Here is a 72,089-nt window from a genome sequence, read left to right on the forward strand (position 1 = left end):
AACACGCCTCTTTTTTTGCGCTGAACCGCCGAGGGAGCGCAAGTTCATTCCCTAGTTTGCCGACGTGCGTCTGTGGAGGGAAAAACCCGCTGTGCGCCGGTGCAAAATATGAAATGATACATGCATCACTGACAAAGTCAATTGCGCTGGGTGCAAGATAGGGCCCATTAAGTCAAAGCTTAAAAAAGTAGGTTGAATTGACTTGCGTATAATGACGTTGTTTAAGCTGCATTTTTTTAATTTGAAAAGACAGGATGATGTTCATTCTTGCATATATTTGGCTTTGTGTGGCATTGTAATCTTTTCTGGACCACATATTCATGCACTAAATCTCCTGGACTTATTTGTGTGTCGTATAACATGGTTTGGGGAGTAAGCAAAATCCTTTTCATAAGTTTCTTTCCAAAGCAATCATTGCATCTCTCATGCATCAACTAGAAAATATTCATTCCTCATAATTTCAATCCTTTAAAGTGCTCCAGGAGAAAATAATAAATGAGAAAGACTAATCTTGTTAGCAGGGATGAATTTGATTTCAGGTGTGGAGGAATGCCATTGTTGTTTTGGGAGACTGCTGGATGAGACTTTTCCACATATTATTTTTTGAGTTATATACAGTAGTTTTCATTAAAACATGACTAACTTATCAAAGAATAGATCTTCTCATACCTACAGTAAAACTATAGTATTGTGTGTATGTTTAAGCATCTGAAGCCATGAAGCTTAGAATGGTGCCGAACAGGGGTCTGCTAAGGTCGTGAATGTAAAAGAGTCTCCAAATGAGTTTGCTGACCTCTTAAACTACATGAAATTAATATAAGCAGACATCCTGGAGGCTATGGCCGATGCGGAGCTGGTGGAAGATCACTTAAGCTTTCAGAGTTGCCTGAAACTTTTATAAGCTGACTTTTTAAGACACAATGAGTGCGTTTACATGCACAGAATAAGCGGATAACTATCAAAAATCTGCTTATTATAGAAAACTGTTTTCATGCGTTTACATGTAAATCGATAAACCGGCTATGCAGACAACTGCGTTTACATGGTACTTGGAGAATTATCAGTTTTCTCGCAGGCAGTGACGTCACCACCTATAGTACATAATAGTCGATCAAAAAGCCAACGGCATATCTGTCTTAAGCTGTACTGTTGTATCTCTCCTCGTGTCTGCAGAACCTGTAAATGTAACATGAGCTTTTATTTTCACAGTTTCTCTGCCAACTGCTTTAGTCGAGCGGAGACTTTTATGCGTTACCTTGCGCTTACTTCCGCGTCTGACATTTATCTTTCATATGCGGAGACATGCGCACATGGACAAAACCATGAGAAAGCCGGTTAAGGTGTTTACATGCCACGGGAAATCGGCGTAATGAGCAAAAACTACCTGTGCCAATCGTTTTTTGCTTATGCTGTTTATGGGCTTTCCCCGATTAAAGAAAACCGCTTTACGGGTTTACATGACCCCACGTGTTATCAGTTTATTAAGCATAATTGGCGTAAGACTGTGCATGTAAACGCACTCATTGTTGCATTTTATTGATGGTGGCAGGGCACGGCATGAAGGCAGATAAACTTTCAGTGCTTTCGCTTAACCCCCTTATATCTAAACAAAAGTATTCACGCATCACACAAGGTCCGTTGGAAATGCAACGCTACGACCCTATGTCCTTGATTCCAGCACCCCACTTGCTTTCTTTAAACCCCTGAAAGCAAACAAAGCTTTGAAGGTGGAGGTGAATTTGAGAGCAGATTTTGACAGTTGACAGTCAGCTAATATTCTTATCTATCACAGACCTTATCAGCATTATAATGTCTCAAAATGATGTTTACTCTTTCTTTAGCTAGCTGGATGGCTTTGTTGTTTCCTGGTAAGCCGGTGAATGGTGCCAGGAGGCTTTTCATATCATACTTGAGTGTGGACAAAGCAAATCACGGGGATGTAAATAAAAGGAAGATTAAAGCTCCCGTGTGTGATGAGCTGAGGCCACTTCATACATGTCATCCGGCTTTCATTTGCATTAGCACAACTGAAAAGCTGTTCACTGGTAATATGCTCTTTAGTAAGTGTGTGATGGCACTTCACAGAGGACACAATAGATGAAAGAAACAAAGCATTTGTATTCTGACCGTCTGGCACAGACAGACAGGCAGGGTTTGTTGATGTGTTAATCTGATATCTGTTCCATCAAGCAGGGCCAAGTTATGGTTATAAAAAAGGAAGGAATATGCAGACAGCGCCTTACCATCATGTTAACAAGTAAATCTACTGATCTAGTGTGGACTACTGATCTTTATGGTTTTTATCTTTGGCAGCAGGTATGATATTATTATGAGGGAGGTGGATGTTAAGTAACAGGAAATTACTTTATAAATAAAGATGAAGCAGTAAGAGGTGGCACAGGTCTGCACTTGAGGTTAGTCACCATAGCAAAGTGAAAGTCTGAGGTTAAGCTACTACATTGTATTCTTAACAGTTTGAGGTAAAAATCATCTTTTATTATAAAATATAATAATACAAATATTATCTAGTAATATCTAATAAATAAATCTAAATATTTTCTAGTATTTAATTTAATTCTAACTGTACATATGCACATTTCATGCTGCCAGTTTTAGCTAAGTTTGTAGTAAGTTTGTGTGCGCTTAGACTTTTTTTATACGTTGTTTATATCGGTGTTATTTTCCTCATGTCACTAGGTGTAACACCGTGGTCCTGAGAGATACGATATTTCATTCTAATGTTTGTTCCTGCAGGTAAGCTGTAAAAAGTTGGATCAACTTAAAAACATTAAGATTATTCAACTTAAATTTTTCACTTAAAAAAGGAAAACACCACAGTTTTTCAATATTTTATGTTCTTACCTCAACTTAGATGAATTAATACATACCTATCTTTTTTCAATGCTTGCACTTAATCTTTGTACAGCGCTTCATGAATGTGTTAGCATTTAGCCTAGCCCCATTCATTCCTTAGGATCCAAACAAGGATGAATTTAGAAGCCACCAAACACTTCCATGTTTTCCTTATTTAAAGACTGTTACATGAGTAGTTACAAAAGTAAGTATTGTGGCACAAAATAAAACGTGGTGATTTTTTAGGCGGATAAAAATGATAACTATATTGTATGCTGGAAGAGCACTTCCTCAGATGCAGTAATATTGACCGAAGTTTGAGCGAGCAAGGTGTAGTCAGGAGTGATGATGTTACTGCGCACAGAGGTCAAAGTGCTGCAAATTAAGTGCTCTTCCGCCATACAATATAGTTCTCATTTTTTATTCACAAAAAAATATCGCCGTTTAATCTTTTGTTCCACCATACTTACTCGTGTAACTACTCATGTAACAGTCTTTAAATAGGGAAAACATGGAAGTGTTTGGTGGCTTCTTAATTAATCCCTGTTCGGATCCTAAGGAATGAAAGGTGCTAGGCTAAATGCTAACACATTCACGACATGCAGTACAAAGATTAAGTACGCGAATTGAAAAAAGATAGGTATGTATTAATTTGTCTAAGTTGAGGTAAGAACAGAGTAAAATATTGACAAACTGGTGTTTTTTTGAAAAAAGTTAAGTATTTTTAAAGTTGATCCAACTTTTCACTTTTTACAGTGTAGCGTTATGACAATAAAGCTCACTTGAACTTGAATTATTGACCTAACCCAACATGATCAGAGTAGTTATGAATATCAGTTATGTAAACCAATATAGTTATATAGTATTTACATCTGTAGCATTTTAAATGTATCAGTCAGGGTTAAGGAAACTTCAGGATGGTGTGGTATATTTAATGAATCATTTTGTCATATGTACATACTGTATTGTTAATTATTAACCAAAATATCTCTGATCAATTTAAAAAGAACAGCAGATGGCAGGCTTGACTTATTGAAGGCTATGTTATTGTCTGGTTCAAAATTACACATGCTGAGCTTATAGCCAAAGGATATTATTGACTCAACCTTCCTTCAAGATTAAAATCTTGTTTCAGTTCACAATAATTAGCACCAAAATCAAAAAATCCCTAGGTTTCATTTGCATCGAAAAACACCTTAACCAGACATCAAACCCTGTCTGTTTACAAAAGTGCTAATGTTTACTTCATTACTCTTTAACTGATGATCCAGGCATCTGATGTGACGTGTTTCCCTGTACCCACGTGTTATATCTAAATAAGTGGTGAGATAGAGTACAGATAGGGAGCGGTGTGATTTATTCAGTGCATTCTGCTATTTGAGATCATGTTCACTCTTAAAAATTAAGGTGATTCACTATGCCATAGAACAGGGGTAGGCAACGTCGGTCCTGGAGTGCCGATGTCTGCAGATTTTAGCTCCAACCCTGATAAAACCTTGGCTGTTTCTCAATTCCAAGAACGCAAAGAACGGACTTGCGTTCTCGTGGAGATCGGTCTTGCCAGGCGACCTTGGAAGAACGAACTCAGAAGGACGCAAGAACACAGAATGCACTTGTGAGAATTGAGATGTGTGCGATCTTCCTGTTGGTCACCTGACCTCCGCCATTTTGCCGCAATGACTTCTGGGGCGTAACGTGATTTCAGCGTGTAGGGGTGCGTTCCACTCCAGTTTTAGACACGCACTCGCGAACTTCCCTAAACACTTCCCCTCGGGGGAATCCCTGTCGCCATTTTGAAGTGCGTTCCACTTTGTTAAGTGGACGAGGGAAGTTTGTATGGACAGACCCTTCTACTTCATATGTACACTTCAGGCAGCTCCATATCCCACAATGCATTACGATTGTGATGTCACTTTAGCAACTCGCGATTTGCACATGGAGGGGGCGGTCTCCACTTTCCATGTGATCAAGGGCTTAGGGCGATCCATTTGAACCTACTTCAAGTGTTTCAGCAGTAGTGGGGACTCATACAATGTAAGCAATGACGTACATCTGAGTGAATGAGACTGAGGGAAGTTAGCGAGGGAAGGTCATAAAAAAACGAACTGGAACGCAGGGCAAGTCTGCACTCCATGCATCCTCGATATCAAGAACACATCCGGGTATTTTCATGCGTCCTCTGTTCTTGCGTTCTTGCGAATTGGAATGAACTTCGACAGTTAATGATGACGTAGAGCGAGAACATGAGGACGCAAGATCGCTGAAGAACGCATATTGAGAAACAGCCCTTGACTACCTGTAGTTTTATGGTGACTAGACCTTGATTAGCTAAGGGCGCACTCACATTATCCAAACCAAACCAAACCATGCCCCAGCGCGATTGTCACCCCTCCCTACTCCCCCAGATGCACGCACTCACACTGTACTTCTTATCGATCCGAGTCCGGGCACGCTTTCGTCATTAAGATGCGATTGTTTTGAAAAAAGCAGAAAGTAAAGAGCTCTCTTAACACTTGAAACCCACCGTAATGATAAGTCTGTGTTTTTTATTCAGAGTCATTTGGTGCGCGATTACAGACAGCCCTCTCACATGTACTCATATTGCTTAGTTGATGTGTCACGTGTGCAGCTCGGACATTCACGTTACCCCGCTGCTCGCAGCAAAAGGTTTTTACGGAGGCAGATGAACGTGAGTGGTCGCGCAACTGACGTCTTCACCTTTTGAATCGCGCTCAGGCGCGATTGCGCTCACACCACAGCCTTCCGCGCCTGAGCCCAAGTGAACCGCGCTCCGACCCACCTCTGCAACCCGGCCGCGGCGCGATTATACAATCCACGCCCGGGCACGGAACAGAGCGATCACACTAGTCAAACAAACCAGGCTTTGGGGGTCAAACGCGCCCGAGCGCGGTTTGGTTTGGATAGTGTGAGTGCGCCCTAATTCAGGTGTGCTTGATTAGAGCTGGAGCTTAACTCTGCAGGACATCGGCACTCCAGGATCTAAGTTGTCTACCCCTGCCATAGAAGAATTTTTTTGACTGAACGGTTCTAACCTTTTGTTTCAAAAAAGGCTTTTTTAGATTATAAAAGTTATGAAAGAAATAGTTCTTCCAAGAACCTAAGACTGAATGGTTCTTTGAGGAACATCTGTGGCATCACTGTGAAGAACCTTTTAAGAAACTTTATTTTTTAGAGTATAAATACCCATTCAACCAAACAAAAATGCAGATTGAATTTTTTTGAACAAACAATATAAATATGGTTAACATTTTTAATATGGAGTGAGGGAGTTTGTTCTTTACATACCATGGGTCTCTTGTCTGCGGTTTAATGAGAATTGAATGTTGCTATATCACCACAAGGTTTATACTTAAATTAACATACAGGTTGACATCTTTCATTTCACCCTTATATTTTTAGTACTGTCTTTCAGAGGATAACACAAGGTTTGTGATGGCCACATGCTAAATAATTCACAATTCTTATAAATATTGCACATTCACACTCAAATAAAATCTCACCAGATATCTCTCTGGATTCAGGGCATTCAGAGTTCAGACGACTCCAGCAGTCAAATATTACACTTTATGGGACTACAGAGACAAAGCAAGTTAAATACACATATAGGAAATGCAATGTTGTGAGGTAGGTCTCCATCATGTGCTATTTATGTTAGTTTAGTTTCAGGATATGGGCAAGATGTCAGCATGTTTAATGTTTACTCTAATGTTTATCTCATGATGTGTGGAGAAAGTAGTTTACCATTTTGTTAAAATAATGTAAAGCTCCTACACTCTAAAAATGTCTGGGTTATTTTTGACTCATAATGGGTAAATATTGGACAGAAAACACTGCTGGGTTAAAAATGACCCAATGCTGGGTTGTTTTAACCCAACTGCTGGGTTATAATACCCCATGGTTGCGTAACAACAACCCAACATTGGGTCGCTCCTACCCAGCATGTGTTCTGTCCAATATTTACCCATTATGGGTCAAAAATAACCCAGACATTTTTAGTGTATCAGGAACAAAGTTGCTAATGATTTTTTTATGAGTAACCTTTGACAACTGACTGTCAGATTTTTGTTAAAAACAACTCAATATTTATTCTGCTCAATAAAATTGCAAACTTATGTTTAGTAAAACAGAAAATTCTTGCTGTGGATATCAGTCTCTTAGTTTAATAATGCTGCGAATTTCATGTACTTGATTTTAATGCCAAGCTAATCAATCTAATAAAGATCCTTAGATTTCTGCTAATGTAGTTGTTCGGCTGCATGAAATCTGCTTCAAGCCTCAGCGTGCAGCTTGTATGATGCAATCAATTAAAACTACAGTTTTAGAAAAGCCAAAAGCTGTTGTTGTGCAAAATATTATATTTACAAAACAGCAGTGAAAATATAGCAGTTAAACATTATTAAACATGTTATAAAACAGTGTGCTTCTAATATCCCTATTTGGACAAAACATAATATAAGCAAACTGAAGCAGTATCTCAGTGACAAAACAAATCATCTATAGACCATTTCAAAAGATGTAAACACTACTGGTCCAGAAACACTTCCTGTTTCAGTTTGTGACTGTTTTTTTATTATTTCACATATATCATTATCTTTAAGATGTTTGTTTAACTTTTTGATTCAGTTCTATATGTTCTGTTGGTTGTATTTTATCCCAACGTTTAGTGTTAAAAACTGAAACAGGAAGTGCTTCATGACCAGTGTTGTTTACATCTTTTGAAATCCAATAATTGTCAAACTGTACTAGTCATGCATAGACTTTTGATAATGGTCCACACTGCAGTTTTTCTGGTCAATAACCACCCATTTAAACAGGAAAAAAAACTAATGAATTATATAATGTAAAGTAATGGACTAAACCCAAACCGACCAAAAACACAATAAACTGTGGTTTGTCCCTTTAGATGTCAAATAGACCCTGTTGTCCAAGTACAATAGTTGGTTCTTAATCAGAACAATCTGCAAAGCAGATCAGACCTATGCTGCTGGTCACAATTAGCTATGGGAGACAACATCATCCATAACGTGGTTATGATCAAAACAAAAGAAAAAACATTTACAATCCACAAATGAGGTCAAATTTAACAACATTTGAAAAATTGTACTGTAGAGAAAAAACAAATTCAAGAATAGACGTGTGTTATAGATTAACTGCTTGAGCATGGTGCTTCCATGTAGCGTACATGACGTTTGTTCTCCACCACAAAACTGCATTCATAGGCACCATGACACAAAATATAAGAAAACAATGGTGTAACAGTCAGGAAGAATAGATGCATAAAAAATGACTGACCTCCAAGTAAAGGGCAGGAGGCAGAACCGCGGAATTTAAGTCAGGCTGTGAAATCAAAGTCTGGTTGTGATTAATAAAGAGGATCTTCCCTTGCCACAACATCTGCATAGCTGGGAGGAGCTGTCAGGGCAATGATATCAAAACATAACTTTCTTGTACAATACTGTATTATTTCTAATGATAGGAGCTAATTATGTTTAATTGTTACTGTTAATGAAACGTTATGGGTTATGGTTTTACAGTTTACATGTAATACCAGTCGGTGGACATTTTGTTGTTTAAAGTGTAACGTTATAACAGCAGTATCAATCTAGTTTTGTTGAATCTCTAGCTTATAGTTTAGACATGTCATATACAGTGTTTAGCTAACATTATTTTCTAGAACGGAGATGTTTCCAAATGTATTTGCTACTACGTAACTAATTAAATATATAAAAAACAACATACGAGGAGCTCAGATGCAAAAGCCTCTAAACGCCATCTCCGTCAAAAATGAAATAATGATATTAAGCGAATGCTCTTGGCACGTTACTTTCGTGTTAAATCCACTTAATCCTGGCCTCAAGTCTTTCAGAAATACCTGTTTGTTGGCAAAATCCATAAAGAGTCCAATAATGATAAAAAAATTATTTACTTAACATCTCAGATGCACTTAAGATGGTTTTCTGAAAAAAAATTTACTTTTGTATTTTGAAAAGCGATGTATTTTACAGAAAAGGGTTACTGATTCCAAATCACCAAATTAATAAATCAATCAAACTCTAATCACTGATATATTTGACACATACATTGACACAAAATTTTAGTATACAAACTTGCTTAATAGCGCCTTGAATGTATAGTTAGTAGCGGTAATGCAACGTAATACCATGTATATTTCTATATATTTTCAGGTGTTCTATGATTTCTTTTTCCTTATTTTCTATACTGTATTTTCATGTCTCAACCAATTTATCTACATGCATTTTCTGTAAATCTGCCTGCAACAATGCAAAACTGTAAAAGTGCAATTAAAATAAATCTGAATCGAAAATGAATTAAATGAAGTCCTGTCACTTTCTTTGAATATCCTGTTTCATTTAGAGATGTGACATTATAAAAGTTAAATGTTTTGTAAATGGAATTTTGGTTGACTTTAAATTAAACTGCTGACAATATTACACATATGTGTGTTGTGCAAGATAATATCATAATTTACAGTTGAGTTTTACACTAATGTTCATATACATTAATTCTATTTTAATGTGAAATGTTTGCGGATTACTAGCACTTTAAAGAATATTTACATAATACAAATTGAAATGTAAATTAAATATGCAAAAGGCACAAATTTGCAACTGAATCAAAGAGTACACAATTGTCAAACACCTCAAAATGTTTTGGTTACCATATTCACCATAGTTTAGCTACCATACCTTCATCAAGGAGGGGAGGGGTTAGGAAGCTCATATCCACACTGGATTGGCTACTTATGCTAAATCAGCCACTGGCAGGACCTCTGTAAGGAATGGTACCAATTACTATTGGAAACTTCACTTTCAGATTTTCGGTACCAGGTATCTGAACTATAACCTAAAGAAATGAAACAACAGAAGAGAAACATTCATTCATTCAAGTTACATACTGTATTATTATGCACAGCTTTCTTCAAAGTTTCTGAAGAACATTATGTTAGCTACAACAAGAAATCAAAATGGTTAGCATACAGTATGTATTATATAGACAAACTTAAAAAAATGAAAATGTTTTTAAAGCGTCATGACTTGTTATCAGTAAAAATCTAGAAAGTCATGAAAATCTTTTCATGACTTTCTAGATTAATTACTACTCATTGCAAGAAGATATTCCACCTTCAGAATGTCTGAATTCAGAATGGAGGGACAAACAGGAGGAATCGTGAACATATTTCCATTCCACCTGTCAGAGAAGTGAGATGGGACAATATTTCCTCTGGCGCTGGCAACCTTGTGTTTGAAGATTTTACTTTTACCATTGGCCATATAGGTCTGAATCTGATACATCACTGCTTTTGGTACAACTAGACGAGAGGAGCAGTTCTTAATCTCAGCAAAAATTGTGATTGATTCTCTTTATGAAGAGAAAGAAAGAAATCAAATTTTGTTATATGATGAATAATATTCAAACTGTATTTGCAAATGATTACCTTGTTTTCTTATTTTGTCAATATTACATTACATTAAAAAATGTTCACTATACGCAATTCAAGGTTTGGTGAAAATGTTGTGGCGTTTCAGAAAACGTACCGTCACCCTGAGACAGCCTGATAGCTACTGTACAAAATTCATGAGATTAAATCCCAATTTTTCCTTACCATTGCAATAACCCTTGCGGTCTATGCTGACAGTCAGAGAGATGGAACCTGAAGTAAATATCCAGCGTCCAATCATCTTCTCACAGGTTTGTGACACTGGAGACTGTAATGTAACTTTGGGTCAGCAGTCTGGAGGATGTTTTCTAATGGCAATAAAAACCTTTCATCCAAGGCACACACAATTACTGATAACATTTTTATACTTTGTAAGGCACTGTATGTCGCTTTGGATATAAGTGTCTGCCCAATGCATACTGTAAATGTAAGTGTACAAAATATATACACAAAAACACCACTTGTTCTTATCTATACTGGCCTGATATGCAGTAAGCACCTCTATTTGAGCTCAGTGCCTATTAAAAATAAAGTATAAATAAAAATTGCATTACAACAAAGGAATTTCTGAAGACTTTATACCAGAACCACAATCTCTCAAGTACCCCGGAAAAGCAGCCTTTGTATCATTTCAGCTGCTGTTAAATTCATTGACACTGACTCTTCCATTAAAGGGTGCATCTGTCCAAATCAAGCCTCTGAGCCAAAGTCATTAAAAAACTTACGGAGCACCTGGATTCAAGTCTCCTTCCTTATGAGAAAAGCTTATGAGAAAATCTTTTCAACCATGTGCTTGTGTGAAAAATAAGCTGCTTTTCATTTCTGCTTCTTGCATGATACTTTTACATTTACATTTTAACTTAAAGATAAAATGTTTAAAATTTGCACTACCTAGAAGGTCTGCATAAGCTTATAATTTTGTTCAAAAACTATTATTTATGTGAAATGGTGGCACAATTTACTTCAGAATTCTGAAGTCAGACAAAATGTAAAGGAAGATGGTTTTGGCATACTCACTATTAGTGCTGGAATATTGACATCAGTGTGACTGATGATAAAAAGTCGTCAGGAAACACACCGATTCTTATGAAGGGGCAACTTGAGAACTGCCTGCACCATGTAATAAACACAGCCATGTTTTCCAATGAAAGAGGAAACTAAGGGACTTTAACACATAACGTAGAGTTCATCTGCTTGAATTGGAGCGAGTGAGACAGCAGTTTATTTTAAAAGTAAAAATGCAGTTAATAGATAAAGATTACCAAAAATGAAAATTCTGCCATGATTTATTCACCCCTAATGTTCCAAACCCAGATGAAGAGATATATTTTTTATAATCATCTTTTAATAGAAAACAAAAAGAGAATTTTAAACTTTGATTGAACTAGTAACTTCTTTTGGGGAATGTACAATAAATGGGCACTTTTATAAAATGGCAAAAAATGGGTATTGAATGATGCAAAAGCATCAAAGAACAAAAAGTGGTTGTGAATCAAAAGAATTGTTTAAATGTAGTTCTCAAAATAGCTACGAACGAAAGTTAGAGGGGACATTTCCAGTGGCGTAGCGTCTGGGCATGCAGGGTATGCACGTGCAAATGGGCCTGGGCCAATAGGGGGCCCGGCCTTGGGCCCGCCCCAGCTTTAAAAATTTTATTTTTTACATTTGTATTTGTGGCGGCAATAAATATATTTTTGTATACATATCATGTGTAGTGATTTCTTATTTCACCGTAATGTCAAATTTCTCTGTCCTTTCTTGTTTGCGTTTATTATTTTTTTGGACTCCGCGGCTGCCTTAGACTATTACGCCATCATTTTTTTACATCATGCATCTCCGCGCCAAAAAAAAAGAAAACACAGTGTGAGATAGGGATGTTCACATTGACCGTTTAACTGTTAACCGAAGGTAAGAATGTTTGACCGATTAACATTATCAGTTAAAAGAAAAAAATATTTGTTAACGCACAGTGCGTGTCTTCATGAGCCGACAGACATTTCGCCACTTTTCTATCTTTAATTTGTGAATGTCCTGTAAATGACACAAATTATTGCTGCCCTGACGGTCTGATAAAGTAATCATTTGTATGAGAAATCATTTGTATGCGTGTTTGGAAGCTGAACGGAGACGCACGCGTGTCCGCGCAAGATGACGTGGTCAATCCGTCTCGCGCACATCCAGACAGACCTTCGCTGATGGCCTCTGCTCCTGACCATAAACATCTCTCTTTTTGCACAAACGGAGAAAGACGACACAAAAGCTAAACTTTTTGAAAAGCGTCCTGCTTTAGAAATGACCACTGTGGTAGATCAAAAAGAGACAATCTGCCCTTTTTGGATATTAATCCTCTGGAATGATCGCATGCTCTTTTGGCGCTTTTCCATTGCATAGTACCCCACGGTTTAGTTTAGTTTGGGTCGGGTCAGCTCACCTCACTTTGGCGTGGTTAGCTTTTCCATCGAGTTTAGTATCACTTCGGAGTAGGAGGGATTATAGGCGTGTCGTTATATTTACGCTGCCTACTGCTGTGACATCATACACGTGAGAGCGTTGTTGTACATTCCCATACATTCATTTATTTCTCAGTCTGCCACAAAATTAAAATTGGCCACCACAAATAGATGTTTGCACATCGCGTTTATCACTACCTCTGTCTCACATGACAGTTTCTGTTCAAACACCCGACCCGTGGCGTCAGTCGACGGCGCTCCGCTGAGCCTCATTCAAGTTGCATTTAAGCATATATAATGCGGACGTGCACGTCGCGAATGTGCCGCCACAAACTGCAAGTCTGGAAAAAACTGTTATGGTGTCCCGGATTCTCAACCTGCGGATGTTTTTCATCGCTAAAAGGGTGTTTGGAAACTTATAGCAGAACACAGATAACAACATGTTTGCTTGAGACAGCGCAAGCTAGCAGGAAGCTAAAGCTAATATTTACATTATAGCGATGACGTGACGCTTCTCTCAGACCAATCAGTGATCTACAGTGTTTTCGCGTCACGTTTGGTTTCAGCTCGGGTTGCTTGGAACCCCAACCGAGGTGGTACGAAAAAAAGTATCGGGTACTACGTACTGCACCCAATGGAAAAGCTCCCAAAAGTAAGCTGACCCGACCCAAACTAAACTAAACCGTGGGGTACTATGCAATGGAAAAGCGCCATTTGATAAGGTAATGTTGCGTGAATATCTGATAATGTATGAATCCTGGTTCTGTTGTAGATCTGTCGCTGCTGTTTGCACGTTTAAATGAAATGTTTTGTTTTTACTAGTTCACAGACAACCGTCAACTGTATTCTCTATGACAACTTAATATTAAAATCTTATAAGTTAACGGTTAATGTTCGGTTCATAAGCTGCGGTTTTTAGTCGGGAAAATTAACTGATATGAACATCCCTAGTGTGAGAGGTTACTATAGCGGCTATCTACATAAAAATTAAGGATGGACAAATATAAACATAAAAGTGGGGCCTCAAAAAGAAAAGAGAAGACGGAGAAGTGAGTCAACAACTACCCAAAACATTTTGTTTTTCTTTATTTAAATCTACCCTTTAAAGTAAAAAAGTAAAGTAAAAATATTTGACTACCTTATTAAAAGTATATGTTGTTAACAGACCTGCGCGCCACAGTCAACAGTGCCAACGGGCAAGGTTGGGGGGGGGGGGGCATTGGCTTAAGGGGGCCCGTAATTTTTTTTGCATATGGGCCCGGGACTCACTTGCTCACAAGACTTTTTTAAGATGTCAAATAAAGCTTTGTTGTCCCCAGAGTACGTATGTGAAGTTTTAGCTCAAAATATATTGATAATTTATTATAGCATATTAAAATTGCCACTTTGTAGATGTGAGCAAAAATGTGCCATTTTGGGTGTGTCCTTTTAAATGCAAATGATCTCTGCACTAAATGGTAATGCTGTGGTTGGATAGTGCAGCTTAAGAGGCAGTATTATGCGGTTCTGACATCACATGGGGAGCCAAGTTTCAGTGACCCAGTTTACACATTTTCTAGGTTGATAGAAGCACTGGGGACCCAATTTCAGCACTTAAACATGGAAGATTTTCATGATATGTCCCCTTTAATAAAATAAATGAAGTTCTAAACGTAGGTTCGGGAGGAGCCTAAAACATTCAGTCCTGTCAATCTTCTCGAGAGCCTATTTAAGCGAGTTAATCTCCACGCCTCACATTGACGATTCATCCGGCATCCCTCCTCCTCCCCAATTCTCCTCCTTTATCTTGCCCTTTTCTCTATCTGCTCAGTGTTACAATGGGGGGGTTCTGAACTTGGGGCTCGAGCCGAGTCTCGGGTTCGAGCTCCCTCTGAGGACAGCAAGCCAAAGTTCATTTTACTATCATTCAATAGATTGAATGCACAGGTGAACTAGTGAAACTGACCTGGTTACTGAGTTTAAATCAATGACAGAACTTAGATTTTTTGGTTAACTAAGATCACACAATATAAATACAATTTTACTGTTGTATATTCTGTACTGCACATACATTAAATAATCTGAAACAATTTACCGTGACAATAAATCCATGATAATATGTCTCAAGTCCTTGATATCAAAAATACAGAAAACAAACACTGTGGTAACTCCAGTTTAAAAGGGAACTCAAGGGTGCCACAATCAAGGAAGAGGTCTTGGGTACTAATCAGATAATTACATCAAATATACATCACATTATTAGTTTAAAAAGCAAAACACCACCACACTTAAATCATCAAAGATATTCATGAACTGTGACTTTAAGAAAAAGATGTTCAGTGTAATCTTGATGCACTGGGCCTGGCCTACCTGTAGCTGCTGCAAGTGTCTTGGATAAGGAGAGAAGATTTCTCTGTTGTGAACATTGGGACATTTTATCAGGCCAACACACCTGAGCACATCCCTCGACTAAAACTTCAATGGCTTCAACCTTGGTGGATGCTGATAGCTGAATTAAAACATGTCCAGGCAGCCACCACAACATCACCAGAAGAGTAACAAATCTTTTGCTCGATGTTAAAAACCACAGCCAATGTTTTCAATATTTTTTCCATCTTTGTTTCAAAGTTGAATTAAAGCGCATTGTATTAATAATGGTGTATAATCGTTATAATGGCCTGTATTGCTTGTAACTCTGATGTTGAAACTGCTGTTACCAGCTAATCTAAAATTAAATCGCAACAGCGCAACTTTACATATCAACATACAGTAGTTTTTTTTTTTTTTTTTACTAAAAAATCCCAGACGCAATTGTATCAATGAAATAGCAAACCTCAATGCGTCGCCTGGCACGCGCTGTTTACATCCGATTCGTGAACGATTCTTTTTAACTGGTTCTTGTCGGTGAATTGGTTCTGCTGAATCAGCTCAAATCCTAGTGAACCAGTTTTTTTTTTTTTTTTTTTTTTTTTTTTTTAGTGAACCAGTTTTAACAGTTCGTTTGACTGATTCACACGTCACTCAATCATTAAACACGTAAAAATATGATCCTTCAACTGGTGATGCTTAGATTTGCAACAAACAAGTTCTCAAATCGGACTGAATGATCCGGTTGAGTGACTCGCAACTCAACTATTCATCAACGTCACACTGAAACGTCGTCATGGCACCGTGACTTCTCTTCCGAATTTGATTCCTCTGTTTTATTGGAAAGGACAATGAACAAGATGTAAGTCAAACAAAGTATTTTTTTCAGGCATCGATCTATCAAAAGGTACAAGGACCTGCGCCACGTGCCATCATGTTCGCGCGCTCTGCAGCAAGTCAGTCAGCTCGGTTAATTTCTGCAACCTTGCCAACCGCCATAAAACATCGTCGTATTTCTATAGGAAAGTGAAAAGCTGTTATAGTTCTTTTAAGATTATGAACCGATGGAAGGTTAGTAATCCTTTTAATCATATTTCTATAGTTTTAATTTCGTTGCAATTTTTGTATTTTCACTTACACAACAATGCTAAAGACTGTTTTAACTGATGTTCATCACCTTTTGAACTAGTTTAATCACAAATCAAAACTTCCTACCTAAAAATACACACAAGGAAAATATTTGTCAGTGTACAATGTACATACATTCAAACGCGAGCAAAGTCAACATAAAGCCATAAGTTACTATGTTACAAGTCAACAGCTGAATTAATGGTTTGTATAAAAATACTTATCAATAGAGATGGAGGTAAAAATGTAAAATAACTTGTATGTACAAATGTATTGTTTATGTAAAGGCCACTCATACGGATTCCATCCAGTTGATATTTTGATAAAAGATGTTAATTTCTGTTTTTATAACCGTCTTCTCTTTGTCACCACCCAATGGTACTACAGTACACAACATTATTTAAGCTGCATCAGTATAAATTTGGTCGTATGCACTCTAAAACTGTTATATCTACAGATATCTTTAATATTGACTTAGTAAGTCATGTCAAAGAAAATCATTGTGTCATCATGTTGACAATAAAGAGTAAAATCATACTTAAATGCTATTGTTATCTTAAATATAAGTTTAGGCTGGTTTTCACGGGCAGGATAACTTTATTTACATTATGTTTCTAAATGTAAATCAAAACCCCATCTCTGCTACTATCTTTAGTATTTAAGATCATATCAGTGACAACAACATTGGAAAAACAGAAATGAGTGTTAAAGGATTACGCCACTTTCTTAAAAAAAAAGAAAATCCTGATAATTTACTCACCCACATGTCATCTAAAATGTTGATGTCTTTGTTCAGACGAGAAGGTATTACATTTTTCGAGGAAAAACATTCCAGGTATTTTCTCAATTTAATAGACTTCTTGGACCCCAACAGTTTCAGTTTAAATTTAGTTTAAAATTGCAGTTTCATCGCAGCTTCAAAAGCCTCTAAATGATCCCAAACGAGGCATAAGGGTCTTATCTAGCAAAACGATTGTCATTTTTTGGCAAGAAGAAATGCACTTTAAAACCACAACTTCTCACCTTGCACCTGCCGTGTGTCATGCCAGTGCGACCTCGCGCAATTAGCCTTTCGCCGAGCCCCGCCCCCCTTAGTTACTGTTGCTACTTCCGACAAACAAATGACCAGCGCGACAGATTGCCATGACGGAAAGCGATCAGTGTTTCCCATACATAGGCTCTACTTGGGCGCTGCACCCAGGTAAATTGCGACCCGCCCAGGAAAAAAAAATCACTTTACGAATTTCCGTATTTTCTGAACTCGACTGGATGACCCGTGTTTTGTTGAGAGAGAGAGAGAGAAAGAGAAAGAGAGAGGTGGGGTCGGGTGACCGTGAAGATGATGTACGCGTCATAAACTAATCATCCAGCGCGGCAAACTGGATCAACTGCAGCACATACGGAGCAGCCAGGGAACTACACTGCGATCAAAATGGTCGCATATGCTTATAGCATCCAAGTTGGCTTCATTTTGCGTGCAAGCACGTTGTGTCTCTCCCGTTGAGTGTCCGTTCACGTGCTCTCTGTTTCTCAATGAATTTGGGTGCGACGCAAAGCAACCTCAGTGTCACATAGTATCCTTTCATGTTTCTGAACTTGAGCAGAGTTTTACCATTAGAGGTCTTTTTTCACTGAGGACGCGAGACCCGTACGGTTCCAGGTTTATATTTTAAATGGTCAGTCGGGTCCGAGTCGGGTCCGGGTCGGTCCTAGTTCGTTACTTCGGGTCCCAAGTCTGATTAATATTGTGTGTAAAACCCGAGTCCATCAGAGAACGGCCGCGAGCGCTACCGCGCTAAAGCTCGAGTGCTGTTTCTGACCACGCGCCGCCTCATTTTCTTTATCCCATTTTTTTATAATCTTATTATTAATAGACCATATCTTTACTAAAATCTAAACAGTTTGCACAAAGATTGTAGCAAAAAGCAGTGCTTATACTGAACGAGCAAAGCTGCTGACTCAGGATATAAAAAACGCAAAGCTGTAATGTAAAGTCTGTCATCGGGACAGCAAGTAGACTTTTAAATCTGAAATAATTAGTGGATTAAGCTTTTTTTAATCGGCAAAAGAGAAATAGAAAGCAGAAGCAGTAAAAGTGCCTATCTAGAAATTATTACCATTATAACATCAGTCACATTTATAATCTATAGACCTGCACTGTCAATTAATAGGCTATATACATAGTATATATTGAGTTTGATAAAAGGGGTCATCAAATTACTTCATATATCAGTGCAAAAACATCAAGTGTTTTCGTGGTGCTTTGACAAACAGTGTCAGCTTTGTTTATGGCAAAGAAAGTTTGGGGTGGTGGTTAGATTAATGAACTATAATGTGAAATTAATATTAATGTTTAATAAATCAAAGTATTGTGTTGTGTCACACATTATTAGTTCTTTGTCACATGTAGAGTATACCATTTTTTGTCGGTTGATAATGATTGCCCTTTTCACCAGCTACCACCACAAGTAAATTTCAGATCTATGGGAAACACTGGCGATATACCCGTGCGTGTCAGTGACCTTTTTTGGAGCAATACCTCCGCGATTTCCTCCACATCGAGGCAAAAGGGGTTACAGTGTGCAGTGGAGGGATATATTCAAAATATAAAAATACGCAATGAAGGAGACAAGGCTACTATCGAGGCTAATGCTTACCGGTCTCAAGCAAAAAATTAGAAACCACATGACCGGTAACTCAAATGCAACAAGCACAGCCTTGTGGACCAGTCATGCTCTTGCACTGCCGGGTAAGTTCTCTTTCATATGGTACGGTCTATTAATGTCTATTGCAAATACAAGGGTATGTTAGCTAGCTAAACCTACATGTGTTTCAAAGCCATTCAAAGCTTACTAACATTTCTGTTGTTTAGAGGATAGCCGTTTTGAGAATCATAATGTTTTATTTCCTTTGGTGATAACCAGAATTCACAAATAGGAAACTGCTTTGGCTTAAAAGTTGCAGGACCGATAATATAATAAATAAAATGTATAATATAATAAATTTGCACAACATTTAGGGGTTTGTAAGGGGTAAAATAAGGGGTAGGTTTTCCGTTCCAAAAATGCTACATGAAAGATAAAAACAAATTATTTAAAGTTGATTGTTAGGGCGCTATGTTCGACTTTGTCATAAACTGACGAAAAATAAAGTTTGGGAGCTGAAAGTCCTAACACAACAGCAGCTAATGTAGCTAGCGTTAGCTAACATGTTAACTAATGTTGGGAAAATAACTCATTAAATTATCTTAGGGAGTAGGTGAACATTCTGGCAATTATATTGATGGTAATCATAACTTTGGTCCAATTTGTGTTCTTGCTTCTAGTTAGTAGATTTAGACCACACTGTAACTAGTTAGCTGTAAGCCTTACCTTTGTGCAGACGTATTTATGCTTCGTAAATGTTCGACACATTTAACTGGATGGGGCAGTCCACACTGTTTTATCCATTGTATGGGGCAGTCCATACTGTTTTATCCATTGTATGCACCGCTCACAAGCGCTGCGGGCGTGAATGTTTGTCGGACGTGCTCGCATAGTAACGGTTGCTGTGATGTGTGATTGGACAATGGCCGTTTTGGGGGAGGGGCCGGCGAAAGGTCAATTGTGTAAGCACGTCGATAAGTCACGCATAACATATGTGAAAAGCACATTTGCGGACAATTTTCAACAATAAACTGACACGAAGACATTTAATTAATTTCATTTCTTATTAGGGTGCACTGATAAATGCCGATATGCACTAATAATACGTGGCCGAAAAAGTACTCTGATTAGTAGGGGTGGGCAAAAAAATCGATTCTTAGATGAATCGCAATTCGGACGTGGGCCGATTCTGAATCGATTCACAAATGTCAAGAATCGATTCTTAAATGTTAGTTTACAAAATAACGTCACGTTATCAGAACCAAAAGGCGGAACTCAACTGGGGGAGCGGTGATGCACACGGACAACTTAAGAGAGCGCGCCCTGCAAGAGCGCATAGCCGAGCTTACAAGAGCAGAAGAGAAAGAACACTTTAAATGCTTGTAGGACTATACTGCATATATCTCTACATTGAATTTAGGGCTGTCACCATTACTCTATTCTTTTTGAGGAGTTTTAAAAAAAATCCTTGAGTACATGTCGAGTACTCCTTAAAATAGCGGAGAGGCGGTTTAGTGAAACTAACAGTATTAGAAGCATACAAATCAGCGCTACGCTGCCTCTCTCTCCCTCTCGTTTGCTCGCTCACACACACCGTGCGTGTGAATTAGGAACTGCGTGAGGCAAGAATGCGCATCCATGTGAATTTTGGAAGTTAAAGACGACTGAGCTGCAGTGGCATGGCAAAACACATTTGAGAAGAAAGGCGCAGCAACTCAAAAAGACCTGCATGTTTCACAATTACTCCAAAAGACCATAATGACAATTTTGCGCGTAGAGCAGCAGTTGTGCGATCTACCGGCATTGCCTTTGCGATCGACGTATTGTACAACCCTGCCCTAAACCATCCGCAGACTGTTTTGATATAACATGAATATACTTCTGTAAAAATATGCACATAGTTTGTTATTCAGTCGCTGGGTGCGCTGCATTATATAAATACAGAAATACTGCCAATCACTGTGTATAATGATGATGATTAGACGCTTAACGTTCGTGGAAGTTAATGCCGGTTAACATATAGAATTAATATGTCACGTTAAATTAATATTTTTACTGGTTTTAATGTCTTACAACAGAAACAACACATGTATGTATATAAGAATGACATTATTTATCCCTAGTTGCATTAAAGTACAGTATATGACAGTTCAGAGACTAGCAAAAGCGCAAACATTAACCTTGCTTTGAAAGCAAATGCGACGTAATGACGTCACAGATATGCAAATTAGTACGTCAAGAATCGATTCTGAATCGAATCGGGATCCTAAGAATCGATTCTGAATCGATTCATGAGGGTCCAAGCGATTCCCACCCCTACTGATTAGCACAGCCGATATTATTCACATGCTACTTCAATTTCATATTTTTTGATCAGTAAGGGGCTGGACACACCAAAATATTTAAACGCGGCTGAAAACGCCTGGACAACGCCGAATGCCAGCTGTTTTTCAGCTGAGTGCCAGCTTTCTTCAGCTAAGTGCTTTGGTAGCTCTGATACGTCAGCTGTGAGCGGTTGGTTGCTGTGATACTTGTCCCGCCCCACCTCCACTGTGATTGGACGGCCGCGTGAGGACTGACATTAACGAGCGGAGCTTTTCATCCAAAGTTGAACATTTTTCAACTCTCGGTGCTCAGTGTTGAGCGCGGAATAACTGCTGGGTGCCGGTTTGCAGCGTGGAAGAAAACCGCTAGCTGCTGGCTTATTTGAAAAACGCAGAGCTTCCATTGGAAACAATTGAAAACATGCGCCGGCCACGGGCGTAAAAGTTTTGGTGTACACAAACCCTAAGTCCTTAACGATCTGAAATCACTGTTAATTTGAGTTGTTTATAACATGCATTTGAAAAAGTAACACTCGTCAAACATAATCATTATACATATTCTTTATTATCATTAAAATACCTGAAAAGGTTTGAAGAACAGCAATATAAATATATTCTTAAGCCATTTCCTGGAGCTGCGTGTCATATGTGCGTGTGTAATGGTTTTTCGTCTACAGCACATATTGAGTTTCTGCCCTAGAGCGCCCTCTGTGTTTTGGATGTAGCTGCTTTTTAACGTAATTCATTGAGAAGCATAGCAAGCATTATCGGGCTATATATCGGTGCACCTCTATTTCACATACAACAACGTCGGAACGGTCCTCTTTCTCCATGCTTGTAAACACTGGGGCGGTAGTTTTATATAGATCATGTGTGACCGTTTGACGTAATGACGCAATACGTAAGGTCGTGCTGGAGCATCACATTTATTTCTTGACAAAAATTACAATCGTTTTGCTACATAAGACCCGTATGCCTCGGTTGGGATTGTTTAGAGCCCTTTGAAGTTGCGTTGAAATTTTACACTGCATTTAAACTGTAAACTGTTTGGGTATAATAAAGTCTATTAATTTGAGAAAATTCTGAAATGTTTTTCTTAAAAAAAAAAAATATTCTCTGAATCTATAAAATATCTGGATTTTTTTTAAGAAAATTGAGTAATCCTTTAAACTCGTACAGGTAGGTGCCACAGAAAACTGTGCTGAATGTGGCAGAAGGCAGTAACAGTGAGATAGGATTATTCGGCAAGAGCAAAACAGCGAGGTCAGAATCAGGTCGTTGCATGCAATAATCTCTGTTACAGGCGCCATCAGTACAGAAAATGTGAGTGTTTGCAACTTACCTTGAGTGTGTGTAAGTTGTTCGTGTGTGGTGTGTGGACTGCTGCAGTCTCCCCTGTGGGCTAATAGATTCGAGATGACATGTTCTCCGCTTCCATGCTGAATGTTCAGTGAACTTTCTGGCACAGAGGCTGCCTCTAAAGTGGGTTCAGCCAGAGGTTAATATAAACAAACAGCAGAAAATGGAGAGCCAGGGATTATTAAATGTTAGGATGACTGACAAATCCCTCATTGCCATTAGCCCCTGGCCTTCACCTATGCTCCCCTTCCAAAAAAATACTGTACCGTGGCTCGACAATTTTTTTGTGTTGTTTTTGAAAAGATGGCGTGTTAAGCCGTTGGAGACTGAAAATTTGTAATGTGTGGTCAGAATATATGACTCACTTGTGACACTTATAAGGGAAAGGTTTTGCCAAAATGTCTCTTATGCGTGTCCACATTCGCCTTTAGTTTATAAATAGTAAGTGTTAGGAGATGTTTATGACAGACAAAGTAATCTCTGTCTGGCACATCATCTCTTTATGTTATGTCATGTCAACAATTGATATTATTATGTATTATATTTACTAAGCATGCCTTTAATGGAGCTAATTCTGAGCTTTTTCTTCTATGTCTAGGTTAAAGGGGTTCAACAATAATAAAATGACAAATTTAAATATTTAAAACTTCATTATTTGTCACAAAAGTAATTCCCAAACAGAAAGCTTTGATTCTACACAACTTTGTAAGCGGATCATTGTTTTGTTATTCAAATAGAGTAGAAATAAAAAATTAAAATAGTTAAAAGACAGGACAATAACAGCCGTACAGTGTTTTTACAAGCAATAGGCTTTATGCCCGGCTGCACTACTTCCTGAACTTCAGCCAGCTCCTTGTTTCCTGTCTGCCATTATTGGACAAACTGATTAATCCAGGTGTGCCTGACCTCAGTAGTCACAAACAAACTGATTAATCCAGGTGTGCCTGACCTCAGTAGTCACAACAACAATAATCATACACACCTGGATTAATCAGTTTGTCCAAAAATGGAAGACAGGAAACAAGGAGCTGGCTGAAGTTCAAGAAGTAGTGCAGCTGCACAGCTGCATATCTAAATATAAGTGAAAAATTAATGTTTACACGTAAAGTATTTTGTGTTTTTTTCATATTTAGTTACATTTTGTAGTAATCTTTTATAAACAGGCACAAGCGTATTTTTTTGTATATATTGTTTTTTTTAGAAATCATGTACATATTGTAGAAAGTCATGTCCACTGCCCTCTTGTGGAAGTATTAGTGAATGGCTGAGAATTACAATAAACTGTCCCTTGTTTTATGATATACTGTAGCAGACAAATATCATTGTTCACAAAATCAATATTTTCAGCTTGCTATAATAATAATATAACCAGGCTTTACCCCACCATCTACAGCTGAGCAAACTTTAATAGCAGCTCAAGCAATGGTTTGACAGATTCTGTATGCACATGATTGTGTATCTCACTTACACTTAACAATATATCTGCAGAGCTGCTTTGAAATTTCTGCTCATATAGAAAGAGTTAATTCAAGGCTGTGAATTGTCCCTGTCCGAGCAGCTGAAATTTATCACTGCCAGCGCCAGTGCAAATTTTGTGATGTCGGCAGTGCATTGTTAACAGTGATTGTCATCTAATTAATTTGGGGCTCGTCACAAGAGATGCTTTTTATGCTGAGATAAGCATTGGGAGTTTACTCAAGCATTCCCAAGATCAATAAAGATGTTCCCTTCTGGATTACGAATAGTGTGAGGGTTACGTAGGGCAGAGGAATTAATTAGGAAAGAATTCTTATGTCCCCCTATAGACACACACGCATGACCAGACTGTACTGTAACTTCGCAGTTGGGTGGTTGAAGTGGGAAAGGGGTATTTAAATGGTTTGATAGCCGCTTTCACTCCACTTTAATGTGAGAAAGCATCAGGAAAGCTTTTATCTTAATCTCAGACCACATTAAAATGTTAAAAGTGAAGCTAAAATAACATTACAGTTATGTGTCCTAGCACAGTGGTTTCAACTGGATTTTCTTCTGGAACCAGATAATATTACAGAAGTAAACAAGATGTCTGTAAAAAGTTTGTTTTATTCACTATAAACATTGATCTAACAATGTGGAATGATTTCATCATATGCATTTGGCAGACACTTTCATTTAAAGTGATTTACAGTGCCTTACAAGGTTCAAACCTATGACCTTTTGCACTGCTATAGCAATACTCTACCACTGAGCTAGGAGCACATTAAAATGTCAGGCAGCTGAGTAGAAAAATAGAGATTTAAAAAAAAGTGTTATAGCGAAACTCATGGATGAAACATTCGGTCAAGTATTATTAATAAATATTATTATTAGCAAGTGTAAAAACACAATGTACATGTTCTCATTTGCAATTTTGTGTTGAGTAAAAGTCATAAGAGTTGTAAGCAGTAAAGATGAGATTCAGGCTTGTTTGTTTTTGTGCACTTGTATTGATTGATTTAGTGCATTCAAGCAGCATGTGCTCGGTGAGCCCTAACCTGTGTAAGTACACACTCATCAGTTTTAATGTCTTCGGTCTTATTGACTCGACACAAGCCAGGGTCTCGCTTTAGATCAGTGTGTCATTCCCTCTTGAAAGAGCGCAGCTTGAGACCCTGTAGTAAAACAGTCACTGGTGCTGAAACGTATTCAAATCAAAATATGAATGAATGTAGCAGGACACTGCAGGCTAAACGCAGGTCATTTAACTATTATTGTTGTAGTGACTAGAAAAAAATCCCCAAAATCAGCGCCTTTGTTTGGTTTCTTTCGTAGATGCTGGCAGGTATGAATTCGGTTTGTTTATACAGTGAGCCTCAGGTGCGGTATCATCCCCCTGTTGCATAGACATGCATGCGTGGAGCAAAAGGTGAAGTTGCTAACAGACAGATAGAAAATAGAGCGATGGCAGAACAGAGGTAGACATGCCCGTTTAATGCACTCACGCCCAACCCTGCCGTCTTTCATCGGCCCCCACACGACCCGCCCCAAATGTGCACATGTTTCCTTTGGCCCGGTGCAAATAGAACAAAGGCAACCTGTAAAAAGTAGAAAAGGAAGGAAGTCGTAACGGTATAAGCCAAGAGAACTCAGATGCGGCTCAGGGGTTAAACCTTCCTTCATGCCTTGTTCCTATTTCACACTTTAATGGCATTTTAATGTGACTGTCACTCTCAGGTAGGATTTACGGCGTTCAGGTGGGGTCTTAAAAAATACTGGAGGAGGGGAATGGTGCAAACGCAGTCGACTGCTTTATTGGTGGTCAGAACCTCAGCTTACCCAAAAAAGAGACAATCAGAAAATTTTGGAGGGGTGGGTGGTGAAATTAGTTTCCTCGAGGGAGGGATTACGTCCTCATATTATTTCAGTTTGGATACACATTTGATTTGATGGGATCAGTAAGGATATACCTCAAGCTGTTGTCTTGTCTGAGCAATTGGACGTACTGTAAAATTGAATAATGTCAGGATAAGATAAACAAAAAATCCATACCTGCAATTTTTACAAGTTTAGTACAATAATAGGGAAAATAAAAAAATCTAAATATAATACAGCCTGATTTGGCACCTGAGAACATATATTGTCCTCGGAGAGGTAGAGAGGATACGTTCGCCTTCATATGAGGCAGATTCATTCAGGAGTTTCACATTAGCGTGGAGGCCAGTGTTATTGCAGCTGTTATGAAATCCTGACAAAGAGGTGAATTTCTCTCTGCCTAGCCAATAATTGCTTTTTAACTGTCTGTCCTCCGTGTCCATGGAAACATATAAGCAGCACACAGAATACACAGAAATTCTTGTAATTGCCTCATTGAATGTGGCCATCAAAATTTTGCACAAACGATTTTGGAACATTTTTGAGGATAATAAGTGAAATTTCTATAAAGTCTGAATTTATTCAGTCAAAAAATGTCTTCAGCAAACCACTGAGGGATTGTTTTGATATTGTGGGAGTGACATATTTTTGTAGCAGGAAAATGAAAGCAACATCTATTGTTTGCTGGTTAAATTTCCATGTATACCTGCACACACCTTTGTGTAAATGAGCATGTGTGAAAGCATTAGAATGTAACTGCTGGCTTTGAGGAGAAAAAAACTGGGAAAACAGGAGAGGAAATGAGTTTATCCCCTGGGGTTCATTGGAAATCTGCTCAGGTGTCGGCATTTTTAATGAATTTCCATAAATTCCAAATGACTGAGAGTTGTTATCAGTACTGGCTCAGGGAGGGATCACCATTGCATAGTTAATTGAACATCAAGCACAGTAATTAACAAAGTTATTCTCAATGCTATAGGGCATTTGGACTGAGCTGTTATGGATCAGAACAGAGCAGGAAAATTCTTGTTTCATTCGTGGGTTGCCATGTGACCTCACAATGATAAATTTGTAAGCTTAACTAGAGTTCATTTGACCTAAACTAAAAATATATTACAACTTTTTACTGAAAACAGCTATATTTTAGACCGAAAACATTTGTGTCAACGTTTTCCAAGTCTTCATGAATATTATCTATATGGACCAGAAGGAACATGTAGACTTTTTTGCTATTTGTGCGGAAATTCTTTGGAAAAAATATGCAAAATAAATTTAAAGGTTTTGAAAAGATCTGAGAGGATGGAATCTATAAATATTACAAATTAAATCTAAAATATTTTCTTTTATTAAAGGTTTACAACAAAAATCCATTTGGTCTCCAAATGCACCAAACCAAATGAGTACTCCGCATAAATCAACAGATACAGTAATGTGCATGTCCAAAAATGTATAATTTGTATATTACATATACATACTGTATTTCATATATAAACATTATTATAGCAAAACGAGCAAAAAGGCTTGTGTTAATAATATGTTCTCGTGATAAATGTAGTGTGTATTGCAATAATTTTATAACTTGTACAACACAATGTAAATATAACTTTAAATTAAACATAACAAAAGCATTCGTCTTGCAGGCGGATTTAAAACGATCAATTGCTGACTGTCGCGTCATGTGGTCTACAGGGACGAACAAAATTTCCTGAACTCCTCTGTGGTAAGTTTTATTTAACTCTCAATGTTTTGCTTGTTTTATTTAATCTCAAATATCAAACGGTGTGTGCTCTCTATCAAATAAAATAAATCCCAGCAAATAGCAGAGGCTGTTACTAACAAAAACACACACAAGGCTGTGCTTGGCCTTGATTGGCACTTAAAATGTGGGCTTGTCTATAGTCATGGTGAAGTGCATTGGAATATGTTGACTAGTAAATTGATCTTTGTGAAAGTGAGTGCTGCATACATTAAAGTAAATAGTAATTGACACTTCTCATCTGTGGCCACAAATGTCCTTCTCATCTTGGTTTTTAGGGATTATAATAATTACTGGTCTCGATTAGATTAGATTACGATTATTATGTCAACAGTTTATTTTAGTTTGATATCTTAATGCATCACGTTGCATCTCACTGTGTTGCATCCTCAATTTTTAATATTACTGCACAGGTAAGTCTGTATCCCTCACACTTTCACTGTTTCAAGTTTTTCTCGTCTTTCTTGTCAAAGCCCCCATTAAAATTTCGGTCCAGCTTCTCTCTGCTTCTTTGATAAGGCACGTATCGCTCAGAGACGCAATGTGGCTTTTTTAACACGTTGATTGAGTGCTTACATCCTAAAGAACTTTCAACAGCGGTCCAAGTTCAATAATATCAAATGCACTTTATTTCTGAAGTCTCCTGTGTTGCCACAGAGAGAGAGATGCACATGCACTTAACAAAAAAAAAAACGATTATTTGTTTTATGGATTGATTTATGGATTGATGCAGATTGATGAATCCTGCACAATACAATCAGAAAAGAGTTCTTCTTTGGTTCATTTATAGTGAGATTAGAAGTCATCCAATTGCTATTGTTTGTTTAATACTGTCCCTTTGCAAAAAACCTCTCTACAAATCCCGTTTCCCTTCAGTGGTTCAGTGAATGTGGATAGAGAGGGCTTGGCATGCCTGATTGGCCCCTGACCCTGGGGGTGACTAGCATGTCTGGGTCATGTAGGCTTCTGTAACCCACTTCTTCCCTGACAAGAGCCTGACAGCTGCCCTACTCATACGTTACACACAAAAATATACACACACTGTATTTGTCTTCTACCCAAACAATTAATCAGTATAAATAATTAATAATATATAGTAAAGATAACGAAGGTGACATGAGATATTAGTAAAAGAGATACTGTTACTGTACCATTACAAGATCTTGCCTCAGTATTCTTCCTCAGGAAGAATGCTTCGTAAGAGCACACGGGAATCCCTTCTAAAGTAGCTTGTTGCTATCAAACAAAGAATTGTATTATGTTTGTTTGAGGCAGCTGGCATTAATGCCATGTAACCAGCTAACTTTATGCTAGATGTTAATGTTTTGTGTAAGTCAGTTATTTATCAATGATGCTGCATTTGCAACATTATAAACTATCTTTAAATGGGCTACCATGCATCGCCATTTAGCCAGCCGTCAGCAACATGTAGCCTAATGTCAGGATTAAATAATTATTGAAATGTTAAGGGTTTTTAAAAACTATTATCATCTTGCAACAATGTGAGTGATATTAACAAGAGAGTCAGGAGAAAAGTAAAAAAAATGAACACAGACAACCTAAACAGAAGCTCTTAAAAGATTTCTATGATGTTGAAATGTTTTAATAATTTTTTTTAAAGTATAATAGTTTTTTTTTACACTCTGTGGTGCCGACTTAGGTACCGCGTATCGTGTACTGTTTGTGGTATTGGTACAGACTACTAGATTTTTGGTACCGTGACATCCCTAATTTGATCCTGCTTTGAATAAGTTTGTTTTCTGTCATTCTTTTCTCACTAGCAGTACCAATAAAACTGTAATTTGTGTGCGGCACACAAGTAGGCTAGAATTGTGTGCTATTTGAATAGGCTAGAAATAACAATATTGGGCTTCACCACCGATATATAGACCAACTCTATGTAATAGGGACTGGTTTTATGAATTATTTAAGGCATTATTTTGGACTTCTCTTTGGTGCCACCAGTGGTGCAGAAATTTCACACTTTATCTTGCTATGTCAGATGACAGGGTATTTTGTCATTGGTTTCTATTCCTGTAGCTCCTTCCACAGTGAAAACTCTTAATAATATACAGAATCAAATGTTCTAATTGGCTGCTGTTCTACTGCATTACACAAGAATTCTGCTTTCAGTATGAACAAATTGCTTGTGTGTTTTTCTTTTACTTACACCCATTAGCTCTGCCAAACAGAAAGTCGTCCATTTTGGATTTTGCAAAAGTGCATGAGGTGAACTGTTAAATATTCCTCCTAGAGGATTCATGGGGCTTAACATACTTAAAAAGTCTTGTAAATTGGCACACACATGAGAGTAGTCGGCACAGATGTCAAAGTTGTTGGCCCCTAGGCATGGGCAAAACCGTCAATGTAGCCACACAAAGTTGTGGCAGAAGGGCTCTACAGCACTCCTTTTGATTAAAGTGGTGGGTTAGTTTTACATAGAGTCCCTAAACTGGTCATTTAACAACATCAAAATAGTCCAAGGATTAGGGATGCACCGAATCCAGGATTCGGCCGAATGCTGGGCTTTTTGACGGGGTTCGGGTTCGGCCGAATCTTAGATTTTTTTTCAACAAACCCCTAGGCTTGCGCTACGCTGGTCGATATCACGTGGCCGTTGATTACACACATCGGGTGCTGACGTGGAAATAAGAAAAGAATTTTCGGTGAGCCTTAGGAGCGGTTCACATTTCGTGGATGCCCCTCGAAAAAACTAGCGCATCACACCGCATCACTTTCATTATGCATAGGCTTATGGTAATTGTCAAAATAGTTTTTCCCACTTGTCATCCTGGCATAATCTTGCCTATCCTTTTTTTTTACAGTTAAAATCAAATAAAATGAAAAATACACTGCTGTGGACGTTGTTTACTTCTTTAATGTGTTTTACTGTGTTAATGGAGTAAGGGTGCGAGTAGAATTCGGATTCGTACAAATCTTAAACCGTGGATTCGGCCGAACCCAAAAAATCTGAATTCAGTGCATCCCTACCCCCAAGGATATTTACCCACTTATTTGCACATGCCCACCGTGCATTGTTTTCTGGGAGCCACCATGTAGCAATGGCAACATCATGGAATCGCTGCTTGCAGCTTTATTTATTACTAATTGTTATTATATAAATTTTACTTATGGGATTCTAGTATGGACAGCAAAGAAAGAATTTTATTGTGCAAGGAACATTATATCTTATATCTTGTGCATATGACAATAAACGCTTTGAAACTTTGAAACTGAAACTATTATGTCTAGATAGATTCTAATCGGTGATTCTTATTGTGGCCAATAGTACGAAACGTTACTGATGTGAGTTCTGGTACTAAGTAAGAAGTGCGGAGATGCTGCCCGTCAGAAATGACAGCTGGGGTCTCAGGGCAGTGTAAAGCGCTGCTGGCTATGGACACTGAGAGGCCAACACCTGCTCTACTCTAGATAACCTCCTTCCAGGGTAGAGAAAGACATCACCATGCATCCACTGACACCAACTGCCCTTTCTTCCCCAACCCCTCCTCTTTCTTTCTTCTTACCAGACATTTGCGCTCACCTGCCTCATCCACCTCGTCTGTTCTGCGGTCTCCAGATGCACCCTGGCCTGACCTAGAACACTGACTTACACAACTCCCAACACCTTAGGAACGATCGTTGTTTTTCTTTCTCTCTCTTACACCGTTTTCAGACCTCATTGTGTGCAATGCCTCTTTCTTTAAAAATCACTGGACAAGCACAGTTTTTATTGATGTATTTTATATCCTTTTTCATTAGCAAATTGTGATTTTGCTGTGAACTGCTATAGTGGATTAGGAGGAGTGACATTAAGAGGAGGGACTTAAAGTAGATGAAAATTTGTGTTGTGCAATACGAGTAATGAATATTTTTTTTGGTTCCGAAGAAGTAAAGTAAAAAAAAAAGGTTTTTTTATCAATATTTTAGAGTACACAAGAATATATAGTATCAACCTGTGAATCAATGTGACTATGTAAATATTCTAAATACTGTATTTTCCTTTTCACTTATGTTAGAAAGATTTTGCTATTCATGATAAAGAGTACATTAATAAAATATGGGTACATAGACAAAAGAAATATACTTAAAGAGAAATAAGACGCGTCTGCCCGCCTCCTCTCTTGTAGAGGGTCTATTAGCTCATTGCGCCCCCCGCACACTGTGTCGTTTGAGTCTGTTACACTGGTAAACTGCCTCGTTACCCTTGTGTCTTGTTGTGCAGCCTGACCAATTACTTTTGATCTTAAGAGGACATGACATTTGTAGGCTTTGCACTCTGAAGTGACTGCACATGTTAAAAGATGCATCATGCCTTTTCCCTTGCAAATAATTCATGGTGCCAAGTTTCTAAGGGCATTGCTCTTTGAACCTAAAAGTACAAAGTTTAAATATAGGTCCTTGGAGTAACTTGTGCTAGAGGGGTCTTTTTAGGACTACCCTGATTTGGATGGAGAAAATAATTGCTTTAAAGTCCTAATAGCACCCTATGAGTCTTTTCACTGCAAAGTCGTTACTGTTTGAATTTGCATAAGTGTGACGTCCTTGTGCGTACGTTTTGCACATTTGTGGTTTTATGAATCTTTAACAGTGCGTGTACAGCTGCCTGATCGAAGAGCTCTTACTGACAGTCACGGATGCAGCTGGCTTAAACTTTTGAACCAGGTCATGTTTTATGCAACAGCATGTTCTGTTCGGTGTGTATGGGGTATTTGAACAATTCCCATAGCTTTTAGAGAGCATTATTAAATGAATTGATCTATTAAAGTAATCAGATGATGTTAGAAAATATCAAAACAGCTGTTTATACATATACTTTGGCATAGAGGTAAATTATAAGATTGATTCTGAAACACACGGTATATATGTTTTGTACTATAGCTTTAGCTCTGCGACAGTCATTGTGTCCCTTATTTTTTTGGTGTATGGTTCTGCTAGTTAATGACTCATGAGTTTGACTTTTCATGCTACCTCTCTCAAGCTAACATGACTCAGTTTGACACAGCATGCAAAACTGGACCATAGATTTTTATTATGTGCATGTTAAGTGAGTCATACCATAGATATTTCAAAATTAGTTAACACTCTTTTCTTGAAGTGCCTGAGACAAATATCTTTTGAAGTGGCTTAGAATTTTTTTTCTTCAATTCAGAAATGAGTTAGATTTATATTTAATATCCCCAGAAATGGAGCATAAATACCCCCATAATGAAATTCTGCCATTTATTGTGTTAGATAATGTTTATTTCTAGGCTTGTCGAGGTATAGGTTAACTGATGGCATCTTTATAGTCCAGTTTGTAGTCTGTATTAAAGCTCACGTAACACACGCTGTTTCTGCATTTTTGATGTTAATCTGGAGTACCTATAGAGTAGTATGACATCCTTTATATCTCCAAAGAGTCTTTAGTTTAATCTGATTTATAAAAGAAAGATTAGCTTTACCGAATCTTTCCGATAACGTACGAAAAAATGAAGAAGGAGGAGTTATACCACAGGAGGAGCGAGTACGAGTCATGCAACCCTATACAACACTGTTTTAACTTATGATTCACTACATGTTCATGTCATTTATATAATATGCACGTGACTATTTCCAACATAAGACAGAAGTCTTACTTACCGCATGCAACTCATGACCCGGTTGGGACTTTTCAATGAAATCCAGCGCATCGAACACACACGCAAAACTCTGCTGCCACCTCGGATAATAAAAAACTATATCCATTGTTTCCATAAGGCTGTATTTCTTCTCCCTACATCCAAAAACACACTTCATCTTTTGTGCCATTGTTGAGTTTTGAAATTAAACAAAGCTGAGTGGCGTGATAAGATGTTTGCAAGCTGTCTCCCGCTGATTGACGGGTGGGCGGGGTTTTCCGGGGGAAGTGCCCATATAAAGAAGTGATACATATAGAAAACCCCTGAAACGTCAGTTGGGCCTGTAATCGAGATAAACTTTCTGAAACTTGTACGAACCCTGGCGAAGTGCAGAATGCTTGAAATACCATTGAACCCCCCCTTTAACTTATATGTCCTTACAGGGCTCGCAAAATCGCTAGCCCGACGTCCCGGGGCTATTGTGCCTTCATGTTGGGCTACCAAAATACATTTCCACCCTGCCTATCTTGACTTATAGGAAGGAAAATATGGTGTATGTAATACAGGCCCTGTTTACACGAGAATGCTTGAGGGTAAAAACTTAAAAATATTTTATCAGATATGCCTTTGGTTTACACGGCCACTGCGTTTTTGGGGCTTAAAAAATAAAAAATGTGAAACCACCCTCTAGAGTGGAAATCTTAAAAACGCTCTAACGTCTCGTTCCCGTCTAAAGGGTAGAAACGCAAAAGTATGCTCACAGTGTCTCTCGTCGCGTACGCGTTTACGTCACAGGCATGCACCAGTTCAGGAAAATAACAACAAACATGTCAGATTACTTCCGTATGTCGGACCTTCAAGTTGCCATAACAGCTCTTATAAATAGTCTTTCCAGCAGTTGTACGAAATATTCACAGCTAGTATTACTGATCAGAGAAGGTGCAATAATTACCTCTATCAAATTGTTGATGCGCCAATTCATCTGAGTCAAACCAGACGGCTTCGGGCGAGACCTGGGAGAACAAGGAAGAAGGTTGTACGCAGGCGCTTGGACTTGGTGGTGTTGTGTGTAAGTGCTTCACATTGCCACCTAGCTGCCTGGAGTGCATACTACATCAAATATCTCACACTTTTGCGTCAACATATGCACCCAGATTTCCCCCTCAAAACGTTATTATAAATGCGGAATAAAAAGTGATAATGCAACGCCACTTTTGCGTTTTCTCTTCAGATCGTTTCCGTGTAAACGTAGCCTCAGTCATCGGGTATTTAAACCGCGTTTGAATGTGTAAACTCTACAGAAAAGCAGCAGTACTAATTTTTCATTGATAATCTAGATCTGTTTTTCTAGATTTCCTCCAACGTCGTCCTGTCAGTCATTACTATCCTCATGTAAAAAATGAAATCTTCTGCAGCAAGCTTAAACGTGATACAGATTGCATGTGCAGTAAAGAGAATTGTGAAAAAGGTTACAGTATATGTGAGTGCATAACTCGCTCTTAAAGCGACAGAAGCCCCTATTGATCGGAAAGTTGATGCAATCTATAACTGGAAAAAAACATTTTATTATCCAAACTGTGAGTTATGTGACCCATCAAACCATTATTAAATCTTAAGAATATCCAGTGTTGAAAATGAGCAGGAACAGTTGAGTCTTTGCTTGTTAAAAAAACTTACAGCATCAAAAATAACAAGAATAGCAGAGCAAACATTGTGGTCAATGGCCCTATAAGCTTTGTATTGGTAAAATTTGGCCTGTGGTGAAAACTAATTAAGGAACCCTGTGCTATACCCTTAATGTCGAGTGGCATTTTCTTATCTATTTCAGTGCTAAAAAGCACATTATTTTCCACATCTGTTCATTTTTGTAGCTCCAGATTTCCCTCTCTTCCTGAAACACACGTATTTGTACAAAACTCATAGTTTTGAAAAGCGTTGTTTTCCTAATTGGCCAGCTAATCTGTTCATTGTGATTTGCCTGAATGCCTCTGACGTCAGCCGGAAATGTGACGCTCCTTAAACATGTTTGAAAGATTCGCTCACAATGCAATGCTAACAGGAGTTAACTTACAGGCTCAGTCCAAAGCAGAAGGAATTATGATAATGTCGGTCTTGTCTGCATCACCAATCCCAGGAAGTGAACTGTTGCCTACAATCCAGGAAAAGAGATTTATGTTGGAGACGATAACTCGCCTCATCGTTTACATCGTACCTTTTGCATATCGTTAACGTGTACTAATACACACTTACACACCAAAGGAAATGTAAAATCGTGAATCAGGCCATAGGTGAGATGGTTCAGATTCAAAATTTGAAGTTTATAAAAATTTCAGTTCAGTTAGAAGCTAATATTTGTACTGATGATTGTAATTAACTTATTTTATATGTGTTACTGTATTTGTGTTTTGATAGATGTTTTGTCTTAATATTCCGCATTAAACATGTAATTTTATCCGGGCTACTTGCATTCATTTTGGGCTACCAAAAACTGGAGAGTGCCTGCACAAAGGGCTACCTGGGATTTTGAGTAGAAAATCAAGAGTCTGGAATTTAAAATACAACATCAAAACATGTGAAAATCAGTTGTAACAAACAGTGGAGAAATATGTTATTTAACATAGAGACTTGAATAAAAAATGCATTGAGCATTGGCATGTTGTAAATATTTGAAGAAACTTTTGTAGCTTATGTTAATTTTAAAAGTAATTGCCATTATCAAGAATTTACTTTTACATAAAAACTTAAAGCCCTCAAAAAAGTAAAACCCCTTTAGGGCTGCATAACGATTAATCGTGATTAATCGTTTGCAGAATAAAAGTTTTTGTTTACATCATATATGTGTGTGTACTGTGTATAATAATTATGTATAAATAAATATACACACATGCATGTATAATTTTAAGAAAAAAATATTTATAGATTAAATATTTATATATAATATAAATTATTTATAAATATAAAAATTTATATACACATGTAAATACGCCTTAAATGTCTACATGTATGTGTATTTATTTATGCATAATTATTATACACAGTATACACACATATATGATGTAAACAAAAACTTTAATTCTGCAAACGATTAATCGCGATTAATCGTTATGCAGCCCTAAACCCCTTTTTAAAATTCAGTAGCAAGAGACAATGTTTAAAATGTAAAAGTAAATTTTTAACATTGATACACATGATTAGCCTCTTTTCTTCAGGAACGTTTTCCATGTTTATTGTAATTTCATCCATATACTACATTCAGTTTAGGCTGTTTGGTGTACCACTGCATGGTTCAGCTACCTCAACCAATAAGCCACAGGTGTAAAAATGAGCCGGTGTATATACATGTTATTTTTTTCGTGCACAGCATTATTAAGTATTTGTAGCTCTGATGGCTGATCCTGGTGAAATTGAATGGGAAAGACCACAAGGCGATGCAAATGGCTCTTTTGATCTGTCAACAGCCTGCAGATTTTGTTTTCTCTTTTACCCGGTAACTGCTAATGGGTAAAATGATGTATTGCTTGTCAGCTTGGCATTATTAGATACGCACTCAAAGACTTTCGTTCATGAGGATTTTTTCCTTTTTTGCTTATTCAGCCATTTGATTTCTCGCCTTTCATATACAAAATTACTCTGATGGATTGATAGGACAACATGTACTAACAGGGAGAGAGCGAGAGAGAGGCTGGCATGGTTGTGCATGCTGGCAACGCAGACTGTGGCATCTGTTGACACTGCTTTATGCATATGTACCTCAGGTATCTGCTTCTCTAGTGTCCAAAGCAAAACAGTTTTCTATGAGGGCAAACATTGTATTTTTTTTAATGACTGAATGTTGTTAGTTGCAGTACATTAGCTGTACTGTAATGTTTACCACTGATCCTAAATGATAACTATTTTGGTGGCTGATGTTAACTATTAAAAAAAAGTTTGGTATTGTTTTTCTTTATATATATTCTTTATTGTAATGAGACAGTGTCAGCATTACGGAGTGATCATAAGTATTAGCATGTACAATAATATTATATTCTTGCCGTTGTAATTATTTAGTTGCATTATATGGGCAGTGTATTATAAGGTGTTTATTGGCTACACATTAATTGCACGTTTTAAAGAGTCAGCAAGCTTTACTCTATTTAGGCAAGATTAGTGTCTGTAACAACATCAGCATATCGGAATTCCTGTTTGAGTGAACAAGTGCCCCCTGGTGGCTATAAAATGAAATTGACAAAGACACTCTATTTATCATTTACTGGTCACACAGTACATACTGTATAACATATAACATAAATATAACTATAAATAACATAACATGGTAAAGTTAACCTGTAGGTGAATGGTGACAGAGTCTAAACCATGGGCAGTATCAATTCACCTGCACAAGCAAACAAATAAGAGATGTGAGTGGCAGATGGTTTAAGAATGCACGTTTGCATGAAGAGGTCATCAAAATGGAGAAATAAGAGAGAAAGAAAGGATGACTCTCTTATTTCCCCAGTAGAGTTGCAGTCACATAATGGGAAATTAATAACATGAGCATGATTTCAGATTAAACAGAGCAGTTAGGACCATTAGATCGCTTTCATTGCTGGCATTAGGGCAGTGGATCAGGGATTTTCTCCCAACACAAATCCTGCAAAGTAGGTCAGTGTCTATTGAGTATTAGCACCGTGGCTGTGATCCTGTTGTTTTAGCTCCAGGACAAGGAATTAACCCTTGGGACAGCTGAACAGGATAGGGCAGGGGTTGTTTGAAGGGTAAGTTGGGGGTTGGATGCAGGGCATGGTTGAATCAGCTCCTGGCCACAAGGATAGATGTAGTCAAATGTAATGAGCCCTAAACCCTACACTTACTTCTAATAGAAGCAACCTACATTGCAGGAACCGTCTAAATCTCCATCAGTACCTGTCAGCAGGTGCCTCCATTAGCTCTTTAACACCAACATGTTATTTCTAAGCCCCAGTTTAAAGACCACATACAATCATCTGCTTTTGTACATGACTGTAACCTCCAACAATTTTATACTTAAAGACAGGCCGAGATTAATGCAAGTGATCTTTAAGTTGGCGAGCTGTGATTTACTGCACTGACGTTGGGTAAGCAATCTCACACCTCTCCAGTATCCTCCGTCTGGTGTGATCTGACGGTCTAATCCGGGACAGGATATTAGACTGCAAACGGTGGGAACTCGCACAGGAAATGCAGCTTGGAGGGGGGGAGATGTTCCTGTTGAGTTACATGCGTAGTTTAAGACAGGAGAACATAAACGCGCCACGCCCGAGCCAGGTTATTTCCACCTGACTTGCTGAACCTATATAATCTGGATGAAAGTGAGATGACGTGCACGTTTGTCAGCTTATACGTGTGCGTACACATGTAGGTATTAGTTCAGATGGAATATATGTACACTGTGGCTGTACATAAGGGCTTAAATGACACGACACAGCTCCAGGGACTCGGTTTGCCTGGTGAAAAGAATAGCACACATACCAGAAGAACCAATTACAATCAATGTCTTTAAAAAACACATTTCTGAGTTGTCATTGACAAAGATCATGTACAGAGGTCAAGGCCCTCTCAGATTAGAGGACCTTTCTTTGGTTGGATAACTGTGGACCCTGCAGGGGAACAAGGATGCTGGCAGCTCCTGTCAGATACCAGTGGAAATGAGCTAAGGCTTTGGCCTTGATATAATTCCACAAAAATAGTCTGGTTGAGAAAATATCTTAAGTAAGGACAGGGCTCTAGACAGGGCACTTGTGTTGTACAGGATGTGAGTTGTGAGTTGGGGCAAGAAAGTAAGAAACACTGCATCCAAACATGTTTAATGCATAAATGTATTTATTAGGTCTTGCTTTTCATTGTATCCGCAATAAACCCGATAAATTGAGCTCACGTGGTGTCGTTGCTTACGCTTGTATGAGAAAAAGTATATGGGACTTGAACTTAGTGAATGGCAACTCGCTTTAAGCAATAGCTTCCTCGCTTAACTTAGCCTGCAGAATCTTCTTTGCGGCAAACGGGGCTGTGTTTCATGTCATATGAAGCTTTATATGCTTTGTACTCTCAGTGTGGAGCTTTATAGTTTCGTTAAAAGTTTGAACACGCAATACTTTTCGTTATTGTCTTATTTTATACCGTGTTCATCTTGACCACTCAAATTTTCGCAAGCATTCTGTACAGCGCTCGCCTCACACAGCCACGTCGCGCTTTAAAGGAAAACACCACCTTTTTTTATATTTTACTGTGTTCTTACCTCAATTTATACAAATTAATACATGCCTATCGTTTTTCAATGCGTGCACTTAATCTTTGTACAGCACGTTCTGAATGTGTTAGCATTTAGCCTAGCCCCATTCATTTCTTAGGATCCAAACAGAGATGAATTTAGAAGCCACCAAACATTTCCATGTTTTCCCAATTTAAAGACTAGTTTCCAATTTCATGAGTAGTTACACTAGTAAGTATGGTGACACACAATAAAACGTGGCGATTATTTTTATTGAATAAAAATGAGAACTATATTGTATGGCGGAAGAGCACTTAGTTTGCAGCACTTCGACCTCGGTGCGCAGTAACCTCATCACTCCTGACTACTCCCCATCTCGCTCAAACTTTAAAAAAAATCACCATGTTTTGTTTTGTGCCACCATACTTACTTGTGTAACTACTTGTGTAACAGTCTTTAAATAGGGAAAGCATGGAAGTGTTTAGTGGCTTCTAAATTCATCCCTGTTTGGATCCTAAGGAATGAATGGGGCTAGGCTAAATGCTAACACATTCAAAACGCACCGTACAAAGATTAAGTGCACGCATTGAAAAAAGATAGGTATGTATTAATTCTTCTAAATTGAGGTCAGAATATTGTAAAATATTGAAAAACGGTGGTGTTTTCTTTTAAGATGCACTTAGTCTATCAGCGACTAGCAGTAGCAGAGCGAAGCAATCTGATATATTTCAATGGAAGCTTGGCGACTTCTGGTGACAGTGACCATTGCCGGCTGGTGAAAAAGCAAAAAAACAGTGAAGTTCAGGTCATTCGTCTCTGGTCAGTTACTGGAGTGAATGGTACTCTTTTGTGTATGACAACCAGATTTAGAAACACCTCCTAACGACCTAATTGAAAGAGATGAGCGAAACACAGTGGCTAAGTTGCTTATAATGCGAATGTACAGTTACAGTTGCTGGGAGTAACCGATTTATGAAATGTAGCAATCGTGACAGACCTACGAGCGCGACTGCTTAAAAAATTTAGTCGCACCTACAAAAAAAGGGTCCCAAAATGCGACCATTTGATCATAGTCTAGAGCCCTAAAAAAAAAATATTTGTAAAGAGAAATATTTCAGAGTACACATTAGTTATTTGCAGCATACAGTTTTTCATTCTGTCTGTAAGTATTTTTAAAAAGGGATTCAAACTTTCTTACACAAATTGATTTGTTAACTTTTCTTTACAGTCATTTTTCATCACAATGTCTAATAGACCACTAGACCAAGTGAATGGATTAATGCTTCAAGGATAAATCTTAGAAAATGGACGATGAGTGAATACGATGAGTGAATAGTAGCATGTTACAAAGAATGACATCATTTTCCGTGTTATCAGGCTGGTTTGAATAGGAGGAGTAGATGTATGCAAAATTGTGCCTAATGGAGCAGCTATAATAGATGGGGAAATTCCTATTAATGACACATCGGTGACCTCCACTCCGAGCTGATAGCACAGTAATGTCATTAACGCCGGTATGCAGGTTTTGGCGACGTGAAAGGGCCATAGTCTTCCATAGGAAGAATGGAGTACAGCACACGGAAACAACAGAGCATAAAGGAAAGGATGGTGAAGGCCATGTCACTGAAAAACAATTGATAAAGGAGATTTTTAAGTGCGGGGACTATGGAGAGCAACAAGCCAGGACTCAGATACTGAGCCTCTTAAGTCACGGCTAGCCTCATAAATCCAGCAAAGACCGCATTCAACTAAACTCTTGGGTAATCTATGATGTCATTAAAAGTGACAACATCTGCTTCGTCTGATTGGATGCTGATTTGCGATTCTCCCTTTACAACCTCTTAAAGCGGCAGATCTCTCCAGATGTGCTAACATAAAGTACTGGAATTTAAAATAGCCCTCATCAATGTACAGTGATTTGTCTTCCCCCAAACTCATATCTGTCTGTTTGTCTGTCTACACAGTTTACACAGAGTATATAGGAAACACAGCTGTTTTCCATTACGTAGCAATTACTAGTCATTCACCTCATCGTAATTGAACTGAATAAACGCTATTGCTTAATAGTGTTTGCCAAAGTCAAACAATGGCAGACTCAACAGGTGATAGCTCACATGATGACAGGACATGAGTACGACTACACTTAGATATTAGTTACTATGGCAACTTGAGTAGCCAACTATATGTGTGAGTGTGGAAGAGAGATATGTCACACCGCAGTAGCACAATGACGCCAGCTGTGTGCATGATTGGCATCCCAATCTGTTTTGAGTGATGTGCCAGAGGAGAGGTGTGAATCCGGTGCGAATGACCTCTTTGACCTTCTCAAGCCCACATTTGACAAAGTTCTATCTACCATATTAGAGTCTTCAACAACAAACAGAGCTGTTGCTGTTCATTAAGTGCTGGCCAGCAGCCTGAAGACTTTATATTTTTATATATCTATATTTACACACACTGCTCTCTATCACATTGTTCAGTTATGTGCATCTCGCTTTCATGTCATTAATTCCTTTCTAAGCGATCCTTTCTTTAATGTCGCAAAAAGCTGCATGCGTAATTGTACAAATAAAAATTTAGACCCGGCATCAGGTCATTTGTGAAGCTGCAGGGTCAGATGGTGAGGTTAAGTTATCGGTGACCTAATGTCAGAGTGTCACCGTTGTTTACAATGCCATTATCGGCTCTTCCAATGGCGGCACACAGTTGCTTAGAAAGAATCACAGGTGAAGGTCAAGGCTATTACGAGAATACAGAAATCCACATCAAGCGATGAAGAACGGAGGAGTAAAAAAAAAAACAACAGGCTTGAGGAGCCGATAGGTTTTGCTTAGACTTACCAACGAGCTTGTGAGATACGGAGTCACTCATCATAACGTGTGGGTCACTGGGTTTACAGCTTATAATGTGTTGTTAGATGGTTTAGTAGCAAAGGTGAGGGCAGCAGGAGGTAAACAGCGACCAGATCTCGTTGTTGTCTCATTAGTTCTCCAAAAATATAAAATGGCAGAATGTCCTCTTGCAGGGGTGCTGAATTCTTCACTCCCTTTCTCATTTTATTTTGCTATAACTTGATGTTTGACATTAAAATGTTTGACACTATGCATTTTTAATTTTAAATCTTTGTCTTATATTTTTTAATATTTTTTTTTTTTGGGAATGTCAGTCAGTGCTTTATTGTGCTATATAAGGGGATACAACTACTTGCTTTTTGCCTGCAGAGGGCACTGAAGACACATGGCACTGTTAGGAATGACAACTTCTGTTTACAGAAGGCAAGGCAACCACTATCCCATCATGTGTTTAGAAGTTGTTTAGATAGACTTTAAAAATTAGTGCATTTGAAATCCAATGCTGACCCTATTATACATATATTTAATAAATATTTGTATTTATTACATTTGTAAAATAAAGCAATGCAATAACTATAACAATAAAATAGTGTTTTCCTTCCCAAATAATGCTATACATGTACTATAATACCATGAAATGCAAATATATACATTATTTTGTTTAAATATTTAAACAATTTATACAATACATTTATGTACATTTCTATACATTACACGTGTATATACACGTAAGTGTATTTGTTGAAAAGAGCTGATATCCAAACACAAATCATATCTAAACAAACTGTTAGAAAAATTACAGTCAAGTCTCTGTCAGAGCCGACACTGTTGTTTTTGTCTTTTCTTTTTTAGTTATTCTTTTGTGAAGCGTTTGCTTTCTTACCAAAGCCACTTCTTGTACTTGAGATTAAAGTACACATAAGCTGCGGCTAGAAAAGAGAAAAGGAAAAGAGATATACAAAAAGAAACTGCCAGCATTTTAAGAACGGATCTCAAGAAGCTTAAATCCCTCTAAGCCTGAGCCCAAGCAATCTTTCAATCATGAACAGGCATTGCAGGACACACAGCCCTTAAACACACACACACACACACACACACACACACACATGCACATACTGCGAATTCATTCAAAACACACATGTAATTTCAAATGCATAAATCCACATAAAAAAACATTTTTTTTTAAACGCATATACACTTTCAGATTTTCATCTGACTTTATTTAGTCACAGGACAGTATGCCATATGATGGCCAGTGATTGACAGGGAATATGAAACCGTTTTTGAGCCTCTGTACCGTCTCACATGTATTATTTGTCATTATTGACATTTTATAGACATTTTTATAGATTTTAACCCTATTTACAGTTTTGTGTCAGTATACGGTTCTTTTGTATCTTTTTCTCATCTGCCTGTACATGCTCACTAGAAAAAACAAAAACAAATCTGAGGTGTCTAGCATTTGTAAAGCTGTTGCTCTCTGTAATGACGTCCAATTTGAATGCTCATGTAAATGCCCGGGAGAAGTTCTCTCTATTCTTCTTAACACAATAAGGGCTGCCTTACCAATTCCTAATATATATTAATCTGGCTCTCAGCACATTGAAAAAGGATTGTTGTGTCATGTAATGAGCTGTTTGGAGAGAGAAAGATATGAGACGCACTTTGGTGACTATGGCAATTCTCCAAACAATGTTTAAAACCACGTTCGCTAATTTATAAGAAGCTCAGCCTGTAATTTATTTTACATGCCTCCATCACCAAAAGGTCTCTTTTATGCATAATTAGTCATCTGTCTTTTAGTATCTCTAAAATGTGCATATACAGTGCTATTGTAAAATGCGCCCCTATATCATATTAAGTTATAAATAATGTGCCAGTGGAATTAATTAATTTTATATGTCCCCCCACCCCCCTAATTCCAGGCAGTGTTTTACATTTCACTATGTCAGCAATTACGGGTGTACTTCCTAAACAATGACATATCACATCCGTTTTTTTTATAAGGTGGGGTAGTATGGAAATCACTTAGCACTGGAAAAGGAGCCGTATTACTCGTGGACAGCTGTAATGTACTTGTTACTTATGGATTGTGAACTCGTGCATGTTCGTACATAACTCAGATTGTTACTGAAAGCAGTGCCTTTTTGCCTGAAGAAAGGATTTTTTTTTCGCTTGCGATTTGTAGATGCGTGGCAGAAATTAGTAACCAAATTACTATTATTAAGAAACAATAGAGTTAAGTAAGCCTTAATTTATTCTGTAGACACTATTACGTTTCTGTCTCTAGGGCTGAATTTTAACATTCAGGTATGTTGTGGTGCAGAGAGCTACTGTAACACCATTGTAAGTCTCTAATTGACAAAGGTATTGAACAAACCGGAGAGGTCTCATTAATCCTATGAAGAAAGTGACTGGTCACAGTACAAGACATCTCAGATCAATCAAGATCACTTTGACACCATTGACAAAAGCAATGATTTTGTCACCTGTTGTGACTACTAGTTTTGAGCTTCCACCAGCTGCATGCTTAAAAACAAAAAACACATACTGAATAGGTTTAAAAAGTGTCTCTCTTCTATTCTGATCTTTTGTAACATTTGCAGCTTAACACGTGAAAAACAAATTGTAATTGAAATGAGCTATGGTTGTTTTGCAACTTGTTCAATATGTTATATGCATATATTTTTTATTATTTTTATAAAACAATATTTAACATTTCGATATTAATAACATTATAGCATAATGTTGATTACCAATTCATCAACATTAAAATACAAATCATGGTTACATTAAAGGACAAGTTCGGTATTTTAGACTTAAAGCCCTGTTTTCAGATTGTTTATGGTCAAATAGAATGGTTTTGACTGAAATTTCGACATTTTCAGCTGCCCTGAGAATTTTCGCGTGTTTGTGTTTCAGCTCAGACCTCTACAATGGGTTTATAGGTGCACTGGAACAATCCTTCCTAAAATGCATTAAACTTTCGTTTACAAAGACGTGAAACTCACCGAGTGGTCAGGGGTGTTCACTGATATGCTCACACAAAAATCGCTCCAAAAGACGCATTCCAACAGGTTTTATCGTAGTTTTTACCAACTCCATTGACTGTATTAGACGTCCTGTGAGGTACGGTATTACTCCGCGCCGGGAACTTTGTTTCTATTCTTGCAATTGGCAAAGGCGGATTAGCGCCACCACCTGGGCTGGAGTGTTTATTATTCAAGCTCTAAGCGGAAGAATGTACGGGTGTGAGGCGTTTGGGGAAATAGGTCCACAAGTTAACAACGAATGCTAAAACAGCTGTTGGAAAGCATCTTTTGCAGCGATTTTTGTGTGAGCATATCAGTGAACACCCCTGACCACTCGGTGAGTTTCACGTCTTTGTAAACGAAAGTTTAATGCATTTTAGGAAGGATTGTTCCAGTGCACCTATAAACCCATTGTAGAGGTCTGAGCTGAAACACAAACACGCGAAAATTCTCAGGGCAGCCGAAAATGTCGAAATTTCAGTCAAAACCATTCTATTTGACCATAAACAATCTGAAAACAGGGCTTTAAGTCTAAAATACCGAACTTGTCCTTTAAGGCACCTACAATTGAAAAACATTACAAACATGTACAAACATTACAATACACACTGTTTCATAGCCTTTAGATTTTAGACATTAGGATGTAGTGTGATGTATAATCCTTTACTTTACTGTGCTGACCACATAACTCAAGTCAAATCTTATGCATAACACCAGAAAAGAGCTGTTTACATTAAGTAAATGTCAGTTATGCACATCTACACATTCATGCATTCCTGTTGCTCAGCTAGTAGAATATGACACAAGCAACACCAAGGTCCTGGAATATTCATATAAATGCTTTAGGTAAATTACTATCATTTCATTGCTATTTTAAACCACCTGGAATGCTCTGGCTTAATTCTCTTGTGTGTTACTGTAACAATTTTTGTTTATAAAAAGTGCAAATTATAATTTTAGTTTGTGAAAATAATCAACGTTATGTCACAGATTTTGTTGATATAGCTTAACTTGTATACAACATAGACGCTCTTGCAAACTGCTTGCTGAGACATCCATTGATTGCATCTTTCAGGTACTACCAGATGGAAAAACCTGGTGTGACTAATTATTGTATATTTTCCTTTAATTATTATCATTTATAACCGCCAAAAGAAAAACATCAGCAAAGATTTGCAGAGCGGGAACAATGCCAAAATTCCAAATGAAGCGTTAGGATGGCCTAGAGTCGACTGTCCCTAAACCAGCCTGTTTTATCCAGCCGGTGTGTGGCTGGATTGTTATGGGGAATTGATGCATTGCAGGGCGGGCTGTTCTCGAACCTCTATGCCTAACTACACAAGGGTTATATTTGACTGTATATCCAAGTAAGGTTTAGTTTCTCATTTAGTACTTTAAAAAGAAAAAAAATAAGGAAGGAGATGCAAAAAGTGTATTAACATTTGCAACAAAAGCACCTTTTTTGTTTCTCATTACTGCGTCTAAATAACACTCAAGAACATTTAATAGACTACACTGGTATAACTTGTGAATGACCTTTAAATAAATCATTGCAATGAATCAGACTCCACAACAGTAAAGGTCTTTAGCATAATATAAACCAAATTTTTAGCTTGATGATTATATTAAAAAACAAAAAAATACCAATAAACATAAATAACATGATTTCACACAATGCCAGCCTTTAGGCAGCTCACTGCTGTAGTATTTAGAGTTTTATGCAGGGCAAAGGGTTTGTCATCACTTAAACAGGGTTATTCATGCAGAGGTTGAAACGGGTGAAAGTGTCAGAATGGGATAATTCATAAAAGCTGTTTCCCTACAAATATTGTTCTTGCACGTGCATGTCGCTGACTATTCTTTTTTTCATCGGATGTTTTTAGCTCTATATTTACAGTAACATTTATTTTTTGAAGGATTAAGTGCTCAGTTTTTTCTGTTTCTCTCTTGCTTTTTTTAATAAATAAGCAATGTTGTCTTTGATGGCTGCTCAACAAAGAAGGAGCTGTCTTCAGCCGTAACCTCTACACACCGGAGTCTGGAACATGACACATGTCAGGCTATGATAAATGGTGCGGAGTCCCAGTAATTTCACCAGGAATGCCCTTGAGATGCCCAAGACCCTGATCGGAAATGTTATTGTTGAATTAAACCATAGAAAGAAATCCCCCCCACCACAGACATGAACAGAAACACCTCAAAAGAAAAAAAGTAATAAACTTTGTTGTGCTCCTGTGCGTACGTGTGCATTGCTAAGTTGCGCTTATGTAGTCATCCATCTTTTTTGAGTCCTGCATGCTGTTATATTCTTTGAGTAATGCCGTAATATGACTTAATATTTAAAGGATAAATTACATTTTATATGTGCATGCATGGTAACATCTGCACTTTTGTAGTTACGCACACACCCACATCTGTTTTCCACGGACATGTCTGCAGATTTTCCTCAGATTTTTCGTTAGTCTGGGGAACATGAACTGTTTTACCTTGAGTGCAAATCATTTTGCGAGGATTTTTTATCCAGCTGAGTTGTGCTGTTTTTTTAATTAGACTTAAACAAACCTCAGTAGCGGCACTGCTGTGAATTTACATTACGATTTTCAAGCTTGACTTAAAGAAAAAAGTTCAACCAAGCCAATACAAAAAATAGCAGACATAATCACCAGAGCGGTCCAGTTTTACAGTGCTAACCTTTCTCTTCCATTTGCAACGTTTTGGCTGGCAATTACTCTAAAAACTAATGCTAAGCACCTCTTTCTCGTTGTCCCTTCCGTCCTTTGACAAATAGGGCGTCCGGGCCTTTTAATTGGAATGGAAGGCATTGCAGATCTATTAGGGCAGGGCTGGAAAAACGGATGAGGCCGTCAGCGAGCTCGGCAGGGAGCGGCGGAGCGAGGTCCCCCATCGCCCAGCTCTATCTATAACGGCCCGCGCATGCCACATGCTTCCGCTGTCAGGCGCATGGTGCCATGTCGGCCCCCAGGGGCGCCACATGAGTTCCCTGGCCAATGCAGAGTTACAACCTCACATTGGCACTGCTTGGCTTTTCCCAATTTAGAACACCTTCAGCACTGCAAAGACTCAGTGCAGTGGGGGAGCCTTTCACCCCTTAAAACTGAAGCTGCTTCTTATCACAATGGTGGTGCATCTGACTAAATATTTGAGCAGCATGTTGTTCATATCAGCTGAAATGCAATATCTTGCCAATGGGAAATATTACATTGTACAAATAAATTTTAAATGTAAAAAACATTTTATTTTATACATTTTATAGCACATTACATAATTTTGACTAACAAAATTTTTTAAAGTTATTAATTTAAACACTATATAAATTCTAGAGAGACATTCTCGATACAAGAAAAAGATTGTTTGTAATTTGTAGTATTTTAATAATCAATTGAACTTTGCGTTATTTTCTTTTTTTTGTATATTAACTAGAGATGAGAAAACAATCTGCTGTGTGTTTTCTTTATTAAGAGCTTTGTGTTTTTCAATCAGGGTTTTTTAGCAACTTTATTATGTATCCTCTTTATTGCAAGAATGTTAAACTTACTGCATTAAACTACCATTTATTTTCAAACGGAGTGCTTTTCTATTCACTCGTACAGCGCTGTCTGCAAACTTTAAATGATCATCTTATAGCAATTAATGGATTCATTGTGGGCTGCGGAGAGGATAGAGTTACACACATTAATCTAGTCTGCAAGATAATCTTACAAAGTTCAATCCCATGGTAGCTTTTGTTGACTGACCAAAATGAACTGGTTTCCAGATTATTAAATTGTGAACAGTGACACTGTGTCTAATTGCAAATAATAGGAAGATATATTGACTTTTGAGTGGGGTGTTCTGGATGTGCAATCCATTGATAATGACTTGGTGGTTAGATGTACTAATGCGTCTATGCATGGATGGGGTGGGATTCAAAAGCAGCTTGGAAGTTGTAATAATTTACTAATACAAACTTCTGCCTGCTGTTTTACATCACTAAAGAAGCAAGACAAATAAATTAAAGAGTAAACAGTTTTAGAGAAATGTGTAATAAAATAATATCATAGAGGCCTTTGTTTGGATCCTGCATGACAAATTTTATATTTTTGATAAAATGGTTGTCAGGTGTCAATAATTTGTACAGTATTATTTTTGTGATTTTAGTGACTTGATTAACCTGTACTGTATTGAACATTCTTTCATCACTTTGTTCAAAGTCTTACAGACCCATGTGCAGGGTCAGACAGATAGCAGCAAAAGTGGGTTGGGGCAGCTGGGATGTAGCAAAGGGAGCTAGTTACCCACTAGAACACATTTTATTTTCAGTATGGGGGTGGATTGTACTTATTAGCGATCCTGTGGCAGGCAAGCACCCCAGCCAACCTAGAGACTACTGACTATGTCATCCAGACCACTGTAGCTTACAGTAAATGGGGCTGATGATAACTTTTTCTCCATTTCCACCATCAGTTTGGTTTTGCCTCACTGGGAAAAGTCACTATGCCCTTTGACTAGGGCATCCTTTGTATCTGTAATGGTTGCATCTGACATGATTTCTCTTTTGATCTGTCTTTGTGGTCAAGAGCTCATCATGATGTGCTCATGACCAGACTCGGGAGATTAGATGTGTTGGGCTGCTCCCGAGTTCATCCCATTGCCCCTCATTTGGACTTCTGCGCCAATCAATAGATGACAAGCTATCAATGAATGTTTCTTATGATGTAGTTGTTGCATTTAGGTATAGATAACTACTGCTTACCTTTGTTTTATGCAAGACCTGAAGCCGGTCAAAAGCAAAAATAAGACCCCGATTTTCACTTAGGCCGTTCAGCTGGCTGCCTTCAATTTTATACCTGCAAAGTTTCAATCTAGCCCTCAACCACCCCCTTTAACATTTAGCTTCCCCCAGCCTCCTCTGCCTGCCTTTGCTCTCCTTTCAGGATTGCTCTTCGAGACTGCTCTTGTGCTGTTATTTTCAACCCTGGGTGGACTGGGGCTTTGGTATGTGTTCTGGAAATACTTCAAAGAAAAGCAAAAAGGCAGCAATTTTCTGCTTGAATATCCCTCTGACTAAATCCATTGATCATCCTTGGGGTTCCTGAGAGAGAGGGAGTGAGATGGAGAGGCGTGTTTTATCCTCTAATAACTCCTACCTTCACCCCTTCCTGCCTCGCCGTTGTTGTGTTGTTGTTGGTCGCACCTCTGCTCTATTCCTCAGAGAGCCAGTGAGATTGAAGTTATTTTATGCTTCAGCTCCCCGGGCCCCAATTTGAAAACTCTGTGTGTCAGTTTTCGTACGCTGCTGTCATATGGCAAGGAGCGGGCTTTTCTTTTTCCAGCCTAACCTTTTTCTTCTGAAGGAATCTAGAGGAGGATTCTTCAGAATGACATCTAGGTCACATTAAAGAGAGCCAACTTTAAGTTCAGAGGTGCTATTACGATGGTCATAGAAAATAGTAAGAACAATATTTATGCTCTACAAACCCAGCTTTATATTCCCTTTCTTTTGACCTCATTTGGCAGTAGTGCTGTATTGTATGTGTGTCTGAGCTTGAAACAAGTTCCAGCCCCATTCATCCACATCGCTAGTTAACAGCACATCAGAACCCCGTAAAAACAACGTTACTGACAGCATATGAAAAGTTTCAAAGGTCGTCAAATCCATAGATCATTATCTTTTGAAATGTATGGACCTCAAAATTTCTGTATTACCTTAGCAACTGATGGGAGGAGAGCCTTCCTAGGCCGAGCTCCAAATGCGGTTATGAAGAGACAAGAAATGACACATAAATAATCTGCTTCCGCAGTGTTGACAAATGAATGGAGGGAATGCTCGGGACCCCTCCAAGCACCTTTCTTTCCCAGAAATAACTGATGTCACAAATGATTGAGATTACAAGATTAGCACCCTTGTTCTTTTTCATTGAGCTATGAAAAGACTACAGTGCCTAAAATCACGACATCCAAGAGTGTTTCAAGGTTACCTCAGCGATCTCTTTTTCTTGCTAGCAATGCCTTGACAAGCTCGGGTGATGGGGCGGAAAGGGGGAGGGTCTAAAATTTGAAGCGGGGTGAACGGGTCACATTGTCGCAAGGGTCGCAAGTCAATCCCAGCCAGGTTGGGAGGCTGGCACCGGCACCTTTCAGACACCTCTCCTCACCTGCCAACATGCACCGTCTCCAGCAGACTTGGTAAACGCCAGTTAATTGGGAGGCGATGACAGAAAAGCTTGGCTCAATTTGCAGTGCTTTGGAGACGACCCATTCCCTCTTGATCTGAAGCTCAACAGAGTCCCGCTCAAACGCCAGACACCAAACTCACCTTGTACAGCAAGTCCTGCTCCAAGCCTCATCACAGTCCCACTCATGTCAGGATAACCACAAAAAATACATCATGAATACTTTGCTTTTCTCTGTCACGCTGGTAAGGTTCAACCTCTGTCTGGCAGTAATGGAAAGGAAGATGAAAGATAGTCAGTTGTGTTGTTGCAGTTCAGACATGGTGTTAAGTGTAAATTGAAACAACTTCAGCCTTTGAATTGTAATCCCTCAGGAGGCTTTTTAATACCCTACACAAATGGTCCATCAATCCATATGTACATGTGTCTAAGGACATGGCGTATTTAATATCTTGTTGTATTGTAGCAGTTCCTGTAAGATGAGATGAAATTATAATATTTCATATGCGAGTGAGCTCTTTGAAAAGATACTTTGAGCATATTATGTTTTCTTATGAAGTCATCAAATGTCATAGGCTGTCTGTTTTATCTGTTTATGTTAAGTTTTGGAATTAGCTACTTTATCCACACATTGTAGACTGAGGAAAATTGCCACAAAGCTAAATATTATTGTTAATATGACTTTAGATGCTAAACCCTCTAAATGTGTCCGACATGTTCTCTTGTAAATTAGCATTTTTCTATCAGGCTCTTTTGTTTAGGTTGAGTAATTCCACTTTAATGGCAATGTAAAGGTTATTAGTAAGTAATTGAAATGCCTTATTTTCAAAAATGACATTTTAGGGCGCGTTTGACCCCCAAAACCTAGTTCGTTTGAATAATGTGATCACTCTGTACCATGCCAAAGCGCAGTTTGCCTGGGCGCACCATTGCAAGCGGGCCAGGGTGCAGTTCAATTGGGCTCAGGCGTGGAACATGCAGTGTGATCGCAAATTCAAAATGAGAGACGTCAATTGCACGAACACTCGCCTTCATCTGCCTTCATAAAGTGTAAAGAGAGCCTAATGACGAAAGTGTACCCGAACTTGGATCGGTCAAAGTACAATGTGAGTGCGATTGTTTTTTTTTTGTTTTTTTTTTGGGGGGGGGATTAGGGAGGGAGGACAATTGCGCTGGGGAAGGGTTGGTTGGGGTATGGTAGGTATGATATAAGTACGCCCTTGGTCAGAGGTGGGTAGTAACAAATTACATTTACTTGAGTACAATCTTTGGAAAACTAGTAGTTTTAGAGTAAATTTAAGGATGGGTACTATTACTCAAGTACATTTCCTAGTGAAAAAACTGTACTTTCACTTCTCTATATAAGGCGGCGTTATTGCACTACTGTCAAATGATTATATATTTATACAACAGTTATTTCTGGTTCTCGAATCTGATTGGCTAAGAGGTGTGCGATATTGTACTGACGTAACAGTAACCGCTTCACCGTTTGTATCATTCCGCCACCTACTTGTCATTTTAGTATTAGTGAACGGAGGTTCTTTAAACAGGTTCATCTCTGAATGGAAAATCTGCATGCACACACAGACACACACAGACGCGCTGTTTTTAAACACTCTCCGTGTGTCTCATTAGTTCACTAGTTCGTAAACCAGTCTGTGAATCCCAATCGGAAGTGATTATTCCGTCAAAGATCAGCGCTATTGGGTGTTACGTTAAACTTAATGGGAGTAATGTCTTGTCACATCGTGTGGACGATTAACACTTGGAAAGAGGAATGTAAACAATCATTTTTTTGGAGCGATCTCTCTCCTCAGAACGCGAAAACACAGTGGAACTGCAGATAAGCACCGCAGCTTTTAAATGTGGACACTGGTCATTTATTTTATCGTGACGTGACTATTAAAACATGTTATGAGATATCGCCACTGATATATTTATAAGCAGCATGCAAAAACATCTCTCTGACACTTATAAAAAACAGTTTTATATAGTACTGACAAGAACAAAGTCTAATAACAATCGAGTGCTCATATCGCGTTAAGATTAAATGGGATAGCAATAGTAACATTATATAAGTATAGTTTTATTAACTTTTACCTCACGCCAAAACAATAACAACACAAAAGACACTAAATATGAATAAGAAAACAAGTAATAGTTTCATCATGACACCAAATACTGCTGATTTGATCTCATTTTTGACCATCAAACACAGACAGGGCCAATATCAGAGCCAGGGAATCCCTGTCAGAGATGTAGCCCAGAGAGGGCGGTGGTCAGCGGGGCGAGGCGTCCGCTCATGCTCTGGATCTCTCACTACCGAATCTTACTAAGCAAACGTTCAAACAGACGCTATTTTTACTAATCGACTGCAGATTTAAATATAATACATATATATTCTTGACTGAACTAATCTTAAAACTACACTTTGTGACCAAGAAATGGTAATATTAAGAAATGGCTATTCCGTCCATTGAGTTATTATGAGATTCAAACCAGCCGAAAGTGTTACCTGTCATTCTGGCCACCCTCAAATCCGTGGCAGAAGAAAGTAGTTCCCAAACAAAGAGTCTTTTAAAGTAACGTTGTTGTTTTCTAGTTTTCTTTTTTCAAACGTGTGCCATCGAACTGTTGTATAAAAGCAATATTGCTCTCTGAGTCGTGTGATATATACAGCTATATCACACTCCTACTCGAGCGATATTGCTTAAATGTTATTATTATTTTTTTTTTATTAAAAAAGTTTATAGGGCTTGTTCAAAAGTCTCGCGAGACGTTAGAGAGGCTGCGTGCGTTGCGAGGAGGTGGCTACGCATCACCCTTTAATCCACATAGATAAAAAGGAGAAGCAGATGAAGGCGTGTGTGAAATATCTGCGGCAGATAACCCGTGGCTTTAAGTTCGGTCTATGTTTTCACTCCAAGAGGTCAATAAGAATAGTGTCATAATGCGATTAATGCTGTGTGCACCAAAAGGACTGACATCTCAATCACAATTTTAGCATATTCAAGCTCCAACCTAAACAACACATAGCGGTAAGTGTCACAGTAGTGTGTATTTGATCATTTCACACACTGTTCGAGTGTTTTTGTCATATGCAGTCTTGTGCAAGCGATGACAAATCCTGTAAGTTAAACCTTACAAACAACACACGTTCACATCTGCACATTTCCATATAATTTCCCCACAAAACGAAACAAACTAAACAGCATAATGAAACGACGTCTTGCATTTATACACAAATCCGGACACCTCACTAACGTGTAGAAAATACATTCAATTAAAAACAGGATTGTATTTTATTTAAATTCTTCCTAAAGAATGTATATACTTATAAAAATAAAATAATAAAGTATGTTTTTCAAAAGAAACATGTATTATATATTATACTAAAAGTAGAGTTGATTTGCAGAAAAGTTCCATATGAAATTCTAAAATGATCATTTTTATCAAGCTCCTGTTTATGATCAGTAATTGCACTTTAATGGCAATGAAAATAACCTATTCATATAAAAACATGATAACAAACAGACACACATGTTTTTTTTACTGTTTGCTTGTTTAAAGGCAGATGCTGACAAGTTTGTGTTGTGAACATGAAAATAAATACAGAGGTAACCGTCAGAAAAACATCTGTGTGTTTGAGATTTTTTTCTCAAACGACACGGTATGTGATGTTGATGTACCCATTGCAGGACTGAGATAGGCTGCTTTACTTGAACTTAGGTTTTACATATATAAGCAGAACAATGAGGCTTTCAAGGAGAGGTTTGTGAAAACCCTCCAAGTAAATTCAGTGCGTTTACGCTTCTCTATCAGATAGGAAGTAGTAGAGAAGTTTTTTTATCGAATACTTTTTTACTCTTACTCAAGTTAATAATTAGATTGATACTTTTACTTGAGTACATTTTTTGTATAAGTACTTGTACATTTACTTGAGTACAGTTTTTGGGTACTCTACCCACCTCTGCCCTTGGTCATGTAATTGGTACTTAATAAATTTGACTGTCTCTAAGTGCATGCAAAAAATCCACCTTTTTTGGACAAGACAAAGTAAACAGTTGCAAAATCACTAAATATGCAACTAGAAACATTGCATATTAAGTCAGAATTCAATGGTTTAAAGTGCTGAAACTGAACCACACATTATGGGGTACTGTGATGCATGTGGCTGCCACATTCGGGTTGTATTTAGGTCCAAGTTCTCACAGGGACCCCAGCATTAATGTGATCCATGGTCGTTTCACAGTCGTCTTCCATACATTTTAAGGACTTTGCTAAAAAAAAAAAATCGATGTCACAATTAACGGATTCTTTCAACAAAGAGGTATTTCTGAAGGGCCTGGGGCCGGGATTAAGCGGATTTGAAGCGAAAGTATTTGATAAATGTATAATGTGTGCCGAGAGCATTCGGTCAATATCATTATCTAATTTTTGATGGAGATGGCATTTAGCCGTTTTGAATCTGAGCTCTTCAAATGAAATCTAATGCCTTTTCCGATTTGACCATAGTAAAATGCATGCTAAAATAGTGCATAGAATAAACAGAAATTATGATAAACTGAAAGCATAATCAAATAAGCAAAGTATATGCAATAAATGGAATGGTTGTGGATCTAAAAAATTGATGGAAATTCCAAATCTGCGGGCACAGATAATGTATGTAGGGTGTTTTAAAAGCTGTTAAAGGGCTACACAATTTAATTTATTTATATATTATTCACATTTCTTTTATAAAAATTAGTGACCTCACCATATTCATAGTCTTAAATTCTAAATCTGTATAAAGAACTAAGCCTAACCTTATGCAGATGCAGTAAATTTCAGATGAGCTGTTTTGCATTCAGGCCAGTTTTGCCGCCTCATCCCCATGTGTTCGTCATGTTTTAAAATTGATGAAGGCTGCCCTTGCTCTCAGAGCTCTCTGTGTTTATGAGCTGAATACTCCAATAGAGAGGATCAATACCCTCCAACCGTGTCTTATAAAATACCCAAGAGTAATTAAGCGTGAGCACCGGAGCGCTTCCATTGAAATGTTAATGACAGAGCTGAACAGTGTAGTATTACAGGCCATGAGCTTACGCATGGGTGTTCTGAAACGTAGCATTTCAATAAGCTTTTTACCACGTTCAGCTCTGCAGTGCCAGTGACATTGAATAAGACATATGGTACAAACCTATAATACTATCTCTCTACCTGTGTGTAGTTTAATTATTAGCCTTGAGACCTCAATAACTGATTCTGTGAATCATACAGTGTCACGTGTGTGCGGTTGGCAAATGACAAAGTGAGACAGTCATGTTTAACCACAACCTGCTTGCCTGTGGGCTGATTCAGTTGCGGTTGGCATTAATATACAAAGAACTTCTTGCTTCGAATCGTGGTTGAACCCATCCTCCAACTTCGCCCCTTTTTAAAGACGAGCACATATAGCCATATACGTTTCTTCTACACTAATAACTTTCTTTCTCCACTGCTTGATTGTCGAAGCTTGAGCCCTGACACTTGTGATGCACTCTGCCAAGAACATTAAGTATCCAAAAGTGATAAAGCTTCAATTTGCTAGACCATTAGACTAATTACTGCAATAATTAAGTAACTACTTGATTAGAACTAATGGGTACCTAATTATCCAGGAAGGAAGGATCAGGTGGTAATTAATAGAGTCAAGCTGATGTCTTATGACTTACCGTCCCTGGTTACCACACATTAGGGATTGAGAATGGTAAAAACAAACATCACTGCTCCAATGTTTGTTTGGACCCCTGTAGCAAACAATCTGTTTGGGTAGAGTGTGGGTGAAATGACAGGTAAATGGTGTGTACTGATGATTGTGTCCATTGTAAATGTACTCCTCCGAATGCTCTGGACTCATGACTTTGTAGAAGTTCATGATCGCTAGAGCAGATTTAGACTTGAAGACTTGCGCTGCGTCCGAAACCGCCTACTTCCATACTATATAGTAGGCGAAAATCAGTAGTATGTCTGAATTCACAGTATTTAAAAAACAATAGCCACCTTCTACATTAGACCTTCTACTTCCGGCAAGATCCAAAAGCTTTCATTCGATGGACACTTTACTTTCCCGTGAGCCCCTGGGAAAGGACTTGTCCAACAAAGAAGAAGAAGAGGTGTTGTTTTATTAAAGGCGCTCTAAGCGAATAATGTGCGACGTCACTTCCTGTTGATGTTTGAACTGTTTTCAAACAGACAGAGCGTAGCTAACTCCTCCCCCTCCCTTCCGTGCTTTCATGAACGCGCCCAACCACCACCCCCAAATCCTTCTTGTCGTTTATTGGCTGGAATACTTTGTTTTGTTTTGTGCTGCTAGGTTTGGCCATTTGTTGATATTGCCGTTTGTGAAGCCTGGGCTGTCTACAGAGATCGCGTTTTTTTACAGTTTGATCAGCGGACAGGCAGCAAGCAGATAGTGAGGAGATGTTTCCGGTATGTAACAAAAAATGTTTTATGGTCTAAAACGCTTCAATTCGCTTAGAGCACCTTTAAAAGAGCAGAAATGTCACACTATAAAAATTAAAATAAATATATTAAACAGTTGTTCCTTGTAGTAAAATTTTGCTTGTTTAACGCCATTCCAGTTAATGAATTGTTGTTATGATGACAGTGTTTCCCACAGATCTGAAATATACATGTGGTGGTTAGGGATGCACCGATACCGATACTGGTATCGGGTATCGGCCTCGATACCATATTTTCTAAAGTACTCCTACTCGTTAAAAGTCCCCCGATACCAGGGATCGATACCACGGTCTGAGAAATGTCTATGTTTGAGCGGCGTGTAAGGGGTTAATGCCTCTTGTGTTGTCCAAAGAGGCAGAGTTTACAACAAACTGGAAAGCTAGTCCCTTGTTTTTTTTGTTAAATTATATGACTAAAGCTGTTACCTGTAAATTTAAATCATGTTTTTTATTAAATACTCTGTATCGATATCGGCAAGTACTGAAATGCAAGTACTCGTACTCGTATTGCAAAAAAGTGGTATCGGTGCATCCCTAGTGGTGGTAGCCAGTGAAAAAGGCAATCATTATTACCTATGACAAAAAAATTGTCTACAGTACGTGTGACGTAACCAATTCTTTGATTTATTGAACATTTATATTAATTTCACATTATAGTTCAATAATCCAACCACCCTAAACTCTCTTGGCATTCTCTTTGGCATGAACAAAGCTGTTCTAAACTGACACTGTTTGTCAAAGCACCACAAAAACATTGTTTTTGCACTGATATATGAAGCAATATTTGTGAAGATGACATTTAAAAGAATTTATTAACATTGTGAGAGGTGTAGAAAGACTATCAAACTCTATTGAATACAGTAATATGTATAGTATATTAATAATAGACAATGTGGGTCTATATTTTATAAACTTGTCTAGTCTTGTCCACTGATCTGATAGTGTAACGAAGATGAATGTATAATTACTGTTTAAGAGGTAAAATGTGTATATACGTTTAATAAATAACTGTGTACATGCCTGGGATGCTTCGATCAGGATTTTTGCAGCCGATACCGATTACCGATTTGTTATCTTCGTGATCGGCCAATACCAATGACAATACTGATTCTTTAAGCTGATTCTGTATGCAACTCTTTGATGACTGTAACGGTTAACATTTTTTCTAAATAAAGTAATACCACAGATGTTGCCTTTGTTATATTACTTGCAGTATTTATTAGGTATATTATTGTTTTAATAGAGAATCAAATAAATAAGCACATCAAATATTTCGTCACGAAGAGAAATTCAATATACCTTTAGAAATGCTCTTTTCTGTTAAAAGTAATGAAAATAAAACACTTCACAGCCTTTACTGTATGAATTAAATATACATGCATTCGTATGAAGTACAACAGGTTCAGTGAAGAGCAGATAGTGATTTTATTGAGAGATGAATTAGGTTACTGTAGCTTTAAGACATGATTGAGATCGCTCTGTACACGTGCACTGATGACAGGCTGTTGTGTGCATGCTTGCGTCAGGTGTACGCAGACAAGAGCAGCTGTGAGGAAAATAAAAGTTTAAACTGTCAACATTTTAAAACGCATGCAAATTATAAACTTTCGGCATGAGGATGCAATTGTCCGCGATAGATATGTGTTGTATACGCTGTTTGATGGGGATGTGAAGATGCGCAGCTTTGTTAGGACCGGAGCGCGTCCTCCTCATAGTAAATACACATATCTCTCTAAAGGCAAAAAGAGAAATCCAAATCTGCAAGTCGCACATGAGCAATAGGTTCTAAAAATGCTAGCACTGTTGTAAAAAAATGGTCTCCAATTGAAGCCTTATTCAGGATCCCCTTGATGACAAAGGTAAACAGAAAGATCGGTTCATGAGAATTTTAGCGACTACCGATCGAGTCATTTAATGCCGTTATCGGCCGATACCTATCTGCGGCCGATCAGTCAGAGCATCCCTAGTACATGCTTAGGAGGTTTGCGCTGTAATAATGTACAAGGAGACTGGTAAATAGGGCTGGGCCGGTTGTAATTACCACCACACCACCGTGGTGGTGGAGTGCGACTGGCGGTCGGGAAGTGCTCCCCATGGTGGTGTGCACCTCACAAATTATGAAATATAAAGTACAATCTCGCCTAGTGAGATGTCTTCAGGTTCGTTCTAACGCAAACAGCAGGCAGTTAATGCGCTAATTTGCAAGGGAAGGCAACTGATATCAGTGATGACCCGCTGGCTTGAGGGCGGAACAATGAGGAAAGATATTGGTCGTTTCTCAATCCAAAGACTGTAGCCTCCGGAGGTCGCATTTGCAAGCGGCATACGTCATCAAGACTTATAACATTAACAATTATAAAGTTGTCTATTATTCTTTGTTAATCATACATTGTTGTAATATGCTTATGACTTGCAAATATCTGAAAGTAATAAACCAGGCTTGATGACATATACAGCCACGACCTCCGGAGGCTGCAGCCTTCAGATTGAGAAACGTCTATTCTCTCTTGGTCACGAAAAAGTATCAATCTGCGCTACCAGTACACCATCAGAACGCGTTTTCAGTGTGGCTGGAAACATTATAACCCCAAAAAGATTTCTCACTTGTTGTTTCATGAGTGGAAGTGCTACAATAAACACGCAGAAATGCGCCGATCCCCTGTGTGCTCCGGGGCTCAGTTCAAGCAGCCACCGAAATCGCCAAGCACATACGCACAGTTGCTTCACGTGATCACGACGCTTCCCCCCCTTCAAAGCGCGTGGGCACTTCAGAGCGTCTTTCGTTGCTAAGTAACCTAAGCATTGCTTGACGCTGTGATGAGCACTCACCAGTGGAAAAAAAATTTGGCGCCTATAAACACACACGTTTGTTAAGAACTGTATATCTGATCATCGTTTTCATTTTTATATTTCAAAATATATGTATGCATTATGTATAAGACCTATATGCATCAATGTGCATGTGCGCATACACGCATGCGCCCCCCCCCCACACACACACAATCAATCTATAACCACTGCGGTGGTAAAAAACTGCCGCCGTCACAGCCCTACTGGTAAAGTAGTGTTTTATCATTCAAATCTGAAAACATCCTATTTATTTAATAGTTAATGTTTGGGCATACCAACATGGTGGCGTGGTGGCTTCACAATGGTGACGTCATGCGCAATTCAGTCATTTATATAGATCAGTGGCACTGACTGACTCGATCATTCTCCGATTGGTTTTACACACAATGTTAATCAGTTGGTTGTCCATGAAGACCTATAATACATATTGGTAAGCTCAAGTTCAGAAACATGGAACGATAGAGTGTCACACTCAACCCGAAGGCTGCAGCTTCCGGAGGTCGCATTTCTAAGCTGCATACTGTAGGTCATCAAGACATAATAAAGTGCTGGTTTCGCGTGGTACCCAATTCATCAAGAAACAGAGGGCACGCGAACGCACACCAAACTCAACTGGAGAGACACGACGTGCTCACATGCAAAATGTCGTTATCAAAGAGTGTCATAATCACGGAGGACAAAATTTGATGCCAGATATACTTGGGTGGTTGTTAGTATACCTGGGCTCCCGCCTATCTAAAGTCAATATGTGGGAAACACTGGATGATGTATGTTGTATGTATGTATGTATCATGTAGTACATCCAAGTTCATTCATACTATCCAAATTCAATATGGTACCTACTGTTTTAACGGTCGATGAGTACTAATTCAGTACTTACTGTCACAGTATGCGGTTTCAGACGCAGGATTGGACTCATGTAGTCATTGAGTTCGTTTTTGAGGTGTCTTAGTGCCCTGGTAAAAGACTGTGGGGTTCGGTGTTCTTCAGATGTAGTGACCTTTCAGTTAGTTTGCATGTACAATACATCTTGATCATCATTATGCATGCAGTCATTTCAGCATGACACTGAATTCTACGCTTTGTTTTTTAACCAAAAATATTTCCTGAACTAGGGCTGCACAATATATCACTGAAATACATGTATATTGATATATCAATATTGATATAATAAGGCAGAGTTAAATTTCTCTCAAGCAGAGCTTTTCAAGTCGTCAGACTGTCGACTGATGTCATACAGTATTTTTCATATCGAAATATACAAATACAAAGTAAAACATAATATTGCAATGCTGGTTTCCTTTCAATATTGTGCAGGCCTATTCTGAACTAAATTAATAAGTCAAGTTATGCTTTAATCACATATCATGACAGACATTTAGGACTGAAAATGGAAATAAATGAAAAAAAAAATCAAAAATTTATGGAACTAGAAAATTAACATAAAGGGTATTATCTAAACATATACTGCATTAAGCAGGAGTGTTGGAAAGGTCATTAAAATTTAAATTGATTGAATACAAAACCTAAGACTTGATCCATCGATCAATCAATCTATGTGTTATTCAATGAATAATTGTTATACGACCGGCTGCCGCCAAGTCATCCTTGTATATGTAATATGCATGACTGTGAGCGCAAGCACAAGTAAAAACCAGACGCTTTTGATGTATAGGACCTTTATTAATGTTTGAATAATATGTGCCTGGAGGGAGGGCTATAAATTAGGACTGAGAATTGAGATATAAATTTTTATGAGGAACCCCTCGTACATTTCCATTTATGTATTTAAAAATGAAAGAATTGCCTTGATACTGATTGAGCTAGCAATTGTGGAGTCTAAAAAATTGTGAAAACATATAGTCGAGGTTGCGAGTAAGGGGAGGAGTCAAATCATAAAGTGCTGACTTCTGCACGTTGCTGTGACAGGCCTCCTATTATTTACATTTATTATAAATTACTCAAAGTTAAGCAAACAAGAGGTTGGTATTAATTTTGCATTAAAATCATTTTACTGTATAGTACAGTATGAGATGGAGGCAGTGAATGGACTGGTCATGGGATGTATGAGAAATTGAGGATGTTTCCCAGTGGGCTGACCAACATGTTGGCATGCTGTTTAAACAAAATATAGAAATAAAGAAAAATGTAACATCATCAGTTCAGCACATTTAAGCAACAGTGCTGATGCATGGTGTAGGCTTTCCAGCACAAAAACTTTAAACATTTGGTCATATTGCTACAAACATAAGTTCCACCTGTATTCCATCCAGTCTTTTTATCTGCTAGAAGCCAAACGTTAGCCTGGGTGTTTAGATCCATTCTTTTAAGTATATGGTAAGTTAATCAAGTTGGTAACATCAAAACATTATAGAGGATTTAATTATGGGTCTCTATGAGAATAATCACATTGCATTATTTAATTTCAGTGATATTTGCATTATGTTTGAATGTCTTTGCATTTGTTACAGAAAATTAAACAAATGACTCTAGACCTTTTCTCAAAACTAATTTCACTTTCCATATTTTTGCAATGACAAGTCTAGACTATAGTCAACTATAAGTTACAAATAAATGTTTACCTTAATGCGTCAAAATATGTTTTAGGGATGCACTGTTAGGATTTTTTGGGCCGATACCGATTTAAACAGACAACTTCTGGCCGATGCCAATACCGATATTAAACACTTGTATACAATACTATACAGTTGGTCTATTAGCTATTTTTTTTCTGCATCAAATTATTTTTACTGAACATGGATTTGATCTAATTAACATTCAACTGACCAACATAATAAGAGAGGCACAAATTAACCTTAAACAAATAAAATAAGAGAGCATGACAACCTTCAAATGTGTTTTTTGCTATTCAGCATTTATTTTATTAACAACATTAACTCATTTTTTACATATAATGGATTTCTTTATGCAGTTAATTAATAAACAATTGGTATCGGCCTTTCTCGTGCTATTGCCGATATGCCGATGGTTTCAAATTCATCCAAAATCGGCCGATAAATATCGACGGCCAATACATCGGTGCATCACTAATATTTTTATAATAATCTTGATCAATTTATCTTAGTAATAATAATAATAATAATAATAATTTTTTTTTTAAAACAAACTTCTATATGTAAAGTTTTTAAAAACACTTCAAAAGTGTGCTTGTTTGTGACATAAGTTTTCTAATGCATTTTAGGACCTCTTAATACGAACTGATAGTTCCAGAGTAGGGCTGGGTGATGGAGCTAAAATGTTTTTTATCAATATAACGTGTTATATCATTCGATAGCGATAATTATTGATACACTTTATTATGTTTTTTTTTATTAAAAGTAGAAAATTTTTTTAATTTAATCACTGTATGATTTATTTACACACTTTAATAAGGCAAACAATAAACAATTTTAGCTTAGCAGAAATGTGTATATCTTACATAAAGATTCAATTGGAGTTACATAAACTCTATAAATGCTCTCTCTGGAACATTTTCGTCACCATAATGTTTGATTCCTGTTCTTTGTTTCTAGTTGTTTGTTCTAAACTTTGTTTGCAATGGTGGATCGGCTACTTTTCTTCACTTAAATTTTTTATGTACTGTAAATGTTGCCAAATCAGTATGGCCTGGTAGAGCTGTGCCGACGGGTGTGCGCGAGCCATACGCGGACACAGAACAGATATATACCCAGCCCACAAGTATGCACAGCTTACACACAACATTGTTTCCCGATGCTGGTCAGATGCAATAAAACGGAAAAAACTGCTTTCTTTTTAATATTTAATTTATTTTTATCATTGACAAACTTCTCGGCCACAGCACTAATTTTTACACATTTTCTTGCTTTTCCTGTTAAACATGGATTAAAGTTTTCCGTTGCTAGACGGATTTCCGTCAATTGCAAAATTATTAAATTCACTTTTCATAAAGACGACGTGTATTCACGTTTTTTTAAGTTGGATGTGATCAAAGCCTGGAGTGGAGCCAAATCACGTGAACAAAGTTGTATTTGTTCACATTAGTAAATGCATTATATAACATGAACAAACAATGAAAAATATAGAGTATTAATATTAATTAATTCTTGTTTATGTCATTACAGTAATTGACAGTAGTTCATGGTGCATTTACTAATGTTAACAGTTTCAACTTTGATATAAAAAAAACTACAGCTTCAGGAGACTTTAATATGGAATTAATGGCAAAAAAATCCCCCCTTAAAATGCCATTGGTCTGGCCTACATAAAGTTTTAGTTAAAGGAATATGACTTGGCCTGAAAAAAATTTCAGTCAGAAGAATTTTTTTCACTTTAATCCATGTGTTACATGGCAACCAAACCCCACAGCAACACTTGTTATTGGCTGTTTGCTTGTCACTCGAGGCACGCTCTTTTATCAGGGCATATAATAGTTTGTTTAAGATTGGAACTGCGATGAGTTATCATTTCCAACATAAATCTCTTTTCTTGGACGACAACCAACAAACAGGTTGTAGGCAACAGTTTACTTCCTGGGCCTGTTGATGTGGACACGACAGTCATTATTATAATTCCGCCCGCTTTTGACTCACAGCCTGTAAGTTAACTCCTGTCAGCATTGCATTGTGAGCTAATCTTTCAAACATGGTAAGGAGGGTCATTTCCGTCTGACGTCAGAGGTATTCAGGCCAAACAACATACTGGTAAGCTGGCCAATCAGAAACACACAGCTTTTAAGATCGGTGGGCTTTGTAAAAATTCTGAGCGTTTGAGGAAGGCAGGGATATCTGGAGCTATACAAAAATGTGTGGTATGTGGAATTTTTTTTTAACTATAAACCACATGGACATATTGCAAAATAATATTTTTAGCAATGAAATAGGTGCACTTTAAGTATAATAGAGTAGTCTTTGTGCAAAGATTAGCAGGGCATCAGCAATTAATCAGTGCACTATATTGACACTGGATTGAGTCATATTATCCTTTCAGCCCTTTCTGAGCACTGTTTTAATCAAAGGCAAACAGGTAATGCCCCATAATCAGTCTGGATGTGACCATTCTCTCTGGACAGAGTCTAATAGGGCGAAACAGGATTAGATAGGACACTGATCTTGCCATGTGAATGATAAAAGTGAGACTGTGGTGCATTTTGTGTGCTAACTGATCACACACACAGTGTCACAGTGCACACCGCTTTAATGATTCCAGGTGCTTCTGCCCCCGGGTCTCAGTTACAGAGAGCGTTGTTTCTAAAAGACAGGAGTGAGTGGCGAAGAGAGGAAGGGAGGAGAAAAATGGGGGCTTTAGAGATGTCTGCTCCACCAAGGGCTTCACTAAGGGGCTTAAAAAGATGAACATTAAGGGCACAGTTATGTTGTCTCCCTGGGTCCCTGAGAGAAGAAGCCTTTGATGTTGAGACAAGATAAAAATAGTGCTGTGCTTTTCCCTCTAGTAGGGTAAGATTGCACCATAATGTAGGCCCGTACACATGACTGGCAACAGCAGTGTCAATTAGTCAACTGTTTACAGGCCTCTCTCTGTGAAATGTCTGTCTCTCTCTGAAGAGAAAAGTGTATTTTTTCTGAGGAGGGTTATTTGTAGCACTGCGCCCATTTGTGCTCCCATCTGTTGATGCTAGATTGCACCTCAAAGACCAAATGTGGGCATATAAGAGTTCAATAAATACCCAAGGTATCTTAGGCAAACACAACGGTGACAATCTGGATGTCCATTCCCTCAATGGGGATTCTGCTAAATTTAGTAAATGTAAAGCTTGAGAGTAAACATAATAGTAGTACAAGGAAAAACATATAGCTTTCTGACCCAAAAGATGTTTAAGTTCTCTGAATATGTGCACTGTTTATTTCCTAGGTGTTTAAATGGCTGGTTGATTTAGTTTGCATTTATGGTAAATAATTAATGGAACCTCCAAAAATTGCTTGAAGCGTGATTTTTCTTCAGTGTAAACAGGAGGTTGAGGTGGCAAATACAGTACAATATTCGTGGCCTAATGATTAGAGAATCAAGCTTGCAACCCGGAGGTTCGAGTCGTACGGCTGGCTGGTTGCCACTGAGGTGCCCTTAAGCAAGACAAGTTTCCCCCAATTGCTCTCTGGGTGCTGCAGAAATAGCCTGAATAACTCCTAATGTGTTCACAAGTTTGTGTGTACACTATTCACTGGGATGGAGTTCAGTTTACAGATCATATCATTATTCACTCTCACTTTTGCTAGTAAGAGGCAGGTTATATTTGTGGGGGAATTTTAATAATAGCATTACTTTGATAAATTGGCCAAAAATTGGCCTTTTAGTGCAGTATGAATTATGAGCAGTTTTTGTTACTTTTCTTAGACAAATTTTCTTAAATTATATATTTGGGATTATTGCCTTCATTATTTTTAGAGACATATTTAGTAGAGACAGACAGGAAACAATAAGGGAGGAGAGAGAGAGAGAGAGAGAGAGAGAGAGACAATAAAATCGGGAAAGGAGTGTAAGCCAAAATTTCGAACTAGGGTCACCCAAAGTGCTGTTGTGGAATGACAGGGACCCTGAACACAGCCATGACACGGTTGTAATAAAAATAAAAACAAATCAAATTGTGACCAGTGGCACAAAAAATACAACTGAATCAAATAATTTTCAGATTGATCCAACAGTACTGTACATTTCAAATTGAATTTAAAGCAATCAAATGTAAAGTAATACTGCATAGTATTCACTGTATAAATGGAATTTAGAATATTCCTTAATAAAAACATGAATCAGTCAAGAACAGTGTTTTTTTTTGTCTATTGTTGTTTGATTCATCTACACTAACACTTTATTTGGGGTGCTGTCGCTTTGAGATCACATGCACAGATCCAATTTACTGTTACACATGCATTTTATTTTTGAACCGTTAAACATTTACTTAAAGGACAAGTTTGGTATTTTACACTTAAAGCCCTATTTTCAGATTGTTTATGATGAAATAGAACGGTTTTGACTGAAATTTCGACATATGCGGCTGCCCCGAGAATTTTGGGGGGTTTGTGTTTCACCTCCCACCTTTACAATGGGTTTAATGGTGCACTGGAACAATCCTTCCTAAAATGCATTAAACTTTCGTTTACAAAGATGTGAAACTCACCGAGTGGTCAGGGGTGTTCACTGGTATGCTCACACAAAAATTGCTGCGAAATACGCATTCCAACAGGTTTTATCATAGTTTTTGCCAACTCCATTGACTTGTATAAGTTGTGCTGTGAGGTACGGTATTACTCCGCGCCGGGAACTTTGTTTCTATTCTTGCAATTGGCAATGGCGGATTAGCGCCACCACCTGGGCTGGAGTGTCTAATATTCAAGCTCTAAGCGGAAGAATGTACGGGTGTGAGGCGTTTGAAAAAATAGGTCCACAAGTTAACAACAATTGCTAAAACAGCTGTTGGAAAGCATCTTTTGCAGCGATTTTTGTGTGAGCATATCAGTGAACACCCCTGACCACTCGGTGAGTTTCACGTCTTTGTAAACGAAAGTTTAATGCATTTTAGAAAGGATTGTTCCAGTGCACCATTAAACCCATTGTAAAGGTGTGAGATGAAACACAAACATCCGAAAATTCTCAGGGCAGCCGCATATGTTGAAATTTCAGTCAAAACCGTTCAATTTCACCATAAACAATCTGAAAACAGGGCTTTAAGTGTAAAATACCGAACTTGTCCTTTAAGACATAACAAGGGCTGTGACGGTTGTCATAACCACTGAAGTGAAGTGCAACGCTCGCATCATCATGGTGTGCACATCACAAACTATAAAAAATATAAAGTACAATCTCGCCCAGTGGAGAGGAGAGGCAGCTGATATCAGTGATGACCCGCTGATTTGGGGGGGGAACAGTGAGGCAAGATATTTTCTCTTGGGCACTCAAGGTTGCGAAAAGTATCAATCTGGGCTACCAATTCACCATCAGAATGCATTTTAAGAGCAGTTTGAAACATTTAGTGGCGGTTTCCCGGACAGGGATTAGCTTGAGCCAGGACTAGGCCTTAGTTTCATTAGGAAATTAACAAACATGCCTTACTAAAAACATTATGTGTGTTTTGAGGCAAAACAAAGGGCAATGATGTATTTTAAGATATGTCAGTGCAAGTTGTTTTCAGTTTGGACAGTCCCTACATTTATTTTAGTCTAGGACTAGTCTAATCCCTTTCCGGGTAACCACCCCATAACCCCAATAAGGTTCGTCACTTGAACCGTTTGTTGTTTCCAGTGTTGTGGGTAATGCATTAGAAGTAACGTGCATTACGTCATAATATTACTTTTGTGAAGTAATGAGTAAAGTAATGCATTACTTTCTAAATGTTCACATTAATATTTGAGTATCTTTTTTAAAAAGTAATGCAAGTTACTTTTCAGTTTAATCAATTTGATAAAAAATATACTGAATTAAACTGAACGTAGTCACATAGAATACTGCACTCTATGCGTGTGCGCCTGAACGGGAACAGTTTGAGTCAGAAACAAAGATTGCAGGCCAGAGCTTGACATTTTTGCAATAGAAATATGCAATTTCTGAATGCAGAACTTCTCATAAAAAACACCTGCAAGGCCTGAAAGAGATCAAGCCTCAGCCAAGTAAGGAAAAAGTAATGCAAAAGTAACTTTAAAGTAATGTAAACATTACTTTCCATGAAAAGTAACTAAGTAACGCAACTAGTTACTTTTTTGGGGAGTAACTTAATATTGTAATGCATTAATTAAAAGTAACTTTCCGTATTTGCCCGCTGTCTGAAATATTTGCACATATATGCACACTGTCCTAAGGTGCAGCTTTCTGTTCAAATGCTTCAGATACGGCACAAAGGCAAAACTTATCTGTGGTACTGCAAGTCACATACATCTACCCACTTGAACTGGGGTGGGCTGAGCATCGTTCAAGCTGGCCCCGGACCATCGGCCTATCCTTATTGTCAAGCCCTGTAAATACATAAATAATCAGAAAATTTAATATTCCAATAAATATTTTGAATAAATAACTGTATTTACCATAATAATGGGCGGCTCACATTTTATGTCTAAAATCACGTGGAAAAATTCGCTTTGGCGGTTGCGCACCTGTAATGCATGTCTTTGCTAAGCAACATTGAGCTGCACTCCCCATAGATTCAGTAATATATCTCTGTGCATTGTTCCTTCGATTTGTGTCAAAATTGACTGTTTGTTTGTTTGGTTGATTTGTTGGTTCTTATCACATGACCTGCAGCATTCTGAAAAGTTTAAATATTTTTGTTAAAAAACCACATTCGCATCACAACTGCGTCACACTCGATTTCAGCACCCTTGAGACACGAAATGTGAACCGCCCCATTACAACTTTACTATAAATATATTAGTGATGCACCGATGTATCGGCCGCCAATATTTATCGGCCGATTTTTGATGAATTTGCAACCATCGGCATATCGGCAATAATATCGGCATATCGGTTAATAAAATAAATGCTGAATAGCAAAAACCACTTTTGAAGGTTTTCATGCTGTCTTATTATATTTGTTTTAGCTTTATTTGTGCCTCTCATATTATGTTGGTCAGTTGAATGTTAATTAGATCCAATCCATGTTTAGTAAAAAATAATTTGATGGAGAAATAAACTGGCTAATAGACCAACTGTATAGTATTGTATACAAGTGTTTAATATCGGTATCGGCCAGAAGTTGTCTGTTTAAATCGGTATCGGCCCAAAAAATCATATCGGTGCATCCCTGAAATATATATTTTCATAATTACGCATAAACCCTAGTGTAGGGTTACACATCACTAATATTGTACTATAGAATTTACAATGTGATTAAAATGTGTATGTTATTATTTTAATTAGTAATAATAATTTTTTTTTACTTTAGAGGGGCAGAAGATAACATACCAGTGAAATTCAAAGGTGCTGTTAGCAAAGAATCTATGTTAATAAATCAATGATTTCCCCAAATTAAATAAACATCAGACGACCCCCAACTTTTGTGAACGTAGTTATGATGTATTCCTCAGAGGTAAACCAATTACTGCAGATGTAGAACATGCCTAAATAATGCATGTGATATCCCATATATAATTTAGTCAAAAGTTACAATTCTATACTCATGAGCAATAAGAAAACCTAGGTAAAACAGGTGTGTTGTATGTGTGAAACCCTTTCAATGAGATCGAAGGTACCACAGCAATATCTCCGTAACTACACGAGTACACTTCCTCACTGCATAAAAGGGGAACATCATCAGTAAATGCATAACAATAGAGGGAAACGATCCAGTAAAGGTGTAGCTCATTTGTGAAGAAATCCAGTTGTTCTAATGTATGGCTTTACTCCTCAGCACTTACCTATTCTGCGTAATTATACAAGGCCTTAGCTCTCTCCCTCTCTCGCTAATTCACAAAGGCCATGGTGAATTGATGTACGGCACAATCATCTGCTAGGAGCTGATGTGATTTAAATGAAACTAATTAGGGAAATGTCAAACATAATTAATAAAACAGGTTTAAGTTGCGAAAACACTGTCAGCCGAATGAATGAAGATACGGCTGCTCTTCTCCCGCCGCCACGTTCTCGCTTTCACTGCTGTTCAATTAGGTCACGGATCCCAAGTCTTTTCGTTCTGTCTCATCCCTCTTTCTTTCTCTCTCTCTCTCTCTCTCTCTCTCTCTCTCTCTCTCTCTCTCTCCACCTCTCCTTTCCTCCCTCCGTTGAGTTCCAGGGTAAAACGGAGGGAGGGGGAATAGGGGGGTGGGGGGAGCCACCGGTCTGAGGACGGGAAATAAATTTGCCTGTCCATCCGCCGCCTGGAAGAAATTAATTGCAGACTCCTCATCCTGTCTGGGTACAACAGGGGCATTAACATAAGCAATTTGCGTCCGACTTCTTCTGCCGGCTGCTTAATAGAGCATCAGACCTGGCCGATAAGGCTTAGGGTCCCTGATGCATTAGCATTTTCATAATATCAAAATATTATAGTGGCGTGAATTACCCAAGCCCCATTCATTATTGATAAGAACAAAAGGTTTTATAAATTACAAAGGGAGAGCATGACCTATAATTACGGCAAGCAAATTAGGGTTGTGTGGTAAAGTCAGTTACATTTGGAAGCAAAATAATGATGCGGGATTTTCCAGTGGGATCAGAGAAATAATAGATTCCCTCACATCCACAGATGGGACCGAAAAGCATGTTTGTACAATCATCATGAAGG

General features: G+C 38.0%; 1 protein-coding gene across 1 annotated transcript; it reads right to left on the reverse strand.

The window, feature by feature from the left end:
- Positions 1–9,558: 9,558 nt before the first annotated feature.
- Positions 9,559–57,450, reverse strand: LOC135774009 (arrestin domain-containing protein 4-like). Its single transcript, XM_065283940.1, is given in 5 exon segments — positions 9,559–9,731; positions 9,992–10,252; positions 10,499–10,601; positions 11,351–11,498; positions 57,248–57,450. Coding segments are annotated over 5 exon segments (888 nt in total).
- Between the last annotated feature and the right edge of the window lie 14,639 nt (positions 57,451–72,089).

This window comes from Paramisgurnus dabryanus, chromosome 9 (genome assembly GCF_030506205.2).
Source record: "Paramisgurnus dabryanus chromosome 9, PD_genome_1.1, whole genome shotgun sequence".
Classification (NCBI taxonomy): domain Eukaryota; kingdom Metazoa; phylum Chordata; class Actinopteri; order Cypriniformes; family Cobitidae; genus Paramisgurnus; species Paramisgurnus dabryanus.